Source organism: Sceloporus occidentalis, unplaced genomic scaffold (genome assembly GCF_023333645.1).
Source record: "Sceloporus occidentalis isolate IW3139 unplaced genomic scaffold, rSceOcc1.0.p SCAF_1, whole genome shotgun sequence".
NCBI classification, from domain to species: Eukaryota; Metazoa; Chordata; class Lepidosauria; order Squamata; family Phrynosomatidae; genus Sceloporus; species Sceloporus occidentalis.
Window position 1 is genome coordinate 9,804,404 of NW_028316981.1, and position 57,502 is coordinate 9,861,905.

General features: G+C 43.3%; 3 protein-coding genes across 6 annotated transcripts; 1 reads left to right on the forward strand and 2 right to left on the reverse strand.

Annotated features, from left to right (window-relative positions):
• Positions 1-342: 342 nt before the first annotated feature.
• On the forward strand, positions 343-16,265 carry LOC149320664 (uncharacterized). 4 transcript variants are annotated; one of them, XM_089504108.1, is made up of 6 exons: positions 343-589; positions 1,803-2,795; positions 3,909-4,035; positions 5,935-6,011; positions 10,410-10,536; positions 12,749-16,265. In XM_089504108.1, the coding sequence occupies exons 2-6, from the start codon at positions 2,388-2,390 to the stop codon at positions 14,107-14,109; spliced, it is 2,100 nt and encodes a 699-aa protein (XP_089360234.1). In that variant the 5' UTR covers positions 343-589; positions 1,803-2,387; the 3' UTR covers positions 14,110-16,265. The 4 variants fall into 4 exon arrangements, 3 of the variants coding, with proteins under 3 accessions (XP_089360234.1, XP_089360242.1, XP_089360225.1); XR_016279370.1 differs by lacking the exon at positions 343-589 and adding an exon at positions 12,586-12,663 and having other exon boundaries at positions 900-2,795; positions 12,749-12,816; XM_089504116.1 differs by lacking the exon at positions 1,803-2,795.
• Positions 16,266-17,363: 1,098 nt separating this feature from the next.
• LOC149320665 (uncharacterized) lies at positions 17,364-32,902 on the reverse strand. Its single transcript, XM_089504036.1, has 7 exons — positions 32,747-32,902; positions 32,149-32,288; positions 30,358-30,944; positions 27,331-27,442; positions 25,674-25,750; positions 23,955-24,081; positions 17,364-21,144 (listed from the first exon to the last, which is right to left on the reverse strand). Exons 3-7 carry the CDS (start codon positions 30,772-30,774, stop codon positions 19,772-19,774), a joined length of 2,106 nt encoding a protein of 701 aa, XP_089360162.1. The 5' UTR covers positions 30,775-30,944; positions 32,149-32,288; positions 32,747-32,902; the 3' UTR covers positions 17,364-19,771.
• A 2,051-nt stretch (positions 32,903-34,953) lies between these two features.
• Positions 34,954-48,014, reverse strand: LOC149320666 (uncharacterized). The gene is made up of 6 exons (XM_089503484.1): positions 47,957-48,014; positions 45,376-45,847; positions 43,515-43,635; positions 39,989-40,065; positions 38,957-39,083; positions 34,954-37,660 (listed from the first exon to the last, which is right to left on the reverse strand). Exons 2-6 carry the CDS (start codon positions 45,790-45,792, stop codon positions 36,000-36,002), a joined length of 2,403 nt encoding a protein of 800 aa, XP_089359610.1. The 5' UTR covers positions 45,793-45,847; positions 47,957-48,014; the 3' UTR covers positions 34,954-35,999.
• Between the last annotated feature and the right edge of the window lie 9,488 nt (positions 48,015-57,502).

A 57,502-nucleotide genomic window follows, 5' to 3' on the forward strand; every position in this document is an offset into this window, starting at 1 on the left:
TTGTGACCCCTTCCAACTCTAGGATTCTATGATTCTAAGCACACAGCAAATGTAAAGCATCTGGAGGTGTGTATGATTTTTTAACCTCATTGTCTGCAGTGCCAGAAATTTGAGGACTGGAGGAAAAATTTCATTTACTGTGTGTGCAAAATCCTTACGTTGCAATGCCTTCTTTTCTTTACACCTCTTGGGGTGCAAGGCATTTTGCTTGCCTCCTGCAAAAGGGAGAGGTAGATACCCCTCTCAGGGTTAAAGAAGGGGACTCTCCCTTCCTAGAGTGGCACCAAAGACTATAAAGCCTTGGCAGGCCTACTTCCTGTCCCCCCCTTGCCCTCTCCCCCAATTCATTCCCCCCAAAAGCAGCCTGGCAGTCTCATCCCAGTTGCAGCCACTCCAGTTGCAGTCTCCCCCTTCTCTTTTCCAGGGATCCCTTCTGACGTTTTAGCATTCAGAAGGAGGATTCATCAGGCAGGAGAGGAGGCATTATAGTGGGCTGTGTTTGTCAGCTTGCTGTCCCTGCAATGCCAAGAGCCTGGCATTTGCCCACAGATGTGGAATGAGAGATGATTCCTCCACAACCCAGTGCCAGGTAGGTTCTTGGATTTCCCTCCATTAAGCCAGGAGCTTTCCCCCAAAAAAGGTAGATCCCTGAGATCCCAAACCCAGGACTGTTCCCTCTGAGCTTGAAATAACAGGAGCATAGAATCATAGGGTGCATCTACAGCATAGAAATAATGCAGTTTGACACCACTGGAGCTGCCACAGCTCCATGCTACAGAATCCTTTTTTTGCGGGGAGGCACCGGCATCCTTTGGCAGAGAATGCTAAAGACCTTGTAAAACTACCAATTTTTGGTAGCATGGAATTACAGCACTTAAAGTGGGGTCAAACTACATTACTTCTGCTGTGTAGATCAGTGATTCTCAGTTTCTAGACACTCCTGAAAGAGGACCAATGTTAGTTTGCAGATCAACAGAAGTAAAGAAGAGGGAGGAACAAAGTCTTGTGCACACAGTAAAGTTACGGGTGCAGAACTCTTATTTGGAAAGGTCTTTGGAAGTCTTTAAACAGAGGCTAGATGGCCATCTGTTGGGGGTGCTTTGATTATGGATTCCTGCATGGCAGAATGTGGTTGGATTGGATGGCCCTTGAGGTCTCTTCCAACTCTAGTATTCTATGATGCCAAGGCAATGCCCTCATTTTGCCACCACCCCACCCATAGTTACATCCCTGGAGAACAAAGATCCACACAATAATCCCCCTATACTTGGGCATTTCTTTCTTATGTTCTGGCAAGCTGTGGGTTTGTTGTCCCTGATTTTAAATGCATTGAAAATAATTTTAATGTGGTTTCCATCTGTAAAGTAGGAAAGGTAATTGGGGGTGACAGGCAGAGGTCTGTTATGGGAATGGTGATCGAAGGTACAGATGAGCAAAGCATTTCACAGTGCAGAGCAGGATAGAGTGTCAGCATGGCATAGTGGTTTGGGGGTTGGACTGGGACTCTGGAGACCAGGGTTCAGTTCCTGGCTCTGCCATGAAACTCACTAGTGACATTGGGCAAGTCACTGTCTCTCAGCCTCAGAGGAAAACAATGGCAAACCTCCTCTGAACAAATCTTGCCAAGAAAATCTCAGGATAGGATCACCATTGGGTCGTCATAAGTCATAAGTGGCTTGAATGCATACAACAACAAACCTAATGAGATATCTTTGAGATGGGATCCAATTTCAAACAGATTATATGTTTATAATCTATATAGCATCCATCTGAGTCCTGTTATTTGCCTGTCATTCTTACAGGGAGAAGCCCCAGTCACGAGTGTGGTTCAACCAGTCCCTTTTGTGGAAAAAAAAATCTCCTTGGGGAGCAAAACAGATTGAGAGCTAAGCTACCCATCAAGTGTATGATATGAATTGCTGTGGATTTTCTCACATCCACATAGACACTAAATTAGCTTCACTTTCTTGTGCAAATTTGTATTTATTTGCCTTCCCTCTGATGAAAATGGGCAGCCACCTGAATTCATGCAAAGCAGATGGATGGCCACACGTTCGATAATGCACATCCTTGTGGATACTCTGGTAAAAAACAAGAATCCTTTCCCAGCAGAATTGATTATTTTTTGTGTGTGTGCTCCCCCCCTCCGCAAAATGCTTGAATGCCTTTGAATTGCATGTGATCAGGTCACATTCTATTCAAATTCTTTGAGGAGTATTTTAACCATGTAGACAAAACCTGTGACAGAGGTACTTGTGGCCAATGTTAGATGTGCTTCCTGTCCACAACCACCATTCCTCCTGCCCCTGGCATAAGAACAAAGTTGACAACAGCACAAGGAGTTCCTCTGGTTACTGCTGGAGACTGAGCTCACGCAGCAATCAAAGATGGAAGCCCCAGTTGCTGATACTCCTGGACAAGGAAGGGAAGGCTTCAGAACCACTGAAATGAGGCCTCCTTGGACACTCTGGGTACAGCAACTCTGGGGCAAGGAAACCAGCAGCTCAGAGGTCCAGCGTCAGCACTTCAGGGGGTTCAGCTACCAAGATGGCAACAGGCCCCGGGAGGTTTCCAGTCAACTCCACCACCTTTGCTGTCAGTGGCTGAAGCCAGAGAGACACACCAAGGCTCAGATGCTGGACCTAGTGATCCTGGAGCAGTTCCTGGCCATCCTTCCCCCGGAGATGGAGAGCTGGGTTCGAGAGTGTGGAGCAGAGACCAGTTCCCAGGCAGTGGCTCTGGTGGAGGGTTTCCTTCTGAGCCAGGTGGAGGCTAAGAAGCAGGGAGAGAGGCAGGTAAAAGCATGCCATCTTGGTCATTCTAAGGGTATGGGGATATGTGGAATCATTCCCTAAACAAGGCTAGTTACCAACGTTGCGGAGTTGGTATGCCTAACTTTTGACTGCGATTCCTCTATTTTTCTACTGTTCAGTGACTCAGACACCTTCCTAAATGGGAAATGTATTCAGATTGAGTCTCTCTTATCTGAAATGATTGGGGTTAGAAGTGTTTTGGATTCCAAAAATTGGGATTTTTTTTTTTTGGGGGGGGGGGTTTGGAATACTGGCATATATACATTGAGATACCTTAGAGATGGGACCCAAGTATAAACACGAAATTCATTTATGTTTCATGTACACCTTATACATGTTGCCTGAAGGTAATTTTATGAATAGTTTTATGAATACTTTGAATAGTTTTGTACATTAAACAAAGTGTCTGTACATTGAACCATTAGAAAGCAAAAATGTCACTATCTTAGCCACCCATGTGGACAATTTCGGATTTTGAAATTCGGGATAAGGGAGACTCAACCTGTATTAGTACAGTACTAACAAATTTAATGTTCATACAAATTTAATGTCAGCACCAGGCACTCATTGTAGACTTAGGTTAACACCACAGAAAATTACCTTTCCTTTGTATGTATGAATCACATTGACTTTCATTGACAGTTATCTGAAGAGAGAGTCATCTGATGATTGTAAATCAGGGGTGGATTTGTATGGGAAGGGACTCTCCCACAGGTATTTGGGCCTTATCCTGTTGAAGGCTTGAAAGAACAGTACCAGTATCTTGAGTCCATGTCACAAGAGAATGGGTAGCCAATTTGGCAGTTCTCTGCCACTGTGGCTGTATCTACAATGCAGAATTAATGCAGTTTGCCACTGCTTTAATTGGCATGGCTCAATGCTATGAAATTTTGGAATTTATAATTTTGTGACATAGTTAGCCTTCTCTGTCATAGTGCTCAACAGAGTACAAATCCAAGAATTCCATGGAATGGTGCCTTGATAGTTAAAGTGGTGCCAAACTGCATTAATTCTGCAGTGTGGCAGCAGCCTGTGTCATTCCTTTCTGTTCCTAATTGGGCCTTTCAATATTTCTGATTTTTACTCTTCTTTCAGGTGACTGGAGTTCTACACAAAGAGGCAATTTCATTTCCTGAGGCAAGGAAAGCTTCACCGGACATCAGAGAGAATATACCCTTCAGGTGGATGATGCAAGAGAGCAATGGAGCTGCCACCTCATTTGGTAAGAGATAACACAGTCTTCATTCAGCTAGGCCTCTCTAGCTGTCTGAAATTGTTGGGCTGATTAACATTCCCATTGAGCCTATTTGAAGAAGATGCTTTTCTCCAGTCTTTCCAGCTTGTTAAAATAGTTTCAACCATTTAAAGCAAGAGTGGGCAAATGTGGCCCTCCAGATGTCTCTGGCCTACAACATCTGTCAGTCTTAGCAGTAGTCACAAGAACCAGTGGTGAGGGATTATGAGAGCTATAGGCCTAGGTATCCAGAAAGCACTAGATTCTGTCTAATTTTGGAAGCTGAGCAGGATCAAGCCTGGTTTGATATGCAGTTGGTTGCATCCTACAGTACCACCTTGCACCACCACCTCTGCGACAGCTGTGCATTGCTCACTCTGAGGTTAGAATGAGGTGCCTGCCAGACATGTGGTCAATGTTGGACACCTCATTCAGACTTCACATTAAGCACTGCATGGTTGTGGTGCTGATGCTGGGCAGCATCATGGGACACATGTGCAAACAGCTGCTCAGCATCGCAATGGATGGCCCAGGTAAAGGAGAGACATAGCGCAGTTCTGGGGCCATAATACTCTGGGCTGCCCCTGGGGTATTTTGGCTAGTGCAGACACCACCTTAGTCTAACCACCTGCCAGTACAAGAAACCCTAAGCAGTGGCCATCTGACCTCCTTTGAAAATACTTGAATGAGAATTCATTACTTTCTGGGGTAGTTTATGCCAAAGGTGAACAGCTTTTTCTGTCCAGAAGCTCTTCCCCATATGACTACATCCTGCTCAGAAATGGACACTGTATTCCAGAGGAGTTCTGAATAGCACAGATGAATTATAGCTGGAGACTTTTTCTGTTATCGTAATATAATATGGCATTGTGGGCTTTCTTTAGTAAGCCAAATAACACAAGCCAAATAACTTGGTCTCCCCCCCCCCCCCCCTTTGTGTCTCCCTGTCCAGACATTACAGGACCAAAGGCCCGATTTGACAGTATACTGTCCTCACATGGGAAGGGCAGTCTTACAGTGAATCCAGGGCACCCCTCCCTAAAAAACACATTTTAAAAACTAAATTCCCAGATAATCCAGAGTACTCCAGAGCTACACCAGACAGCTGTTCACACGTGTCCCACTGTACGATCAGGCACTGCTGATGAATCATATGTCATTCCTCTGAGGTCAAAATGTGTCACCTAGCAGTGTGTTTGACACTGGGTGTCTTGTTTTCAACCTCAGAGGGAGTTACTCATGTTGGCAGTTGTGGTGCTGGTTGACACAGCAGGACACATGGGTGAACAGCCACCTGGCATCACTCTGGAGTGTCCAATAATGGAAGGAATATTTATTTATTTTATTTATATATGAAGCAGCATTGGGGTCAGAATACTCTAGGGGCAGCCTGGAGTATTCTGGCCAGTGTGGCCACACCCTACATCATGTATTAGTAACTCTGCATGCCTGCACAATACATATGTATTGAATTGTTGTTGTAGTGTACCTTCAAATAGTTTCTGACTTACAGCAATCCTAAGGCAAACCTATCCTGGGGTTTTCTTGGCAAAATTTGTTCAGAGGTTTGCCATGACCTTCCCCTGAGGCTGAGAGTATGTGACCTGCCCACAGTCAGCCAGTGAGTTTCATGGCTGAGCTGGGAATCAAACTCTGGTCTCCAGAGTCTTAATCCAACACTTACACCACCACATCACGCTGGCTCTTATGTACTGAATGAGTGGACAGAAAAAGAAATAAAACCGAAATGGCAGTCTTCTTCCCATACCAGCATTCTCACAGCATTTTGGGTTGCGGCATGCATTTGTAGTTTGAACCCAGGAACCGAAATGCCAAGTACTTATAATGGAAAAATCCATCAACCAACCTCCTCTTTGTCCCATGTAGGTAATGGAATGACCTTGCAGCTTCATTCAAGGCCTCCTCATGTGGAAAGGAATGCCTTCCAACCAGATTCAGTTAAGGTAAGAATGAAAGAGGACTTATGGTAGGGTACTCCAGATAACCTGGGTGTGAAATAAAAAAGAAACATTGGCCTGTTACAGACAGCCAAAATAAAGCTGCTTCGAGTCACTTTGGAGGTATGGTGTTTCAATGATGCATGCGTCCTAAGAGTCTGGAAGCTGCACCAAAGCTGCACTCCAGTCCTTAGGACTGGAGCGTGGCTTTGGTGCAGCCTTTGGACTCTTAGGACGCATGTATCATTGAAATACCATACCTCTAAAGTGACTCAAAGCAGCTTTATTTTGGCTGTCTGTAACAGGCCATTAGAATCATAGAAAGAGTCCTGGGTGGATCAAACCAATGGTCCTGCTAACCCAGGGTGGGCAATTGTGCAAGGCCAATAGCTTTCCCCCTGACCCCACTGTGGGCACACAAAAAGCCTTGGATTATCTTTAGAGTCCCTCTCAAAATGGCAACCAGAAGTAACACTGCATCCCTTACAGTTGTCATTTAGAGAGGGGCTCTGAGAAAAATAGAGGTTTTGGTGGCTAGGTGGGGAGTGTTTTCATGTGTTTACAGGGCTTTATTTGTGGTTTCTGGCAAAAATTGCCCCCAAATTGCACTTAATCTTATTTTGCAAAATAAATTTTGGTGGGCTTTGGGTAATTAGTGGGGTGGACTTCAGGGTAAGTTGGGGACTTTATATGCAGCCCATAGGCTACACTTTCCCCTACCCAATTTAGCCCTTGTTTTGGGCTCCTACAGGACCAAGCAGATGCCTCTGTAAGCCCAGAAGCAAGATATGATGGCAATTGCTGTTGTTATGTGCCTTCAAGTTATTTCCAACTTGTGCAACAACCCTAAGATGAATCTTTAATGGGGTTTTCTTTTCAAGATTTGTTTTAGCAGGGGGGGTTACCTGTAAGGCTAAGAGCATATGACTTGCAGAAGATCACCCACTGGGTTTCATCACCGAGTGGGGAATCGAAACCTGGTTTCCAGACTCATAGTCCAACTTTCAAACCACTACACCATGCTGGTTCTCATAATGGCAATAGCCACCTTGTTTTGGGAGAAAGGTGGGATATTAACAACAACAACAATTTTTGTTCTGTATGACTTACACATATAACAGGAAAAGTGGAACAGTAGGCAGAGTCACTAAGGTCAGGCTATGGCTTCTTGGTTTTACACAGACCTTATAATGGAACTAGAAACTGAATACAGTACTTAAAGATGCACTTGGAAGACTCCAAAAAAAAAACTGTACTTGCGAGAACAATGCTTATAACAGATAAAAAGAACATCCAGCTCGTAAGGACCTCAGTTTGGCAGTAAAACCAAATAGTCATACCTAAAAAGCTCATTGATTCTCCAGGTAACCCTGGAGCCACCAGCTGGCTTGTGAAACATATACTCACATATTATTGTTAAAGAGAAACACCTCAAGGAGAAGGATGCATAAAGGGTGTCACAACTAAGCAAATGGAGTGGTGTTTCTTCCTGTCACTCCCGCTGTTGCAGGTCAGTGGGATAGCTATTGCTGGAAAGCTGAGGGAGAGGGAATATCTGACAGTCCCCCTATATTCTGCAATAGTCAGGCTTCATTGGGAATACTATGTTCATTTCTGGGCACCTCATACTAAGAAATATGCAAAAGGATCTTGCAACACCTTTGAAATTAACTGAAAGATAGAAGTAGCTTTCGTAGGCTTAAGTCTACTTCCTCAGCTGCATTTGGAAGTAAGTTCAAGTCTATGAAATCCATGCTGCCATCCTCTATCTTTCAGTGAATCTCAAAGGTGCTGCAAGATCCCTTTGCGTATTGATTTTCTAGGCTGACACAGCTATGTCTTCAAATTCATTTTAAGAAGGATATAGACAAGTTGGAGCAGGTCCAAAGAATGGCAAGAAGGATCATGCGGTATGGAGACAAAACATGAAGAAAGATTGAGGGAGTTGGGCACATTCAACCTGGGGAAGAGAAGATGAAGGGGTGACATGTTTGTACTCTTTAAATATCTCAAGGGCTGCCACAGAAAAGAGGAGGAGGCAGGTTTGTTCTCTGTTTCCCCAGAGAGTAGGACCAGATCTAATAGTTTTAAGTTACAGGAAGATAGTTTTTGATTGAACATTAGAAGGAACGTCTTGACAGTAAGAGCTATTTGGCAATGGAAGCAGTGACCCAAAGAGGTGGTGGGGTCTCCTCCTTCTCTGGATGTGTTCAGAAAGAACACAAACACTACTGCTCTAGCTGGAGATACTCAGTTGAGCAGGAGTTTGGACTTGATGCTCTGTGAGGCCCATTCCAACTCAGATGAGTCTTTGATGAAACTGAGAGCCAGTGGGCCATCCCAGGTTTCCTTCCCTTCTTCTGGTCTGCTTTGTCCTATCCTCTATCTTCTGTCATTCCGCTTCAGTGGCCACCTCCAGGTTCTAGTGTTATGGCAAGGGGAGGGTCTTCTTATTTACTTTTTCCACATGGTCCCTTATGTTATATATAGTATCTCTATCATGTATTACTCCCTCCCACTGTTGCTGCTTGGATACTTTTGGCCTAAAGAGAAAAGTCCTAAATATGATGTAGAGCTTCTGGGATACTTCCTGTTGAAACAAAGACTTCTCCAGGGTATAAAGTAGCCCTGGAGGGTTTATTTATTTATTTGGAGTATTTTTACTCTGTGGTGGAAGTGCCCCCTTATGGCCCCTAGGAGTTGTTGGAGCACACCTGAGCGCAAAAAAGTGAGTTTAAAAAAAACCTTTGAGGATGCTAGAAGACACTATGGTCATAAAAATGGCCCTTGTGGGCCATCCTGTTCTAATGTTCCTTTAGCAGATAGGAGCAACCCAAAATCTCACACAGCATTCTGGGTATGGTAATATAGTGGTCCCTTCACATTTGCTGAGGTTAGTGTTGAAGGACCCCAGTGAATGTGGAAAAAACACAAATTAAAAAAATACTCTTCTTTTTACTTAAGAAAACACCATTGGGAATCTCTGTGGTCCACATCTTCCAGAAGATGATCATAAAATCATGCTGGAGACCTACAAATGCCTGGAGAAGTGTTTTCTCTAGGAACTTCTAGGATTGCCAACCCAACCCTATGCTCAGCTTCTGGCAGAGTTGCTCTGGAGGACCTAGAGATTTCTAGTGAGTTTCTAGTTAATTGAAACAACAAATAATAAAATCTGCAGACATGGAGGGCCAACTGTACAGATTAAGTACCCCTTATCTGAAATGTTTGTAACCAGGTGTTTTGGAGATGGATTCCCCCCCCCCCCCCCCCCCATATTTTGGAATACAAGTAGCATAGTATATACCTCTATCTGCAAGGCTGGAAAAATGCATGAGGCTGGAGAGAGGTGTGGATTCATGCCAAGCACTATGCTTGGATGCCCACTAATTCACAAATCCTTGTATTTCTTGTCAGGGATGATGGGAGTTGTAGCTCTTCACCTCTGGCTCGAACTCACCACCTTGTTACGCACCGGCACTGACCAGTTTTGGTCAGTGGTTAAAGCTTTGCTCTAAAGCAGCAGAGTTACAGAGAATAGGCTGAAGACCCTGACAAACTCTCCAAGCCTTCTCACTCTTGCTTCCACAGAAGTCTTCCCACTTCTTCAGGATCCAGCTGGCTCTTGTCTCTTCACCCAAGACACCAGACAACTCAGTAGTCTTATATAAAAGATCTACTTTATTCTACTATATACAGCTCCAAAACTATCCAATACAACTCCTCACTACTACCCACAAAATACATTAGGAATCATAGCCATTATTATAGTCCTTGGATCATACCACCCACTCTTGTCAGTTTCCACCCAGTGGGCGTGTACATCCATTCTCATTGGTTCCCTTGTTTCTACCCAGAATTAATGATTTCATCATCTCAGCCTTGACCACTTAACAATTCTCAGGTGTGTTCAATTATCCACTTTGCATTTCTGTCCTTGGCATTTAGGACTTGTTAATTCCATTACCTTCTACACCTGTGTGGCTCTTAATTGCTTCTGCTGAGTCACCCTGACTCTCACATACAAGTTTTATTTCTTTCACTGTATATCCCATGTTGCTTTTTCCTTAACAATCCTCTCCAGCCATGTCTTTTTCCAACCTTTTGTTTCTCTCCAGACTCGCCAATACAGTAGAGATATGTACTATGCTACTTATATTCCAAAATCAAAATTCAAAATATTTCAAAATCAAAGCCTCAAAGCATCATGTTGGTGCTCAAAAAGTTTAGGTTTTGGGAGGGTTTCAGTTGTCCAGATTAGGGATGCTCAACCTATACTACACAGAGGCACTACTATATTGGCAAGTATAATTTTCAGTCTCTTTCACATTTACTGTTTACCATGTTACCTCTACAGAGTCACTACCTCCTCCTCTTGCTTATATGACTCCTCTTCCTTTTCAGGATTCAGTAACCTTCGAACAGGTGGCAGTGTATTTCACACAGGAGGAGTGGGCTCTGCTGGACCCAGGCCAGAAGGCTTTGCACAGGGAAGTCATGGAGGAGAATTTGGGGAATCTGGCTTTTTTAGGTAAGGTCCTTTTCGTACTTTGGGTGATACATTTTACAACCAGAAAATGATGTTATCCTTAATCTGTTTCAGTGCCATCAAGAAATGCCATTGTTTTTCTATTCGTGTAATTGGAAATGCTATTTGTTGTTGTTGTTGTTCATTAAATGAAATGGAGGAGAAAGGTAATGGTTTAGGTTTGTTACTGTGGCCCATGCTCATCTCCTGAAATTTTAACTCCATCCATCATGCAGAATTCATTTCTCACCATTGTCACTGTAGTTATGGTCTTGGTACCAACTTTAATTGAGCAGTGTTGCATGCAGGAAATCGCACCTTTCTCTTGCTACAGGTTAGTCTTCCTTATTTAAAATGCTTAGGACAAGAAGTATTTTGGATTTTGGAATACCGGTATTTGTGTGTGTGTGTGTGTGTGTGTGTGTATATACATAATGAGATATCTTAGAGGTGGGATCCAAGTCTAACCATAACATTAATATATATGTTGTTGCATACACCTTATATACTGTACATAGCCTGAAGGTAATTTTATACACAATATTTTAAATAATTTTGTGCATGAAACCTGTGGCATTACTGTGTGGTTACATGGCAGACCTTAAACAGAAGATGCTGTCCCAAAGCAACAGCCGCTGCTGGCTGACAGTGCTGAAGCCTCCAGACGGCCTGTTCAAGGTCTTGTGCAGCTGCTAGGTCCCACTGCAGGTACTGTCCCACTGGGTATCCATCCCTCTGGGGTATCACTTCGTGCGGTCTGAACCCACCACACCACCTAGTGACACTCCTGCATGAATCAAAGTTTTATGCCTTTAGAATTTTGCCTTTAGAAAAGTCATTTCTGACTGAATTATCCGAAAGCAAAGGTGTCACTATCTGAGCCACCCATGAAAAAATGTTTTGGATGTTACAGAATTTTGGATTTTGGAATTCTGGATAAGGGAGATTTAAGCTGTACTGCAAAATGCTTTATGAATGTATTAAAACCCCTGTGTCCAGTTCCCTTTTAGAGCGGTCCAAATTAACAGGGGATTAGTCGACATTACTTCTTGTGGAAGCAAATGCCACTATGGAACTATGCGGAGACAATGCCCTCTCCCCACATTGCCTTATTAAAATGGTTTGTAGAAGCAGGAAGGCACTAAGGTCCTTTACAGACCAGCTTGAAAGGCAAGCATGGGGTCAGAGTCAGGGTGTAGTGTCCTCACGACACATGTTTGATTCCAACCCCCAGGGTGCCCTGACACCATGCACCATTCCACACAACATGTGGCGTCATGGTGCGTCTCCATTGCTGCATCCATACGACGCAGCACTGAATGAGCACCATGTAGCTGCACCGCCATGGCTATGAAATCCTTTCGAGGGTGCAAAAAGGAACCACTTTTTGCAGCTCCTTTTTGTGCCCTTGAAAGGCTGGATCAGGTCCGTGGTGTGAGGTTGCCGTGACCCCTTTCCGGCTAGGAAAGGGGTGGTATCCCCCAATCCCTTCGGGGTGGTCTGTAGAGCCCCTAAGTTCAATAGTTTGAGAAACCTCTTCTGATGGCCCTTGGTGGTGGGGCAGAGACCATGCCTGGTATCTCGTTAGTGGTGTCATGTGGTGTATATCATTTTGAGATTGTTGCAAAAGGAAAAAAAAAACATACTGCCTCTCTTGCATATGGACCCCTTGCCCCCTAAAGACTCATATGTATCTTGTGCCCCCTGCCCCCATGGCCATTTTGTTGCTGGAGGAGAGCAGGGGCAGCAGAGGAGATTCTGGCTATGTTTCTGTGACCAGATGCACAACAACAAATGCATCCTCTGGTATCTCCTGATGATCTTTTAGAAGTCCCAGAGGATTCTGTAATTGTGCATCTGACTATAGGGATATATGCTACCCTGCCTGCTTTCTACTGGCTACTAAATGACCATGGTGAGATTTGGGAGTCCAGAAGAGACATATGACTTTACACTACAATTTCCCCATCTAGGATCTTGGACAATGCTAGCACTGGGCTTCTGGTTGACATTATGTGTAGTCATGACTCCATGTCTACACTTGTCTTTCAGCTTATTTGCACTGAGAGGGGCCTATGTGTGTGGAGCTGGATCACAAGAACTACCTGTCATCATACAGAAGGGGATGATGTTAGTTACATTACTGTTTTCTTCTTCTGAACCCTGATTTTGAAGATATCTTTGTCCCTGATCAAATTTCTCTCTTTTCCTGCAGGTGATGGACAGAAGAGTGATAAAGCAGACAAACACCACAAAAGGAAAACAGAAGCAAAACAAAAGTGGAAAAGGAAATATCTGGTACTTGAAGGTGTTGACTTCCATAAAACCACAATGCTAGAAGAGACTTGCACAAGAAATAAAAGGAAAAAATCTTCGCAGGGTGAAAATAGCTTAACAAAGACATCAAAGCTTAGCATACCTAAAATAACGTGCAAAGTAAAGACACCATTTAAATGCTCTGAGTGTGGAAGGAGCTTCAGTTGGAAGATACATCTTACTGTACACCAAAGAGCCCACATAGGAAGGAAACCATTTAAATGTTTGCAGTGTGGGAAATGCTTTGGAAGAAGTGGCAGTCTTGTTGCTCATCAAAGAACCCACACAGGGGAAAAGCCATATAAATGCTCAGAATGTGGAAAGAATTTCAGCAGGAGTAGTAAACTCATGTACCATCAGAGAATCCATACGGGCGAAAAACCATTTAAATGCTCAGAGTGTGGAAAGAGTTTCCGTCAGAGAAGTAGCCTTACTTATCATCAAAGAACCCATGCTGGTGAAAAACCCTTTAAATGTCCAGAGTGTGGAAAGAGCTTCCGTTCTAGTGAATATCTTACTTTACATCAAAGAATCCACACTGGGGAGAAACCATATACATGCTCAGACTGTGGAAAGAGCTTCAGTCATAGGAGCAGCTTTACTTACCATAAAAGGAACCATGCTGGTGAAAAACCATATAAATGCTCCTCATGTGGAAAGAGTTTCAGTCAGAGCAGTGCTCTTAATGATCATCAAAGAACGCACACAGGAGAGAAACCCTACAAATGCTCAGAATGTGGCAAGAGTTTTAGCCAGAGTGGTAGCCTTACTAAACATCAAAGAACTCACACAGGAGAGAAGCCATATAAATGCCAAGAATGCGAAAAGTGCTTCACTGAGAAGAGTAAGCTAACTTCCCATCAAAAAACCCACACAGGTGAAAGACCATTTAACTGTCCAGAATGCGGAAAGAGTTTCAGTCAGAAAAGCAGCCTTACCTATCACCAAAGAACACACGCAGGTGAAAAACCATTTAAGTGTCCAGAGTGTGGGAAAAATTTCCGTTCTAGCAAACATCTTGCTTTGCACCACAGGATCCACACTGGGGAAAAACCATACACATGTTTAGATTGTGGGAAAAGTTTCAGCCACAGGAGTAGCTTTACTTATCACAAAAGAAAACATACCGGTGAAAAACCATATAAATGCTCAGAGTGTGGAAAGAGCTTTATTCAGAGCAGTATACTTACTGATCATCAAAAAACCCACAAAAGAAAGAGATCTTATAAATATTCCCTGTGGAAACCACTTGAATTCTAGGAAATAATTTGCTTTACATCATTGGATTGAGACATAAGAAAAACCATTTAAAATGTTTATGAGACTGAAGTGATCCCTTCAGAAGGCGGGAACATGGAACTAGATTTCTATGTTTAAATGTTCAGAGTATGGAAAATCTTCTGTTTAAAGCAATCACCCTATCATCATGAGAGAAATCTCAAAGGAGAGAGATTATGGCTGGCATTGTATTAATGAGTTGAGCAGCTGTAAGTCCAATTCATGTCTGCATAAGTCACTTTTATATGAGTTAAGGTACAATGTTTAAATTGACCTGTGGATAAGTCAACCCAGGTTTTTGGGGTTGATTGTTTGACTAAACTTTCTAGATTTCTACGTGAATATCTACAGTAGATTCATATCAGTGCAGTCATCAGCCAATGCCCTAGAAGTTTCTCAGTACCTTGGATAGCTATTTAAATGTCTGCTACCTAACTGCTTTGAACACACTGATCTTTGATTTTAGAAGCTAAGCAAGGATGATCTTGATATAGATGAGACACCACTAGGCACTGTCAGGAATTTCCAGATAAGACCAGGAAAGAGTCCCGCTTGAAACGCTGTGCACCTCTGCTATGTTGACAGTATGTTGGCTGCCTCCGCATTGCAGACGTAATGCAGTTTGACATCGCTTTAACTGCCATGGCTCAATTCTATGGAATTCTGAGAACTGTCATTTCGTGAGACGTTTAGCCTTCTCTGTCAGAGAGCTCTGGTGCCTCAACAAACTACACATCCCAGGATTCTATAGCATCGAGCCGTGGCAGTTAAAGTGATGTCAAACTGGATTATTCTGCGGTGTGGATGCAGCCTGATAGATGGAGTAATGATATGAGTAAGCATATAAGGCAGTTTCCTATATTCTCTTGTGTTCCTAAATGTTGGATTAAAACCTAGGGCAGCCCTTACATAGAAGTTACTATCCATTACTACTATTCCCTGGATGTAAGCCTTAACAGGTGTTGGGTAACTAAATTATTTACACAGCTCTCAGTAAGGGACAAAACGGAAGCCTCCATAAGGCTTTCTCCTGTAGCGCATGGGAGAGGAGAGTTTGGGTGGAGTATACATTTAATTCCCAGCATCTAAATACAACTCAGTAAGATTTGTGATCATGCAGAATCTATTTGTGGGGGAAATTGTGTTGCTATGTGCTTTGATGTCATTTCTGACTTATAGTGACCCTAATCTATCATGGCAGTGGTACACAACTTTTTACCTTTGGGACCCCACTTTACATCTACATGCAGACATCATGCCCCCCCTCAATGTAGTATATGAATAAAAATATTTTGTTTATTTAGTGTGTGTATTTTCATTCGCACATTCCTGTATATACATATTTTAAGATTTTATAAGGAAGCAACGTTGTTCAAATTAGAACAGATTTATTTAATATTTAACTCAATGCATGTGTAAATTTTACACATAAAAAAGGTTTGGGAAGAAGCAGTTAAGGGATCAGAGCCTCCACGTCTCAAACCCCCTTGAGCAACTCTCACAATCCCCCTGGCGGATCTCTCCACTGTTTGTGAACCACTGTATCATGAGGTTTTCTGAGGCTGAGAGTATGTGACTTGTCCACGATCATTCAGTGTGCTTTCATGGCCGAGCTGGGATTCGAACCCTGGTCTCTAGAGTCATAGTCCAATGTTGAAAGCACAGTACCACACTGGATCTGTGAGGTGAAAGTGGGTTATTAATAAATATTTAAGGGAATAATAATATTTATACCTCATTTCTCCATTAAGATCCAGGCGGTATGAGGCAATGGAGTTAAGACAAATTATATGGGACCAGTTGACTCTTCCTTAATGTTATAAACTTGTTTGATGATGGAGCTTTTAATATTTTAATTTTGTTTTCTTTCTGAATTTTGTAGCACTCACATGAATGCTGAGCTGTAATTGCTCTCCCCCTATGAACAAAGGGGATGAGGATAATGGGAATTGTTTTTCCTTTTCTAAAAAAAGACATGTATAAATTTTTGGTTTTTCGCTTGTTAAATGTCCGTGTTTAGTAACAAGAAGAAGAAAGGAAAAGGTAGAAAAGAAAAATGACCTGTTATTGAATAACTGATACCAATGTTTGGTGGAATTTCGTAATATATCTCTGCAATTTGTAAGAAAAATAAAATTCAACGTTACAGCTGGAATTCAGCCTGGAGTGTGCATCTTTGCAAGCGGATGTACATATGCGGCAAATAGAATTGAGTAGTTTTTTGTGGGTTTTTTTGGGCTATGTGGCCCCAAAAACCCACAAAAAACTATGGACGCTGGCCATGAAAGCCTTCGACTTCACATTAGAATTGAGTAGTTTGAGTAGTTTCACAACATTGACTATCCCCTAAGTGCTGCTGTGATGTTACAATGTAGAGCATCCATCATGCAATAATAGACAGTGGAATGACTGATGCGCCACATCCCTGATGTGCAGTGGGCACTGATGGCTGTTGGGACACTCAGAGACTGTCTAGCAAGTGCCAGAGTGCAACAGGAGTGCCTGACATGCATTAGAAGTGCCCATCACAAGTGCCCAATGAGCATTGCAAATGTCCAGTGAGCATGTGAAGTGTCTTGCGTATATCCAAAATGCCTACAGACATCACAAATGAGTTGGTGTTTTTCAGGAGCACTCAGTGTGCATTGGTAGTAGCTGGTGTGGATCAGAAAACTCTTGCCAGTGACCAGATGTGCATCTTCTCCATTCACTCATAGAAGTTAGTTGTATTTCTAAAACAATCCTATGGGTTCATAAAATGATTAAATGCAGACTTTGATACAGAATCTTGGCCTATGTTACTAGTTACTTCTCTGTACATGTTTAGCTGTATTTCCTCTATTTATCATGGAAACCTCTGGATTTCCCTCTTCTGGCATTCTCACAAACATAAGAACTTACCATATAGAGAGATCTTATAGCATGGACATTTGTGAACAAAGGCATTGTAAAGTAGCCTTTGTATGTGGAAATGCAGAGGCAAATCCAATTTCTACACTTTATAATGAACACATCAGCATACAGTAAGCCTTTGGTATCCACTGAGGTTTGACTCATGCCATTTTGAATCCATTTAGTTTTACAAGTGTACCATATTTAATGAAGCAGATATGTTTGTTGAGTTACCATACTTCTTTAACATCTTTAATAAAAAGCTTGGCGCTAGGGGCAAAAATGGCATGAAACAGGTTCCCACACTGGAAAAAAGAAGAGCAGCACCATGTGTTTCAGCCAACTTTTTATTCAAACAAAATACACATATGAAATGAAACAACCACATCCAGAAACCCTTGGGTAAGTAAACAGAAAGACCCCAAGCCTCCTAAACATCACTTGAAGGTTCCCCCCTCCCCCAAAGAAGGTAACTAAGGGTAGTTGTTGCCGTGTGCCTTCAATTTGCTACCAATTTATTATTATTATTATTAACCTTTATTTATAAAGCGCTGTAAGTTTATGGGGGGTTTTCTTGGTAAGTTGCTCCAGAGGGGAGTTGCCATTACCATCCTCTGAGGCTGAGAGAGTGTAACTTGCCCAAGGTCACCCAGTGCATCTCCCTGGTCAAACAGGGATTTCAATCTTGCTCTTGAGTCATAGTTCAACGCTCAATCCACTACCCCTTGCAGGGATATCTGACATCTTTTTACAGACACAGCATCTCACTGTAATAATCTAAAGCTCTAAGTAGAGTTTTCCTTACTATACAGTCTGATCAAAATCAAGGTACTTTCTGGACATAATCTCTAAGGCATGAGTTAGATGAGCAATGTGCAACCAGGGCCATTTTGTGGCTCCCATGGCTCTCTAGTTTGTTTTTTAAATCCACATATTTTTCCATTCGAAAATGGCCTCTGGGTCTAGAGGTGGTATTTGTACCTTGCCTCGCCTGGCCAATTTAGACTTAGGAGATAACTTTTTTTTTTAAAACACAAAGTGAACAGAAAGCAATCTGTATTCACATCCTCTTGTTAAAAAAGGCTTCTGGCCCCAAACCATGGTGAATATGCCCCCTAGCCCCTAGAGACCATTTGAGGGCAAGTGTGTGTGTCTACAGTGGGCCTTTTGTATCCCCTGATGTTTGGTTCCAGGACTCCGCCATAATCTCTCTGAGAACCTCTAGGTCTTCTAGTGTGATTTCTACAGATGTTGCCCACACAGTTGAGCTGGAGGACCTTGAGATTCCTAGCTACAAGATATTAATCAAATCCATGAATAATCAAATCTGCAAATGTGGAGGGCTGACTGTATTTTAAATATTTTCAAACCATAAATGGTTGAATCTGTGGATACAGAGGGCCAAATGTATATATATTTGGTGGGAGCAGATATGAAGGGGGGGTGTCCTTGGCGGTTTCCAAGGGGGCTAATGCAGCTCCCTAGCCTTCCACAGTTGGTCACCCATGCTCTAAGGTAAGAGAAATCTAACAAATAATCAGACAATATCTTTGTTGTTAGCACTCTCTCCAGAACATCTTCATTGCTAAACTGCCTTTATTTGCTTGAGTCACTGGTTTCTCCATCAGCTCTCATCGTTCCTTGTTTATCAGAGACTCACCACAGCCATCCGGCAAATCTTGGACATTACCTGGGCCAGCTTTGTCAAAGAGAACTGCTTTTGTCTTTTCTGCAACATCTGTGTTAACTGCAGGAATCTCATGTTCCAATCCAACATGTTCTTTTCCACAACCGCTACCAACTGCCATTAAGGCACAGATATGTCATTTCTTTCTGGCTGTCTCTGATACTACTGATAGCTTTATGTTGTAAGTTTTCCAAAATGTCTTCATGGATTATTGCTCTAATCATCTGCTGGTCTTCTTCTGCCGTGATCAATTGGCTGAAAGAATACTTTGCAAAATAAGCTTGTTATAACACCTTGGGGTCCTCTGGTTGTAGAAGCAATGACATATTTGGTGTGGGGAAAATCAGTTCTACAAATATGCAGGTAAGAAGTGAGCCAAGGTTTGGTGAATTCCCTGGAGCACAGTCTGATACCAGAAGAACCGTGGTTCAAAATTACACTGCCTCCCTACAAATGTACAGTGCGCCCACATCATATGCGGGCATGCCATACACATCTTTCAGCATATGCTGGAAGACGCACCAGAAAGACTTCTCCCGTGCCCCGGAAGAAGCAATGGGGTGCACCCCTTGATGTGCTGGGGGCAAGCCGCGGGAACAAGCCCCATTAATTTTAATGGGGCTTGAGTTTACACATTTTTTCCCTTACACGGCGGGGTCCAGAACAGATCCCACATATAAGGAAGGGCCAACTGTAATATCACATTTAAAAAAGAATAAGTCTAATTTTTGAACCCCATACAATACTGTGAGTGAACAAATTAAACTTTTAAAAAATGAAGCTTTCACTCAATGCATAAAATGCAAATCTGAATTGAGTAATTAGATTCTAATTTATTCAGAAAAAATGATTCATTTATTCATTTTATTCAGATAAAAAACACCTCCTGACTCATCACTCAAGGGAAACAAGCCAATCTTTGTCACATGTCCTGAAATTCTGTCTCGCACTTCCTAGGGATGTGGGCACCCCAGGTTGGGAACCCTTAAGAGGGCAAAGCCTTCCAAAATAGCCCTGTTTCATCTGCACTAAACACCAAATTCAGAGGGTATCACTCTTCCTCCACTATACTTTTGAAGTGGATGCGGATTTCTTAGCTGCCTGGACTGTAGCATTTGTACCTCCACTCAAGAAGCGGACACTATGAATTCTGGCACGTTTCTTGAATTTGTGGAACCACCCACGGGAAGCCACAAATGTTTCTGTAGTGCCTTCTTCTTGTGCCTTTAACTGGTGAAAGAGACTTAAGGCTTTGTGTTGTATTGCCAACTGACTGATTGGCATGTGATGCTGTCTCATATCATCTACCCAAACACTCAGTAGTCTCTCCATTTTCTCAATGATACTGTGTCGTGTGCGTGTTAATATACCAATAGTAACATCACTGCAGTTTTGCACAGAGGACTTGATTTTTTCTGATTGGTTTAAAATAGTCTTTAAAGTGGATTGTGCCAGCCCCAAAGACTGTGCCACTCGACTTTTCCTTTCACCAGCCTCCACCCTTCTTATGATTTCCATTTTGGTTGCTAAACTTATAGATCTACGTTTTTTTGACACGCTGGGAGGAGCTAATGAAGCAGGTTTATTGGCTCTCCCAGTTTCTGTTAATGTGTTACAACACTGTAAACATTTGTACAGTAGCTCTCCTGTATTGCTTTGATGGTTAGGAAGGATATTGTTGTGCCTGAAGCAATTTCTACACTCAGAGCATTTATACAGTCTTTCTCCTGTATGGATTCTTTGATGGGCAGCAAGGCCATCGTTTTGTGTGAAGCTTTGCCCATGGACTGTCCATTCATAGGGTTTCTCTACTGAGTGGTTTCTTTGATCAACAGCAAATTTACAGCTTTCTCTGAATTGCTTTCCACACTCCACATATTTGTATGACTCCTTGCTTGCATGAGTCAGTTGATGCTCAACAAGTGTATCATTCTGTCTAAAGCTTCTTCCACACTCTAAGCATTTATAGGGTTTCTCTCCCGTGTCACCTGTTTGATAGACAGTAAGTCTATTACCCTGTATGAAGCTCTTTCTGCAGTCTGAGTATCTGTAGGGTTTGTCTTCTACATGGATTATTTGGTGCTCAGTAAAGCTGTTGCATTGACAGAAGCTCCTTCCACACACTGAGCATGGGAAATATTTGCCTTCTGTTTGAGTTCGTTGATGAACAACAGCATGTACCCTCCACTTGAAAGTCTTTTCACATTCTGAGTCTTTAAATAGCTCTTTTGGTTCATGTACTCCTGCAGGTACACCAGTTAGGTTTTTTGTCCAACATAGGAATATATTATTTTCTCTTCCTGTACAACATTCTTCTAGTTGTGAGATTTCATGGGAAGGCACACTTTGAGAAAACCCAGATTTCTTCATCCACTTCTGTTCTGCTGTGCTTTTTCTGCTCTGTTGTTCATCCTTTGTATCACTCTTCCTCAGAGCACCTGGAGAAAAAGAGAGAGGAACATGATACAAAAGGAATGAAGTTTCAAATCAGAGAGCAAATTCAATTGCAGTAAGACTAAAAAAGTCAGGTAAGGGAACTGTCATTGGTAACTGCCATGTCAAGGAATCCCTATTCCTGACAGATTTTGTATTTGTGGGGCTTCCAAAGTTGAAGGTCTATCACTTTATTTATTGCATTGCTAGCTTTATGCCTGTTGCAAGGGGCCAACCCCTTTGTGACTTGTAGGATTGCCCTTTTTGCTGTCAAAGCAGCTACCTTAAGAGAAATCAAGAAATAGAACAAGGATTAATATAGTTTCATCTTGCACAGAAGAATTACCTTTTATGATTATTTGTTTTAATTATATATAATTTCTGAGATTTTATTAGTTTAGCTGTTTGCTAGCTTTGGCTACTTTGAAATGGTCTAGAAACTTATTCAATAAAGAATACTTTGACTTTGTTAACTGCAACCCTCCAATGTGGGACAGGACCACTCTTTCCCTCACAGGCCATTCTGATAAACCATCCCATCAGCAGGAGAGGAAATAGAAGAAACTTCCACCATTACCACTGTTATCTTCTGTTTTAGTGGCCCATTCTTGTTCTTATTGACTTTACTAAGCTGCTCTGCAGAAGGGCAGCCAACATAGTGAAGGGTCTACAACTGAAGCACTATGAAGATCAGTTCAGTGAACTGGTTTGGTCTGGATAAGAAAGTACTGAGAAGTCATACGATAGCTGTCTTCAAATGCCTATCATGCAGAAGATTTATTGGGTCCTTGGTATACATTAGGGTTTGGTTCTAGGACCTCCAGGGCATACCAAAATCCACAGATGCTCAAGTATCATTAAGTACAATGGCACAGTAAAATGGTGTTCCTTACATAAAATGACAAAGTCAACATATGCTTTTTGAAATTTATCTATATTTTAAATATTTTTATTTAAATATTTGGATGGCTGAATCCATATGATATGGAGAGCTGACAGTAATTAAACACTGGAACAACATTTATGGTCAGAGCCATTTGATAGTGGAACAGACTACATTCAGCCCTCCATATCCACAGATTCTGCATCCACTAATTCCACCATCCACAGCTTGCAAATATTTTTTTAATTCCCCAAAGCAAACCTTCATCTTGCCATTTTATATAAGGGATACTATTTTACTACTACCCATTACTATATAATGGGACTTGAGTATACATAGATTTTGGTATCCATGGGGGGGGGGGGTTGTTCCTGGAACCAAACCGCAGCAGATACCAAGGGCCCACTCTATGTTGGTGATGAACTCTCTTGTTTGAGGTTTTTTAAGGTTGGATGGCCACCTCTTAGGGATGTTGCAGTTGCAGATTCTGGCACTGGCAGGGGATTGAACTATGTCCCCTAGAGTCCAACTCCACTTTGAATCTGTGAGTCAGTCCCTACATTCCAAAGAAAGAAATTGGAGATGGAGTGGGCAGTTAAGGGAAGGATGAAATTGTTCTAAAGACTGCACAGCCCTCTATTTATCAATAGGTATCAGACAAAAAGGTTTCAACGCAGCCTAAGATGAATAATTCAAAATGGAAGGAGGATTTCAACCTTTAGAATGAACAAATATATATGGTAAGCTCAGAGTTATGAACTAAGGCTGGGAAAATAATAATTACTACTAATAAGATTTATTTATAGCCTGCCCAATCACAAAGAATCTGGGCAGGTTACAACAGTATAAATAAATTTTAAATACAATAAAATACAAAATTAATCCCTACCCAACCCCCCGATCCCTTTTGCCTTCCTTAAGCAAAGGTTGTGTTCTCCTCAAGTTGGCCTATGGCAGTCATGATCCCACACCAGATTCGAAGCAAAGTATTAACGAGAGAACATTTACTGCATTAGTCCTTTGACCCCAGTCCTTTAAAATCAAATTAACAGCTTCTGTATAAAGATAATGATTTTTAATATTACTAAAATTAGTATCATATACAAATATAAACCACAAAATATTGCCATTATGGAAACAGTGTTTATAATACAATGCCAGGGAGAGAAAATAACTGAAATATTCCTCATATGTTCATGTCTCCCTGACAATTTGCCCAAATGCATTCAAAATATTAAACTTTATGGGGCATTATAATTAATAGTAAGCCATAGACAAGAGTTGAACAAAGTTTTTTTTAATAATTCTACTGAGATATATATCCAGAGACATGCAAGGCAGCATGATCAGGCTCTTTTCTTTAAAAACAAAACAAAACTTTGTACTAAAGCAATAATGTATTTCAGCATTGCCCACTCTTAATAAAACTTCTTGATAATGACAATTTAAAATGTATTATTAGAAAAAGACAGATTAAAAACTTGTGTGAATTAAAGATTATTTATGTGGTAAATAAAACTCATAGCAATGGTATATATTAAGAGAACCAGGGATCGAAAATATTTTAAAACAAATAATTCTAAAATTAGACAGTTAAAAGGACTGGGAAAAAACAGTCCTTTTAACACTGCATGTTAAACTAGAGGCACTACTGATAGTAACTGACTGGCAGCCAGTATAGTATTATTATAGTGCAACGATGGAGAACCTTTTAGGGGCTGAGTGCTCAAACTAACAGGTCTTGTGGCACCAGGTGTTATTCGGTGCCGGGGGCGGGACTTTCGGGGCAGGACTTCCTCCCCTGCCCTCCCAGGCCTTCAGCTGCCTCTAGCATGTCCAACATGGTATAATTCCCCAAAACTGATACAATCCAACAATACCAGCAATTCCTGGTTCTAGGATCTTTCAGCCAAAGCACAGAGCGAACCTTACCCAGAGAGGCCACTATCCCACAAGTCTCCTCCATGATCTCCCTGTGTAGAGCCCTCTGGCATGGGTCCAGCAGAGCCCACTCCTCCTCTGTGAAACGCACAGCAACCTCTTCAAAGGCCATCAAATCCTGAAACAAGAACAAATAATTATCACACTATTGTGTGATTGTGAGTTCTCTTCCAGAGTCCAAGGTTTCCTGGGTGACTGTCAAAGCAAAATCAATGTGAAAGATAATGACAAAAGGAATTGCTAACAAAACTCCCAATATTATATCCAGGTCACAATCCACCTCTGTAATAATATGTCCCGTTTTGGTCATCCCAATCACAACTAGCAACTTAGAGAGCAGGAAAAGATGAAGAAGGCAAACAAAAGCCTCAGGAGGCTTGACAGCTTTCTCTACATCAAGGGGGAGAACTGTGAGGGCTACCACATGTTACTGGACTGCAACATCCATCAACCCTACTCAACACAGGCAGTGCTGAAGAATGTGGATATTCATTGAATCATAGAGCTGGAATAGACCCCTCCAATCCAACCCGCTGCCCTGAAAGAATACACCATTAAAGTAGTCCCGACAGATGGCCACCCAGCTTCTATTTAAAAATCTCCACAAACAGCTTCTACTGTTAGAACGTTTCTCCTAATGTTTAGGTAGAATCTCTTTTCCTGCAGCTTGAATCCACTGATCCAGGTCCGATTCTCTGGAGCAGCAGAAAATAAGCACATTGAAATAGAACTCTGGGAGACCACAATCAGAATCCCCACTTAGCCACAGAAACCACTGGGTGAGCCACATTCCTTCAGCCTCAGAGGAAGGCAAAGACAACCTTCCTCTGAACAAATCTTGCTGAGAAAACCCTGTGATAGGGTCACCTTAGGGTCACCATAAGTCAGAAACTACTTGAAGGCACACAACAACAACAACCTAAAGAGAGCTGTATGTAATCTATCCTATATCAACAGTTTTGATTCAGTACAACTATTAGAGTGTTTTTTTCCACTAAAGGATATAGGTGAGTCTCTGGACACAGGTAAAAGGTAAAGATAGTCCCTTGACATGAATGTCTAGTCGTTACCGACTATAGGGGGCGGTGCTCATCTCTGTTTCTAAGCTGAAGAGCCAGCATTGACCGAGGACTGCTCTGGTGGTCATGTGGCCAGCATGACTACATCAAATACCTTCCCACTGAGAATTATGCCTATCTATCTACTTGCCTTTGCATGCTTTCAAACTGCTAGGTTGGCAGAAGCTGAGATTAGTGACAAACGCTCACCCCATCAGGCAATACCCAGGTCTTGAACTGCCAACCTTCTGATCTTCCAATAATCACAACTGGCATTTTAACCAGTAAGCCACTGCACCCCAGTACAGGTAACTTGCCACAATTTGTCTTGATTACTTGTACTTGTGACTGACAGAGTAGCAAGTGATTTTGCATAACAGAAACAAGTTTAGCAGTGCATTCATTTGTCAGTCTGTTCCTCTGAGCATGAAGCTTGTCTCCTTAGAAGAATAATTAGATCATCATATCCTATATTTAGCCCATCAAACATGATTCATTACAGTTGAAAAGCCCAGACAGCTATGGATAAACATACAGAGAAAAAAATATAGGTAAATTTTTCATTTCACATCTCTGTTCATAACCAAGATATCTAGAGTTCCCTCCTCTACCCAGCTCTAATAGAACTCTGCTCCCATTGATCTATTCCTACCTGATCTGGTTGGGCTGCAACCATGTCCATTGCAACAGGAGAAGTCCTTGGACAAGGCCAGAGGTTTAGTCTCTCGCCTGTGAGGGAGAAAGAGATAATTGGATACTGTACACTGCAGTACCACTGCAAAAACATTTTTATTCAAGCAAGCTTTTAATGTATAATTATGTCAGGGAGGTTTTTACACAGGGAGTGTCTTTTCATAATGTTTTTAATTTTTGTATGTTGATGTAATTTTAAACTGTTTTTAATTAGTTGATTTTAATTAGTTGATTTTAATTGTCTTTTAATTTTTTATTGTAAAGATGCTTTTATGTTTTTATTTATGAGCTGCCTTGGGTCCCTTTCTGGGCAGCACAGAAATGAAATGCAAGGCCATGAAAGAAAGAAATAAAATTCCTGGACTAGATTCCATTTGCTACCAGAGGCACTTCGTCCAAAAATTTAAATCTTAAGAGGAGAGAGATCATACAAACAAAATTAAGAAACACTTGCATCCTATTGGGGTAATACATTTATTCTTCAAGTGGTCTGGCCCTCTGATATCTTGCACAAGGATACCTCACTGTGCTGGCTTCAATGTGCTCAGGCCCCAATCTTCCCACAGCTGATGCCTCTGCCACCCATGTGCTCAACCCAGTCAACTACCCATGTGCTCAACCCAGTCAACCACCCATGTGCTCAAACCAGCCACAACAATAGCAAGAGAAGGAGGAGGAGAAGCCTGACAGCTGATGGCCAACATGTTATTGGGGGAAAGAAGGTTTGCAAGGTAGGAGAAGGAGGGCCTATTCTGCCACAGTTGTTGTTTCTGCTCCCTCTGCTCTTCTGGGATCCCATAAAGATTTATACAGTGAGTCCTTGGTATCCGCTGGGGTTTCGTTCCAGGACCCACCATGGATACCAAGATCTATAGATGCTCAAATCCCATTATATACAAAGACATAGTAAAATGGTGTCCCTTATATAAAATAACAAAGATCAGGGTTTGCTTTTTAAAAATAACACACACACACACTGTATATAAGCAGCCCTTCTTCACACTTGGAGGTCTTCTAAAGTAACAACCTGAAGGGGAGTCTCTGCTTCTGAATTTCTTCTAATAGATGAGTGAGACTACCTGGACTAAAAGGTCCCCTTCCAACTCCTATGATTCTGTGGTCCCAGTGTCAAGAAACAAACAAGAAGTGAACAGTAAGGTGTGTAAGGCGGAAATAGCTTCATGAAGCCTTTCTATACATTTCTCAGTTCTCAGCTTGGACTTCTGTAATGTCTTTAAGAGTTGGAAACAAATGCTGATTTCATGTGTTCAAAAGCCCAAGAGAAGCATCTTTTCCCCAAATGTTGATGTGTTTTCAAGTTGTTGTTGACTTACAGCAATCCTAATCAAAAGGTGTTCTAGACAAAATTTCTTCAGAGGAGTTTTGCCCTTGTCATCCTCTGAGGGTAAGAAAGTGAGACTTGCCCAAGGTCCCCCAGCAGGTTTACACGGCTGAGTGGAAATTCAAACCCTCCTCAAAACCTTAGTACAACACTCAAACCACTAACCCCCGCTGGCTCTTTTCCTTAAGTCAATGTGAATATGAGAGCACCACAAAAATTCCAGAAATATTCTCAAGAGAGCAAGGCCAGCGGAGGAGAATCCATAATTCCATACCAAGAGAGGTAGCACCTTTGTCATCTTCCTCCATGAGCCATCTCTTTGTCTGCTGCTGGGTCTCCTCTGCCTTAAGCAATACAGTGGCTGCTTTGCCTAACTCCATCTTCATCTGAAATGAAGCAGAAGGGCAAGGAAAAGAGCAGTGAGGAAAGGAAACGAACAGTCTTGGAACAGTCCTGGCCAATGGCAGTAATTTGCTGAAAACATTACACTATTTGTGCTGAGCCTAATTCAAGGTACTGAATTATCTGAAGTATCTTTTTGTATTGCTAATAGCATTTATATTTTACTTCCTGGACTTTAAGATGCTTAAAGTCTGTACCTACATGGCCAGAGGGAGGAGTGGCCTGTCTGCATGGATATCCCTCCATATCATATTAAGTGAGAGCAACAACAACTTCACAAAATGTAGGACTGTGACTAACGTCATCATATATTTTTTTCTCTTATATTATTTTTAACTTCTTTGCCTGATGAAGCTGCCAGTGGAGCTTCAAAAGCTTGTGACATGTATTTTGTGCATTTTGGTTGGCCCAAAAAAGGTATCACTGGTTTGTGGATTATGGACATTATTGTATTGTGCTATATGACGAACACGGCTACTCCTGGATAACCTTTTAAGGTACTGATGTCTACCATTTAAGGTCTCATTGAATGGAACCCAAACACCTGCAGATCCTCCTCTGCCACAAGAATCTACTGCATGCATTAAGATGATTAAGCCTTTCACTGAGCATCATCAGTGGGAGAAGTGTATTTTGTACATACAAAAGAGAGGGTCCCTTCTGTTGTGGCAGACTGACTCTGGAATCCTTTTATGCAAAAGGATCTTGTAGCACCTTTGAGACTAACTGTGTGAAAGATGCTGTAGCCTAAGCTTTTGTAGACTTGGTCTATTCCTCTGATGGATGGAATACAATTGGTGCCCAGGAAAGATCTTTATAATCAGATTGTGTGAACAACCCTACAAATGAAAAACATGTGGGTATGGTGATGAGGTGACAAGTTCAGTTTTAAGGATAGGAGGGACAAAGGTAGGAGGAAAGATGTTGCCTAGGGCGAGGCTGAGTGGATGATCATATGAATGGTGGAGGGAGTTTTGAAATATGGTGCGTGAAGGGTTCCAAGCAGAAAAGAGATATATTAAACTGGCCACCTCTTTCACACAGTTAGTGGTGCAAAACACACCGCAGAAATAATCCAATCTGTCTGAGACCACTTTAACTGCCCTGGTTCAGTGCTAGGGAATTCTGAGAACTATAGTTTGTTGTGGCACCAGAGCTCTCTGACAGAGAAGGCTAAATGTCTCAGAAAATAGTTTCCAAAATTCCCTAGCATTGAGTTAGTGTTAAAATATATTTCTAAATTGTATTGAAAATGTTCAGATGTGTCAATGGTTAACTAAGGTTTAAAATGGTTCCTGTTGCAGGCCAGAAAGCCTAGGCCTGGAAGAACAAGTCTTCAAGGACATTGCCTGAGACATAATATAAACAAAATGTATTATTGTTATGGTTTTGTGTAGTGTGGTGACTTCATGGGAAAGAGGTGTGTCCACTTGGTGGAAAGATGATCTTGTGAGAGAACAAAGACTGATGTCACATTCGAGCTTCTAGCATGGACTCTGAAAGAGAATAGATGTATAGTAGCTTGCTGTGCATTGTGTAAATAGCAACAAAGTTAATAAACCCTCATTTGAGTGAAAATCTGTGTGGAAGTTACTTTGATATTGAGTAGCTGAGAAGACTGCATCTGTTCCAGTTGGTACCAGTCCAGAACCACCAGTAACAAGAGACATCAACCATCCCAAAGATCTTTTTCTCTAACAGTTAGGGCAGTTAAAGCAGTCGCCAACTGAATTATTTCTGCAGTGTGTTTTGGAATAGTCTCAAAGGTGCTACAAGATTCCCTTGAATAAAAGTATTCAGACTAACACATCTGTGTCTATGAATTCTGGAATACCTTTCTTATAGATGCCTGCATAGTACTGATACTACTGTCTTTTCAACAGAAGGTTTGTATTTGTTCAAGCATTTTAACTAGTTATAAACAAAGGTTCTTTTTTTTAAAGGACAGTTAAGGATATTTAAAAGAACATAAAAATACCAGTGGAATCTTACCTTAGCAATGCACTGGCTCTCGGGGATTAAGACAATGCAGAAACCTCTCATGCCAGCTGAACTGCTCTTATGTGGCATAACTCTATCATGCCAGCTGAACTCAAGAGATCAAACAGAGGAATTTGCCAACATAACTGCTCTGCCTGCTGAACCCCTCTCCCCTCTTCACAAAAGTGAAAGGACACTTTCTGCCCTTCTTGGACATCCATTAATTAACCAAGTGATTTGTGTGGCTAGAAATGGTCTCTTTCTGCTTCTGTGAGGAGAGAGGAGTGCCTCTGTTTCTACAAGAAACTTGGAAATATAGAGTTGAAAGAGGCCCCAAGGAGCTGAAGGAAATCCCAAGGGCCATCGAGTCCAACCTCCACCTGCCATGCAGGAATATACAGTCAAAATATCCCCAACAGATGGCCATCCAGTCTTTGTTTAAAAACCTCAAAAGAAGGAGATTCCACCAATCTCTGAGGCAGCCTATTCCACTATTGAACAGCTCTTACTGTCAGGTCTTCCTATTGTTGAGGTGGCATCTCTTTTGCTGTAGCTTCTATCCATTGTTCGGTGTCCTGTTCTCTGGAGCAGCAGAAAAAAAGCTTGCTCCATCCTCAATATGATATCCCTTCAAATATTTAAAGAAGGCTATCATATCACCTCTTAACTGTCTCTTATCCAGGCTAAACATACCCATCTCCCTAAACTGTTCCTCATAGGGCATGGTTTCCAGACCCTTCACCCTCCTCTGGATACACTTCAGCTTGTCAACCTCACATAGTGCCTTACACAAAATTCACCAGAACATCACCTGTTTTGAGTGATTTCTAGAAAACAGTCCAACAACCAGCTGCAAAATTTAAGGCATATTTCACCACATTTGCTGCTCCTTGGAATGATCACAACCAAATGCTCTCACCTCTTCCTCCATCTGCTTCTCCTCCTCTGCCTGGCTCAGGAGGAAACCCTCTGCCAGGGCCACAGCCTGGGAACTGGTCTCTGCCCCACACTCTCGAACCCAGCTCTCCATCTCCGGGGGAAGGACAGCCAGGAACTGCTCCAAGATCACCAGGTCCAGCATCTGAGTCTTTGTGTGCTTCTCTGGCTTGAGCCATTGCTGGCAAAGGTTGTGAATTTGCCTACAAACCTCCCGGGGTCCTTTGGCATCCTGGTAGCAGAAATCCCTGAAGCGCTGGCGCTGGACCTCAGAGCTGCCAATGTCCTTGGTCAGGTCCTTCTGGCCTGTTCTTTCCCAGAAGGCTCCATTGTTCCCAGGGCCAATGGCATCATGGCCTCCCCTTTGGGCTTTAGGACCAGCTGGCTCTGGCTCTTTCATCTCCACTCAGCCTCTAAAGGGGTTCAAAGAATCTCTTTGCAGGCCTGCCAATTTCTTTCTTAAGGCAAAGGGAGTTGTTGCCTTAGGATCATATATTGCAGAGAACACAAGCACTTCCGTCTCCAATTGTTTTATCTCCAAAAGGAAAGATGCCTTAAGAAAGCTTCTTCCTGTAAGAAAATCAGATGAATATCAAAATCAAAAGACAATATTGCTGAGGTGAAGGCCTAGAGCACTGCCACTAACAGTTCCCATACCTCAAACCAGAGCTCTTCTAGATCCAGGTATGGGAAGATGAGGTAGGAGCTAGACCCTTGGGCCCCAAACATTTGTGCGGCTGGATTCTGGACCCTGAGATAGTGTGTGTGTGTGGGGAGAAACTAACACATTACAAAATAAATGTGGGCATTTTGACAGACCAGAGAGTGGCTCTTGCTTGTTGTTAAATCTCACCATATTCGAGGTCTAATTTGCACTGCAGAAATAATGCAGATTGACCCTGCTGTAACTGTCATGCCTCAGGGGTTTGTAGTTTGTTGTGGGACCAGAGTTCTCCAACAGAGGAGGCTAAAATATCTCACAAAACTACAAAACCCAGCATTCTATAGCACTGAGCCACGGCAGTTAAAGCAGTGTCAAACTGCATTATTTCTGCAGTGCAAATCAGACCACAGTCTTAGCCTCAGAAAACCTTGTGGTAGGTTCACCTTGTTGTTCTTGTTGTTAACTCTAGGCCCTGACTCATGGTGACCCTGTGAATGAGACCCCCTATTCTCTGCTCAGGACCTGCAGATTCATCTGGTGTGTGGTCTTCCTCTCTTCCTACTTCCCTCCACCTTCCCCAGCATCATTGTCTTTTGCAGTGAGTCCTGCCTTCTCATGATGTGCTCCATATACCACCATATAGTCATCTTGGCTTCCAGGGAGATTTCTTTCTTGATCTGCTCTAGGACCCATTTGTTTGTCCTTTTGGCCATCCATGGGATCTCAGCACTCTTCTCTAGACCACAGCTCAAATGAACTGTTTTCCCCCCTATCTACTTTCTTCACTGTCCAGCTCTTGCATCTGTACATGGTGATGGGGAAATACAGCGGCTTGGAGGATCCTCACGTTCATGTTCATTTGTATATTTACACTCTTTAGGATCTTTTCCTGTTCTTTCATAGCTGCCCTTCCCATTCCTAGTCTTCTTATTTCTTGACTGCAGTTTCCATTCTGATCAGTGTTTGAGCCAAGGTACAGGAAATGGTTTGATTACTTCAATGCCTTAGTCAGAAACAACTAAGGTACACAACTATCTCTCTATATATAGATATAGATATATAGATATAGATATACACTCACACACAATCGCTCTTTCTTTGTATACATACATGAAAGCCAGTTTGGTGCAGTGGTTTGAGTGTTGGACTATGACTCTGGAGACCAGGGTTAGATTTCCAGCTCATCCATGGAAACTCACTGGGTGACACTCTCTCAGCCTCAGGGAAAGGCAATGGCCAACTGGACAAATCTGGACAAGGGGAAAAAAACATTATAGGGTAGCCTTGGGGTCAACATAAGTTGAAAACGATGTGAAGGCACACAATAACATACTGTATATATAAACACACACACACACACACACACACACACATATATATATATACATACATTGGGCAAGTCACATATTCTCATTCCCCCAAACACCTGTGACAGTTTTACCTTAGGGTTACCATAAGTGGGAAATGACTTGAAGCCACACAACAACATATACACATATAAGTATATAAATATGCATGCACACACACTGAGAAAGTCACACACTCTCAGCCCCCCCAAAACTTAGGGTTACTATTAAGTGGGAAACGACCTGAAGGTTCAGAACAACAACAACAACACACATAGATATCACACACACACAGACATATATATACATACATTGAACAAGTCACACGCTCTTAAGCCCCCCAAAAACTGTGATAGTTTTACCTTAGGCTCACCATAAGTGGGAAACGACTTGAAGGCACACAACAACACACACGCGTGCAATGAGTAAGTCACACACTCTCAGCCCCCTAAACACCTGTGATAGTTTTGCCTAAGGGTTGCCGTAAGTGGGAAATGGCTTGCTTGCTTTGCTTTGCCTTGCCTTGCCTCGCCTTTCCTAGCTCTGGAGCCCAGCCGCTGCTAGTCCTCAAACTCCTTGGAAGCAGGAGGCGGTGGGCCAGGAGGCGTGGCTTCCAGGACTTCCGGTGAGGGAAAGAGGCCGGAAGTGGGGGAAATCGGAGACAACACTGCCACTCTAGGAACTGAGACTCGCTGACTTTAACCCTGAGGTGGCTTTTTACTGTTCCATGTTTTGGACTTCAATTCCCAGAAGCCTCAGCCAGTTTGGCCCAACAGCCAGGCATTCTGGGAGCTGAAGTCCAAAACATCTGGTAGTTCCCAAACTCTGGCCTTCTAGTAGTTTTGGACTTCATAGAATCATAGAGTTAAAAGAATCCCTGAGGGCCATCCAATGCAACCCCATTCTGCCATGCAGGAACTGACAGTCAAAACACCCCTCTGACAGATGGGCACCCAGCCTCTGCTTCAAGGCCTCCAAGGAGGGAGACTCCACCGCTCTCTGAGGAAGGAGTTTGTTCCACTGTCCAACAGCCCTTTCTGTCAGGAGGTTCCTCCTAATGTTGAGGTGGAATCTCTCTTTCTGGAGCTTGCATCCATTGTTTTGGGGCCTAGTCTCTGGAGCAGCAGAAAACAAGCTTGCTCCCTCCTCAATATGACACCCCTTCAAATACTTAAACAGGGCTATCATATCACCTCTTAACAGTGCATTTTATCAAAGGTATTCCCAGAATCTAAATAAATCATAGCTACCTGATCAGTACTATCAGAATTTAAAGCAACTAAGGTCCAAAACAAACTTCAGAAACAATCCAGTTTGAGACCACTTTAACTGCCCTGGCTCAGTGCTAGGGAATCTTGGAAACTGTAGTTTATTGTGGCACCAGAGCTCTCTGACAGAGAAGGCTAAACGTCTCACAAAACTAGGGTTCCCAGAATTCGCTAGCATTAAGCCAGCACAGTTAAAGCCGTCTCAAACTGACTGAAGACTTGTGTGATGTCCAAGCATCATTGTAAACTTCACTTATCTCGATATATCTTGGGAGTCAAAACTCCGACAAACTCTGAAAGTCCTGACAAATTCCTCACTTGCCTTGCTGATAAATGTCTTTTTCCAAACAATGAAAGCGATCACAAGGGGATCAACTGTCCGAACCCTTACCAACGGGGAGGAATTGGTAAATATGATTAAAGTAGTAGGAACTTTAGGCAAAAGTGACCACAACCTCTTGGGATTTTGTTATACAAAAGAAAGAGAAAGGAGAGGTAGTCAAGATCCCACACTGGACTTCAATACATTTGCTGTAAATAAGTGTAAGAAAATACTGGGTGAATTCCCAGAGTTAGAAATCTAACAGATTTATCTAACAGAAATCTAACAAGAATTATTATTATTATTATTATTATTATTATCTTCAGAGAATGCTGGCACGCAAGAGAGTTGGGTGTATATGTGTGTGTGTGTTCTATACATACATACATACTGTATGTATGTACATACATATACATATATGTATACATACATATACATATACATATACATACATACCTTGGGTTAAGAGGAGTTATTTCCATGTTAATCTGTGTATTGTTATGTTGAATGGCAAGGCCTCAGGGTGGGAGGATATACAAAGAGGATTTTAGAGATCACACCTGGACAGCTTCAACAGGAAAGAAGAAACCGTTCTATGCCACCTTTCTCCCAAAAGGGACCCAAGATGGCTCACAATATAAAAAAAACCCATCAAATCATCAGGTAATCCATCAAACCAATAGATTCCAATGATAAGAAAGGAGACTATGTGTTAAGTATTAAAAACACTAACTTCCCAGCTGTACGGGCTGTCTGCTAATAGGATGAACTACCTTGAAAAGTGGTAGGTTTCAAATAGAGGTTGGATAAAGGATGCTGTGAATGTCCCGCATTGGCATGGCTGGATTAAATGACTCTTGGGATTTTTTCAACTCTACTGTTCTAAGATACTAAGTTCTTATTGAGGTATCGGCATATGTGTAGCACCATAAAGATCACCCAAAGCGAATGGACATAACAGAATAATACACTACATACATTCTTTCATGCTAGTTTATTTTTAAAACATCTTACAAGATTGTTAGCCTATATAATTTGTTCCTCTCCTACATTCTGATATCCAGGCAGATGCCCATCCTATATTTGTAATTTGTATATTAAACTATGTTTAAAACATGGTTATGACTAGTACAAAATTTATTTCCATGCTCATAACAAGTATATGGTTTGTGTGTTTAGTGGTGTGATGTTAGGCTTTGGCTGGAAATGAAGCTCTTTCCACACTCCAAGAATTTATTTATGGTTTCTTTCTAGATAATTTGATGGTTATCAAAGCCATTGCTATGCTGAAGTGTCTTCTGAAACTTTTCTCTTTACAATGTTTCTCCTGTGAGTATTCGTTGATGTGTAGTAAGGTCACTCCTCGGAAATAATTTTCACACTCTGAATATGTATTTGGCTGTCTTTCTTTGTACGTTTTAGAGATTGCTCTATCCTGCCAGCAGTACACCAGTTTTGCACATATAAAGAGAAAATAATCACACCAATCTAACCAAAACTGAAGACCTACACTTCAGAAGAAAGGTACAGGCTGTTTTGAACTCCAGTGATGCCCAGGTTTACCTTTTTACTCATCTATTCTTCTCCCTCTGCCACTTATCGCACTAAACATTCAGTTCTAGACTGGCAACTGACATGTCACGGCATACAGAATACACAGCATACAGCAAAGATATTAATTTCATTGTAATTCAATATTTTCAAGTCTTTCCAAGGTATACATGGGGGCCCATGAACATCATCCTTATTGGAAGGCTATAAGGAATAAGAACAGTTTGTATCTGTTTTTGTGGAAATTTACTTCTAACACATCCTTTCTACATTTTCTTTCTTTCCTCCATGCCAGAGTATAGGGAGAATCTACAAGAAAGTGTAGATTCTGTGGTACACAGAAAGACTGCACCTAAGACTTAAGTTTTGACTCAACTTAGGAGTATTTAAAGTTGTTTTCAACTGAGTTATCTTTTTAAAGTGAGAATGAAGTCTTCAGTTCTGTGTGGTCCTCCTATACTCTGAGTAATCATACTATTTCTCTCCTATGTGGACTTTTTGATGTTTGTGAAGGCCACTTCTTTCTGTAAATGTCTTTTCACATCCTGAGCATTTATAAGGTCTCTCTCCTGTGTGGGTTCTTTGATGGCTAGCAAGAACATTGCTGTACATGAAACACTTTCCACACTCTGAACATTTATAAGGTCTCTCTCCTGTGTGGATTCTTTGATGGCTAGTAAGACCACCTTTCTGTGTAAAGTTTTTCCCACACTCTGAACATTTATATGGTTTCTCCCCTGTGTGGGTTCTTTGATGTTTAGTAAGTCCACTCCAGTTTCTCAAGCTCTTTCCACACTCTGAACATTTGTAGGGTCGTTCACCTGTGTGGGTCTTTCTATGCTCAAAAAGATTACTGTTGCGTCTGAAGCTCTTTCCACACTCTAAGCATTTGTATGGTCTCTCTCCTGTATGGGTGTTTTGATGGCAGACAAGTCCTGCTTTCTCTGTGAAGCTTTTGCCACATTCTGAGCATTTGTATGGTCTCTCTCCTGTGTGAATTTTTTGATGTTTAGTAAGGGCCCGGTTCTCTTTGAAGCTCTTTCCACACTCTGTACATTTGTATGGTCTCTTTCCTGTATGGTTATTTTGATGGTATAGCAGACTAGCTTTTTGTCTGAAGCTTTTCCCACATTCTGAACATTTATATGGTTTCTCTCCTGTGTGAATTCTCTGATGTTTAGCAAGAATACCACTGTCGCCAAAGCTCTTTCCACATTCTGAACATTTATATGGTTTCTCTCCTGTATGGATTCTTTGATGTTTAGCAAGAACACCTCTCTGTCGGAAATTCTTTCCACACTCTGAACATTTATATGGTTTTTCTCCTGTATGGATTCTTTGATGGTTAACAAGAACGTTGCTGTGCCCGAAACTCATTCCACATATTGAACATTTATAAGGTCGCTCTCCAGTGTGGATTCTTTGGTGGTGAATAAGGCTACTTTTTTCTGTGAAGTCTTTCCCACATTCCAAGCATTTAAATGGTTTCTCTCCTCTGTGGATTCTTTGATGTTTACTAAGTCCATTAGCATATTTGTAGCTGTTTCCACACACTGAGCAATTGTATGGTCTCTCTCCTGTGTGTGTTCTTACATGCTCAATAAGGGTACTGCTGTGTCTGAAGGTCTTTCCACACTCCGAGCATCTGTATGGTTTCTCTTCTCTGTGAAGTCTTTTATGGACAAGAAGGTTAAAACTCCATTTGAAACTCTTTCCACAATCTGAGCATTTGTAAACTCTGTTTGCTACATGGACTATTTGATTTTTAGTCAGACTTTTGCACCCACTGAAGTTCTTTTTACACACTGAATGTGCAACATATTTTTCTCCTCTATGGGCTCTTTGATGCACAATAGCATGTACCTTCCACTTGAATGGCTTTCCATACTCTGAGTGTTTAACTGATTCCTTTACTCCATACACCCCTGTTGGTACTCCAGCACTTGAAACCCTAGTTAAGGTTTTTGCCCAGGGAAAGAATATTTCATTTTCCTTTCCTGTGAAACACTCTTCAAGCAGTGGGAGTTTAAGGGAGTCTCCATCTTGAGAAAAACCCAATTTCTTCCTCCACTTTTCTTTTGCTTTGGTTCTTCTTTTCTGAAGCTCTTCCTTTGTCATACTTGTTTTCACAGTTCCTGCAGGAAGAAAGACATAAATATGAGGGAAGAATTATATTACAGAACTCATTTAGAATGAAAACAAAGAAAGGAGGGTGGTGAACTGCCACTGTCAGCTCTGCTATCTGGACATCCTCCTCCAAGGTGGGACAGGGCCCTCTTCCCCTTTACAGACATTCCAACCAACTATCCCACAAGGAGGTAAGGAGATGTTTTCTTGCTAAATTTCTTCAGAGGGATTTTTCTATTGACACCCTCTGAGGCTGAGAGTGTGTGACTTGCTCAAGGTCACCCAATGGGTTCACATGGCAGAGCCAGGATTCAAACCCTGGACTCCAGAGTCACAGTTCAATACTCAAACCACTACACCATGCTGGCTCTCATGTATGGTATTATCACCTTAATAACAAGTCACGGACAAGTTGAGCAAAATTATTTAAGAATTCCACTAAGATATGAACTTGGGTACATGCAGAAGAAAAAACCTTTCTAGCATAACAGTATGGGATACATGGGATACACTGCTGATATACTTGCATTATAATGATAACTAACATTGGAAAATGTAATAGTAATTTATTAAGGACTGATGTGATTTAAAGATTAGTTACATGATAAAAATAGCTTTGAATTTGTATATTGACAGAATTTGATTTTGTTGAAGTTGTAGTTTCAGGAAAAAGGCTGGAAGGGACTACAGATCATAGAATCATAGAATTGGAAGGGATCCCATGCGCCATCACATCCAATCCCTTGCTCATTGCAGGGTCTCCACATAAACATACTGAATGATAAGAGAGAAGAAGTAGCTAAGTGACAGTTTGCATACATACGAATATTTTACGATTTGAAACATAAATAGGATTAAAAAGGTAGTGTGGAGGTGGATGCTATTATGTATTAAAATAGTTACTATTAACTGGCAGCCAGTACTCCCAGCTTTTGATGATCTGCTTGCATTTCCAAATTAAAATTTGAAATGAAGACCTCCAACTGTAACTTTTTTAAGGATCAGAGTACATAATGCAAGCACAATAAATCAATGGCAGGTTCATATTTTGGTATGTTTAATAAAGCCTGTTCATCCAGAGACACACCACCACCACCACCACAGGTGTTCAGGGCATTTCAGCACTTTTCCCTGTATTTCCAAAATGATGGAAATGTTCCATCTTTTGGATTACAACCCCTAAAACCCTCCATCCAGGATGTTTTGTATGCCCAACATGGAAATCTCTCAAACTGATACAGACCTACAGCATGAACAATTCCTGGTTCCAGGATTACTCAGACAAGGTGCTAAGGGAGCCTTACCGAGAGAGGCCACAATCTCACAAGTTTCTGCCATGATTTCTCTGTGCAGATCTTTCTGGCCAGGATCCAGAAGAGCCCACTCCTCCTTTGTGAAATACACAGCAACTTCCTGAAAGGTCACCAGATCCTGAAATAATAATAAGACGACGAGGAGGAGGGGGGGGGAGGGGGGGGAGGAGGAGGAGGAGATAATCAGCTTCTGCATGTGGCTGTGAATTTTGTTGCAAAACTTCCTTGATAGTTATGACCCCCAAATCCACAGGTTTTGTAAACCTCAGTCTCACTTAACTGAGCCCAAAAAAGAGGTTTCTCTAGGCACATGCAGGTTCTCCAGCATAACTTCATGACCAACTTCTGCTGGAAATACAGTTGGCCCTCCACATTTGCAGCTTTGACTTTTCCAGATTTGCTTAGGAATCTCTAGGTCCTCTAGGTTTATGGTCAACATCTGGCAGGATTTGACCTTAGAACTGTGCTGGAGAACCTAGAGATTCCTAGAACTAACATTTCTCAAGGGTACTTATAGGTTTCCCAGTGCAATTCTATGGTCAACCTCTGCCAGAGGTTGACCACAGAGTTCTGCTAGAGGACCTACCAACTCCTAGAGAGGTGTTCTCTCAGGTTAAAAAAAAAGTGCTTTTTTATTTGCAGTTTTTCCACTTTCATGGGGGTCCTGTGCCCCTAACCCCAGCAAATGTAGAGTGCCCACTATATAGCATTCATCCATATCCGCAATCTTCACTAAGTGTGAATAGAGTGTGACGTGCCCAAGGTAAGCCAGTGGGTTTCCATGGCTGAGTGGGGATTCAAACCCTGGTCTGTAGTCATAGTCCAATGTTCAAACACTACACTATGCTGGCTCTCATGGATTTGAATCCCAACATGCAAAAGTCTCTGTTTAGCCACCAGACTGCTAGACACAATAGGTTTTGGATCCAGCAGGGTCTTCTCAATTATTTGAGAACCTAGCCATTCAGAGTGTGTCCCCCTACTAGTTCTCCTGGAGCTTGCCTCCTAGTCTTCTTCCCCTACCTGATCTGGCAGGACTGCATCCATATCCAGTGCTGCAGGAAAAATCCTTGAACAAGGCCAGATGTTCGTCACACCACCTGTGAGGGAGACACAGTAAGTCGTGCTTGAGAAGGACTTGGCAAGTATATCACTATCAGTCACAAGAACTGCTTTTATTAATCATTTTTTATTACAGTCAGTCCTCTGTATCCACAGCTTCTGCATCCACAGTTTTCACCATCGACACTTGAAAATATATATATTTAAAAATAAATCTAAAAAGCAAATCTTGATTTTGCCATTTTATATAAAAGACACAAATTTACTACGGCGTCATACATAATGGGACTAGAGTATCCATAAATTTTGGTATCCATGGGGGGGGGGGGGGGTCCTGGAACCAGCAGATACCCAAAGCTTACTGTATATAGGGCAGAAATTATATCAACTAAGTTAAGGTCAAAATACTGATGCAATAATGTCTTCACAAAAACCCTGTTCCACAAGTAGTTGAGCTTCTTGAATTCTCACAAAAGGAGGCATCCTTGTGCTTCGGTACATTTTTCAAGCATTTTTATTCAACAACAACAACAACAACAACAACAACAAATATTATTATGTAATTGTTTGTTTTAGATCTCACCTTTCTCCAAGCACAGGATTGATGATGGTGTACAACATTTTAAAAATGCAATGCAACTTTTAAAAAACCTTCTTAGTACAAAAGTTAAATGACAATTGAACTAAATTTGAATTTAAAAACAAGTTAAAAACAGCATTGAAAACACAGTAAAAGGAAACACTACACGCAACCCCCCCCCCACTTAAGAGATCTGTATGCCACAACATAATAAAAATCAATCAATAAAAAGGTCTTTGCCAGTGGAAAGACAACAGGGATGGGGACAAACAGACTTCTTGGGAAGGTAATGCCACAACTTAGGAGCTGCTACCAAGAAAGCTTTCTTTAATGCCCTCAGCAAATACACCTGTGATGGTGTTAGGACTGAAAGAAAGCCTTCCATCGCAGACCTTAGAGCAGTATTTCCCAAATGGGACTTCAATGCCCAGAGGTCCTGGCTAACCTTGCCAACAGTAAGGAATTCTGGGAGCTGAAGGCTAAACTGGAAGACCAAAGTTTGGGAAACACTGTCTTAGAGCATGGGCAGGCTCATATAAGGAAATACCATTTTTCAAATAATTAGGATCAAAGCTGTGTAAGGCTTTAAAAGTCACAGCCAGCACTCTGAATTATGTTTGGAAATGGATCAGCAGCCAGTGGAGTTGTTTCATCAATAGGGCTATATGCTTCCTCTTATTTGTTCTGATCAGCAACCTGGCTGCAGCATTCTGGACTTGCTAAAGTTTGCGAACAGTTGACAAAGGCAGACCCCACAGAGAGTGTGTTACAGTAATCCAAATGAGTTATAAACAAGGCGTGCGTCATTGTAGCCAGATCTGATGTCTCAAGGAACAGACACAACTGGCACATCAGTTTTAACTGTGCAAACACACTCCGGGCCACCACTGAAACCTGGACATCCAGGCTCAGAATTGAATTCAGGAGAACACCTCAGCTGCGATCCTGAGATTTCAATGGTAGCATAAACCCATCCAACCTAGGCTGAATCCCTGTTCCCTGATCTGCCTTACAACTGACCAGGAGCACCTCTGTCTTGTCTGGATATAATCTTCAATTTTATTGCCTTCATTCAGTCCATTACTGACAGCAGACATTGACTTAGCACAGAGGCAGCTTCCTTGGAAATGGATGTAAAGGAAAGACAGAATTGGGTATCCAACATATGGGTGACATCCAACTCCAAAACTACAGATAATTATGCCAGTGGTTTCATATAGATGTTAAACAGCACGAGAGACAAAACTGAGCCCTGAAGGATTCCATAAGCCAATGGCCATGGGATCAAGTAGGAATCCTCCAGCACCACTATCTGAATTTGTCCCTCAAAGGAGGACTGGAACTACCAGAGAACAAGGTCCTCAAGTCTCATTCTAGAGATGTGGCTTAGAAAGATACCACAGCTGATGATATCAAAAGCCACAGAAAGGCCCAGCAGAATGAATAACGTTTTTTGTTTCAAGAAGATCTCTGGCCTCAGTGAATTCATAACAATGAAAACACAGAAAACATACTACAGCATGCCCGCATCAACTGCGTGCTTGCCATCTGCAGTTTGAACTTCTGCAGACAGCAAGCCCCAGCTTTTTCAATGGGCATGTGTACATGTGGTGACACGAGTGAGAGCATGTGCCCATTGAAAAGAACAGGACTTAAGGTCCTGTGTTTTGTGCTATCTGCTGGGGTGGGGGGGGGGGGGGGGAGAACGGATCTCCTGCAGATAGAAAGAAACTTGTAAGAGGAGGATACTGGGACCCTAGCCCTTATTCATTTAAGGAAAGCGTATTAAGGGTGGATGTAGGGCAAGTCTCATTCATAAGTAATCTTTGAATGTTCCTAAGGTAAAAAGTGGCTTCAAGGTATTGAGAAGAAGATGCATCGTGACAGGTGTGGTGAGGAAAGAATAGAATCATAAAGTTGGAAGAACCCCAAGAGCCACCGAGTCCAATCCCCTTTTGTCACACTGGACCTCACAATCAAAGCACTCCTTACAGATGGCCAACCAGCCTCTGTTTGAAAACCTCCAAAGAAGGAGGCTCCGCTACCCTCCAAGTGAGTGTCTTCCCCTGTGAAACAGCTCTTACTTTGAAGAACCTCTTCCTGACGTTTAGGTAGAGTCTCTTTTCCTGTAGCTTGCATCCATTGTTCTGGGTCCTATTCTGTGAAGCAGCAGAAAACAAGCTTGCTCCATCAATATGACACCTTTTTAAATGCTTAAACAGGGCTATCATATCAGAGCTTGGAGCCATGGGGCAGCCCTCCTCAAGGCAGGATGTACTGGGCAAAGGAAGATGTGAGATAGATGAGGGGGACGGGAGGAGCACCGATGGAAATGATGTGAGATAGGCATGAGATACGAGAAGAGGCATGACAGAAAGCGGACACTGCAGGCTTCACAGGCAGCCAGGTTGCAGATTGTGGGGAGGAGGGGCTGACAGCCACTCCTCAAGCATTATTATTACAGCCCTTGCCTTAGCAAGACTCAACATTTGCAGCACCAAGTCAGAGCCAAGGCAGAGTTGAGTAAAAACAGCTGCCTTTCCAGGGAAAAAAAGACTATAAAAAGCAGTGGAATTGCTTAGAGTGACATTTGCACCATCTAGTGATCTCTTGCTGCTGCAGCAGCTCACTCAGAACCCTACAACACATAGATGCCATATACCATAGTCCCCTCCTGATCCATTTAGGTTGACCACAAACAGCTATGCCTGCCAGAATTTTCTTCATTCCTTGGCATCATTTTCCTTTGCTTTGTCCTTTCCATGCTTTCTTACGTACCCCGAAGGTTTACCCTCGACTTATCCGCAGGTCATATTAAAATCCATAATTTTGGCCCACAAACCTGCCCTCGACTTAAACGTGAAATTGACTTATAGTCAACCATATACGGTAATCAGCTATTCCTACCAAGAGATGGAGCACCTTTGCCATTTTCTTGCTTGATCTGCCTTATCTCTGTCCTCTGATGGGTGTCCAATGGTGCATGATCAGTGAACGCAATGTCTGCATTGCCTAATTCCACCTTCATCTGAAAGAAGAGGAAAAGGATCAATGACAGGAAAAGGAACAATAAGAAAAAGAAATAAATAGCATGGGTCAAGGGCAGTAATTTGCTGAAAGACCCTATTTGCCTCTGAGCTTCACTTAAGGTACTGATTGGCCCCATACAGACAGGCCAAAATAAAGCTGCTTCTGGTCACTTTGGAGGTATGCTGTTTAAATAATGCATGCGTACTAAGAGCCTGGAAGCTGCACCAAAGCCACGATCCAGTCCTAAGGACTGGTGCACAGCTTTGGTGCAGCTTATGGACTCTTAAACAGCATACCTCTACAGTGACCCAAAGCAGCTTTATTTTGCCTTTCTGTATAGGGCCATTCTTACCTTTCAAGGCATCAATAGGCTCAGACCCAAATACCAGCAGGTCCACCTCTTACCCCACCAGTCTGACCCTGAATGATTATGATTAAGGTGAGACCCTCTTCAGAGTACTGTTGTTCTTTTTGTCTGGAACTGGGTGTAGTACCAGGCCTTTTCAATGCTTCTTTTGGTGCCGGACACCGACACACATGACTGCTGCAGCATAAGGATATGTAGCATAAGGAGCACAAGGGTATTGACAAGCTGGAATGTATTCAGAGGAGGGTGATCAAAATGACAAAATAATTAGAAACCATGACCTATGATGGGTAGCTTAGGAAACTGAGTATGTTTAGCCTGGGGAAGAGAAGGTTAAAAAGGGACAAGACAGCCATGTTTCAATATTTGAAGGAATTTCACATTGAGAATAGAGCAAGTATCCTCCTCCCTCCCCAACTGTCATCTTTTGGCCTCTGAGGGAGAGAGAAGGCTGGCCCAGTTCCATCAGGGGCTAGCCTAAAGAAGAAGAGCCCTCCCTCCGGTCCATCTGCCTTGGTCCAGGCCTCAGAGGGAGAGAAGAATGCTGGACCTGATTCCCTCCCTCCCTCACCATTCCCTTCTCCTTTTGTGTCGTGTCTTTTAGATTGTAAGCCTGTGGGCAGGGAACTATCTGTTATCCCCTCTATTGTAAACCGCTCGGATTCCCAGTGATTGGGCGGTATATAAATAAAACCTATTATTATTATTATTATTATTATTATTATTATTATTATTAAGTTTGTTTTCTGCTGCTCCAGAGACCAAGACATAGAACAGTGCATTCAAACTACAGGAAAAGAGGTTCCACCTAAATGTTAGGAACAACTTCTTGACAGTAAGAGCTGTTTGACAGAAGAATACACTTCCTCAGAATATGGTGAAGCCTCCTTCTTTGGAGGTCTTTAAACAGAGAGGGTGGATGGCTATCTGACAGGGGTGCTTTGATGTGTGTGGTTCTGCATGGCAGGACTGTACTGGATAGCCCTTAGGGTCTCTTCCAACTCTATGATTCTATAAACTTTATTAGTGGTAAATGATATATTATATGGTATGATCACAGCTCAAAATACCCTACATCTGGTGACTCCATGAATTTCATGAGTTTTCTTAGGCATGGAATATTCAGCAGTGGTTTTGCCAGTTCCTTCCTCTGAAATGTAGCATACAGCACCTGATATTTGTTGGGGATCACCCATACAAGTACTATCTGGTGCCTTTATGGTATCTAGGCAGGTTTGGGATACTTAAAATAATACAATAAATAAATAAATTATTAATTAACAATGGGATCCTAACTCAGGTATAGGCTATTTGGCAGACCCCATATGAGCAGATCTGGGATATGAGATCATCAAAACCAAATGTTCTCACCTCTTCCTCCATCTGCTTCTCCTCCTCTGCCTGACTCAGGAGGAAACCCTCTGCCAGGGCCACAGCCTGGGAACTGGTCTCTGCCCCACACTCTCGAACCCAGCTCTCCATCTCCGGGGGAAGGACAGCCAGGAACTGCTCCAGGATCACCAGGTCCAGCATCTGAGTCTTTGTGTGCTTCTCTGGCTTGAGCCATTGCTGGCAAAGGTTGTGAATTTGCCTACAAACCTCCCGGGGTCCTTTGGCATCCTGGTAGCAGAAATCCCTGAAGTGCTGGCGCTGGACTTCAGAGCTGGCAGTGTCCTTGGTCAGGTCCTTCTGGCCTGTTCTTTCCCAGAATGCTCCACTGCTTCCAGGGCCAATGGCATCGTGGCCTCTTCTTTGGGCCTCAGGGCCAGCTGGCTCTGGCTCTTCCATCACTCAGCCTCTAAAGGGGTTCAAAGGATCTCCTTGCAGGCCTGTCAATTTCTTTCTTAAGGCAAAGGAAGGGAAATGGGGTGTTAGCTTGGAACCACATGTAGCAGAAATTGTGTGTGCTTCTGTATGCACCTAAAAAAAGGAAGTGCCTTTTTTAAACTTGAAAAACCCTTTTATTGTGCTTTATTTAAACAATCAATACAATAAAACAATAAAATAAAACAATAAAATACCAAATACCAAATACCAGTGTTTCAAATTTCAGTTTTCAAGATACAGGAAGCACAACTCAATCTTGAAATCCTCACCATACAGTCAGCTCTCCATATCCATGGGTTTTTTTCTCCATAGATTCAACTGCCCATGGCTTGGAAATATTTAATATACACATTTCAAAAAGAAATCCTTGATTTTGTTATTTTATATAAGGGACATCATTTTACAATGCATCCACAGATTTTGGTATCCACGGAGGGCCCTGGAACCAAACCCCAAGGGCCATGAATCTTTCCTAGTAATAATGCGATTTAGGAGTGAGGAGCAACAAAATCAGTAGAATGATAAATACAGTCAATAAAAGTAAACCAAACTGCCAACCCCCTCCCTCAAACAAATAGGGTCTGTCTGACCTCATTTGTATCTCGAAAACAGGAAGATAATATTTTTCCACTTAAGCAATATCCCAAAGATGTTTCATCCAAGACTCTACTGATAGAGTCAGAGTCAGCTCAGAGTTTTCCACTTCGAAGCAATTTCAAGCCTTGTGATAGAGCACAAATCCCTAATTAGTTCTTTGTGTAATAACACCTCAAACCCACCAAACAGTGATACCTTTATGGGACCTACCAAAATGAACAAAAACACATGGTTGCAAGTTTTCAAAGCTCCACACTGGTTTCTTCATCAGGCAAGGTGTTGAAAACCATGCTGGAGAAAAAGAATTGAAGATATCAATCCTAGGCCTGCATTTTGGTGTTTTTGTTACCAGTTCAGATGGTATGGAGGGGTATCTCTTGTAGGCTGGCACATCTGCCTTTGGCCAACTAGGAAAGTCTGAAAGTCCAGGGAATTTAACATCCAAACTGGATTAATTCTCCAGTGTGGATGCATCCCATGTGTCTGCAACCCCTAGCATTGAGCTAAGGCAGTTAAAGCGGTCTCAAACTGGATTAATTCTGCAGTGCAGCCTCAGTGAAGAAAGTGTCACTGTTTTGAGGATTTGGGGTGTGACTGTACTTTGCTGTATGGCCAAAACAGCTACCCCTGGGTATAATCTCTGTCAGAGAATCAGAGAATCATAGAGATGGAAGAGACCGCAAGGGCCATCCAGTCCAACCCCCTGCCATGCAGGAAATCCAAATCAAATCATCCCCAACAGATGGCCATCCAGCCTCTGTTTAAAGACGTCCAAGGAAGGAGACTCTATCACCCTCCGAGGGAGTGCATTCCACTGTCGAACAGCCCTTACTGTCAGGAAGTTCCTCCTAATGTTGAGGTGGAATCTCTTTTCCTGGAGCTTGCATCCATTGTTCTGGGTTCTGTTCTCTGGAGCAGCAGAAACCAATCTTGCTCCCTCCTCAATGTGACATCCCTTCAAGTATTTAAACAGGTTTATCATATCACCTCTTAACTTTCTCTTCTCCAGGCTAAACATCCCCAGCTCCCTCAGTTGTTCCTCATAGGACATGGTTTCCAGACCCTTCACCATTTTAGTCGCCCTCCTTTGGACACACTCCAGTTTCTCAATGTCCTTTTTTAATTGTGGTGCCCAGAACTGGACACAATATTCCAGGTGGGGCTTGACCAAAGCAGAATAGAGTGGCACTATTACTTCCCTTGATCCAGACACTATACTTCTATTGATGCAACCTAGAATCGCATTGGCCTTGTTAGATGCCGCATCGCACTGCTGACTTATGTTCAACTTGTGTCCTACTAGGACTCCTAGATCCCTTCCACATGTAGTCTCGTTCATCCATGTGTAAAAAACTAGAAATCCCAGGGTTTCAAGGAGAGCAGAGAGATGCACAGTTCAGCAGAAAGCAGCTGCTGCAGAGGGATGGATGGCATGCACCACTTGACTGCGGGGGGAGCACTGGCTCAGAAAGGCGGAGAGCCCCCCCTTCTCTTCTGCGTGGTTTCTCCCGCCTCCTTCAGGACTCACCTTTGCCTGACGCCGAGGGCGCATCAGGGATTCTCCTCAAACCCCTTGGGAGGAGAAGGGGGCGGGGCATAGAGACTTCCGGGAGAGGGCTAGAGGGGATACCGGAAGTGGCTGTTGCCAGGCAACCTCTTTGGCCTAAATTTTATTTGCTTATTTAAAATAAATAAAAAGGAAAAGGTGTGTTTGGGGGGGAAAGGAAAGGAGACCAGTAGCCTCTTTAATGGCACAGGGCTGCATTCACACTGCAGATTTTACACTACTTTAATTGCCATGGCTGAATGCTATGGGATTCTGGGAATTGTAGTTTTTGCTGGCCCCAGAGAGCTCTCTGACAGAGAAGGCTAAATGTCTCACAAAGCAAGGGCTCCCTGAATTCCATAGTACTTGAGCCAGGGCAGTTGAAGCCATTCTGGGAATTGTAGTTTGTGGTGGCCCCAGAGCTCCATCTGGCCCTTCTTTTGAAAAATCTGGCACACGGGGAGCACACACCTGGCTTTAAAACAACCGCTCTTGTGAGATGCTTCAGGGACTCAGGTTCTACTTCATCAGAAGGCGAGTCCTCCCCACACTTTTCCCTATCAAAGCCAAACCTGGTAAGACTGCATTTCAGCCTTTGCCCCCCTGATGTCATCAGAGACTCCAAAAAGACAGCCCAGAGCCAGATCCAGCCCACCTTGGCTCCAAGAAGAAATGCCCTCACTTGCTGTTGCCCGACTCAGGGAGAAACCCTCTGCAAGGGCCGCCGCCTGGGAACAGGTCTCTGCCCCATATTCCGTGACCCAGTTCTGAGTCTCTGGGGGTAAGATGGTCAGGAACTGCTCCAAGATGGCCAGGTCCAGGATTTCGTTTTTTGTGTCTTGTTCTGGCTTCAGCCACTGACAGCAGAGTCGGTGGAGCTCCTCCTCATAGTAGAACTGCCTGAAACACTGGCACTCTGTCCTCCATACAAGGTCCTCTCCCAGGAACCTCCAGACTGTCCTCTCCCAGAATACCCCACTCTTCTCAGCACTGAGGCCATCGTGGCCTTTTCCTCCTTCAGGACCAGCTCAGTCTAGTTCATCCGTCTATCTTTTTTTACACCAACAAAGCCACAGACAGAATCAAAGCCACGCGGGATCGCCGCTAGCCAGCCTTCTCCTGCCCTCCTTCTCCTCTCCACCGTCTCTGACGTCACTGGCCAAAGGCGCTTCAGTTCTTGCTCTTGCCCGCCCTCCAGTGGCCACTTTGCAGTTCTACAGCCTCAACGACAAAGAAAAGAAATATTTCCCACACTGCTGGCCTTTGTATGGTTTCTCTCCTATGTGGTTTTTCTGATGATTCATAAGCAAGCAAAACACTGTGGGAAATGTTTTACTGACAAGTCTACTCATGTGAGGCATCAGAGTGTCCACACTGAAGAAACACCATACAAAGGCCACCATTTGGGAAAAGTTTTGCTAGGAAGTCTTCCCTTGTGAGGCATGAGAGTTTCCACACAGGAGAGAAACCATACAAATGCCAAGAGTGTGAGAAATGTTTTGCTGACAAGTCATACTTTTCAAAGCATCAGAGAATCCACACAGGAGAAAAGTCATACAAATGCCAGCACTGTGGGAAATGTTTTACTAAGAAGTCTTCCCTTGTACATCATCAGAAAGTCCACACAGGACAGGGATAGGGTTGCCATAACCCGGCGGCCCCCGTGACAATCACGGTTTCGGGGGGCCCCTCCCGGTCACGGTCCGGTTTGGGCCCCCACCCGTGCCTTGCTTCCGGTTTGGGGGTCCGCTGCGGCCATTGCCGCTGCCGCTAATGCGGCTGCTGCGGCGCCGACCCACCTCCTCCTCCTCCTCCGGCTCCGCCTTCCTCCTCTTCCTCGGCGGGCGGCAGAAGCGCCGCCGCCACCACGCCCCCACTGGGAGGGCTTGCGCGCCGCCCAGGCCTTAGCAGGGGCAGGGGCAGTGCGCGCGCCTTCCCCACTTCCCTCCCCGTGCGCGCGCGCCTGCCTCACTTCCCTCCCCCCCGCGCGTGCCTGCCCTGTTTCCCCCTCTTCCTAGACGGGCCGGCGGCAGAAGCGCTGCTGCTACTGTGCCCCCACTGGGAGGGCTTGCGCGCTGCCCAGGCCTCAGTAGGGGCCAGTGGCAGCGCGCGCGCCTTCCCCATTCCCTCCGCCCCCCCCCCGCGTGCGCGCGCGTGCGTGCCTGCCCCACTTCTCTTCCTCCCGCGCCAGCCATCCTAAGGAGGAGGAGGGGGAGAGGAGGAAGTGGAGGAGGAGGAGGAGGAAGGAGCCGGAGGAAGGGTGCCTGAAGGCCAGGGCAGAATTGGGCCACAGAAGGAGGAGGAGGAGGAGGAGGAGGAAGAGGAAAGCTGAGTCAGTGGCCATTAGGTCTGCCTTGGTATTTTGGGGTTTTTAAAATTATTTTTTAAAATATAAAATACTTATTTAATTTTATTTCATTAATTTTTATTATTGCTTGTTTTATTTTATTTCATTAACTTTATTATTGCTTGTTTTTGCTTTATTTTATTAATTTTTATTATTGCTTGTTTTTGTTTTATTTCATAAATTTTTATTATTGCTTGTTTTTATTTTATTACATTAATTTTTATTATCAAATATATACACCCCTGCCTTGTTTTTTTTTAATTATTTTTTATTATTAAATATATGCAAGTGCATTTTCTGTGTATTTATGGCGCTTTGAATGCTAACAAGTCTGCCTTTCTTGGACAATTATAGTGATGATGATGATGATGGTGGTGATATTGATATCAACAAGCCTCTGAGGCACGGCCAATGTAACTTGCTGTGATTTTTACAAACTTATGCGCAGTGAAGAAAAACCACAGTCCCTTGCCCAAGTACACACTTCTGAGAAGTAAAGTTGAACCCGAGGGCAAGTACATTTCTGCCATCTGTCTAAGAATAATGCCAAAATGTCCTCCATTTTGATCATGCCTAAAAACATGCATTTATATTAACATTTTTTTTAAAAAAAACCTCAATTTTTTGCGCGTCCTCCATTTTTATAAAAATGTGTCCTACATTTGAAAATGTTGCCCTACATTTGTCCTACATTTGTCCCGGTTTAGAGGTCCTCACTTATGGCAACCCTAGACAGGGACCATAAAAATGCAAGCCGTATGGAAAATGTTTTGCTCAGAAGTCACAACCTGAAAGTCATCTAAGAGTCCCCACAGGATAATAGAATCATAGAGTTGGAAGAGACCTCAAGGGCCATCAAACCCAACCTCCTGCCATGCAGGAACACACAAGCAAAGCACCCCTGACAGATAGCTATTCAGCTTGCGTTTAAAACCTGTGGGAGGGTGTTCCACTGTGAAACAGCTCTTACCATCAGGAAGTTCTTAAGTTCTAGGACATGGCCAATAGCCCACAAAAACCTATAGTTCTTCCTAATAGTGATGAGGTGGAATCTCTTTTCGTGTAGTTTGTATCCATTGCTATGTTTCTGGAGCAGCAGAGGACAAGCTTGCTCCATCCTCAATGTACCATCCCTTCATATATTTTAACAGGGCTATCAAATCACCTTTTAACCTTCTCTTCTCTAGGCTAAACATCCCCAGCTCCCTAAGTCACTCTTCATAGTGCATGGTCTCAAGACCTTTCACCATTTTGGCCACTCTCCTCGGGAAACACTCCGAAAAATTTCAGACCAGCTTCATGCATGCATCCTAAGAGGCCAGAAGCCATGCCAAAGCCACGCTCCAGTCCTAAGGATTGGAGCGCAGCATTAGTGCAACCTCTGGCCTCTTAGGACGCAGGCATCATTTAAATAGCATACTTCCAAAGTGACCCAAAGCAGCTTTATTTTGGCCTGCCTGTTCAGGCCCTGTGACTCAGAGGAAGCTGATGAAACTTCAGCATGTACTTGTATCATCATACAGTTCAAAACTGCACAGTCACTTTAGACACAAGACAGGAAGATGATGGAGCACTAGTAGGGAATTGAATCAGAATCCTAGCCTGTGTTTATGTATATAACAAAGAATGCTCCAGTGCACTATGAGTGGAATGGATGTCGGTTGGTGGCGGAGCATTATGTCAGATGGTGTAAATATTGGTATATCATGCTTGCAAATATTTTGCTGCAACTAAGATTAAATGCCTGTTTGGAAGAATCTCAGCAGTCATGAGTGAAACTCTGTTCGGAAGCAGGAGTTTTTGTCTCATGCTACTTCCAGACTCGGCAGTGGCATTTGTTTCGTGGCTGGCTGACTTCTGCGCATGGACTCAGTTCATTCCCTGTGCTAACAGGTTGCCCATTATCTCTACCGCTTTTCCTTTATACATTGTAGCAAATATTTCAATAAAATAATGTCCACATAAAGCATTGCTTGTTTGAGTGGAATTTTTGGGGGGAAATGTTCCAGTTCTGCTTTTTCTGGAAAATTTGTATCGCTGGTAATGAAGGATTAATCTGGTTAATTAAAACGCTTCACCATGTCTGCCAGGTCAGACTTGGACTAAATGGACATCTCACCGACGGAGCCAGAGTCCCTCAAGGTGTATGTTGACCTCATCCTTACTCGTCCTCTTTGTTAGCATTACGGTACAAGAGAGGAATTAGCCTACCTTTTCTGCCACCCTCCCTTAAATTGAAAAGGTAATACTGCTGCTCAGGAATTACTCCAGAACTGGGTCCACAAGGAAAGGACCAGCTCTCCCCACAGGCGGACCAGTCACCTTGTGTAGAGTAATAGGGGTAATCTTTCCCACAGGCTTAAAGAGGCCTTGTGCCCCATTGGGAACAAGCCAGGAGGCCAAGTGACTTCTCTCCTCTGGGTCTCTGGGGGACAGAGAAACTCCTTTTCAACACATTTCTGCTCCGATCCATTCAGCACTTTCTACCTTCAAACTGCATCTCAATTCCTTTTTGGGTGACTGAGGGCTAAAGCAGTGCAGAAATAATCCAGTTTTGGGCTGCATCAATAGAAACTGTTTTAGGCGTCATCAATAAAAGCATAGTGTCTATCTAGATTAAGGGAAGTAATAGTGCCACTCTATTCTGCCTTGGTCAGGCCTCACCTAGAATACTGTGTCCAGTTCTGGGCCCCATTATTCAAAAAGGGTGTTGACAAATTGGAGCGCGACCAAAATGATGAAGGGCCTGGAAACCATGTCTTATGAGAAAAGACTTAGAGAGCTAGGTATGTTTAGCTTCGAGAAGAGAAGGTTAAGAGGTGATATGATAGCCCTGTTGAAGTAGATCTAGCATTGGCTCAAATAGAGGCTGGATGGCCATCTGTCGGGGATACTTTGATTGAGGGTTGCAGGGGGTTGGACTGGATGGCCCTTGTGGTCTCTTCCAACTCTATGATTCTATGATTCCCTCTCAATTTCAAGGGGTGTCATATTGAGGATGGAGCAAGCTTGTTTTCTGCTGCTCCAGAGAATAGGACCCAGAACAATGGATGTGAGCTACAGGAAAATTCCACCTTAACATTAGGAGGAACATCCTGACTATTCAACAGTGGAAGACATTCCCTTGGAGAGTGGTAGAGTCTCCTTCTTTGGAGGTCTTTAAACAGAGGCTGGATGGCCATCTGTCAGGGATGCTTTGATTGGGAGTACCTGCGTGGCAGAAGGAGGTTGGACTGGGTGGCCCTGGTGGTTTCTTCCAACTCTGTGATTCTATGATTCAGTCCAGGGGTGCCCAACTTAAAAGGAGGTAGGGGCCAAAATTAAGGTCTGCTAGGTTGTTCGGGCCGCCAATAGGTTTAGGACGGGGAAATCTAGGACATTTAGGTGACATGTAGGACATTCAAGAAAAATGGAGGACATGACCAATTAAAAGCTGGAAGCATATAAATATAAATCCATACTTCTTAGTCATGCTCAAAATGGAGGACATTTTGGAATCCCTCCTCCTGGACAGGAAGGCTGAGATGGGAGACATGTCCCTCCCTCCCTCCTTTCTTTCCTTTCTTCCTTCCTTAATCCCTCCCTCCCTCCTTTCTTTCCTCCCTTCTTTATTTTTTTTCTTTCTTCCCTTCATCCTTTCTTCCTTTCCCTGCTTCCTCCCTCTCTTCTTTCTTTCTTTCTTTCTTTCTTTCTTTCTTTCTTTCTTTCTTTTCCTCCTCTTACCCTCCCCCTTCTTTCTTCTTCACTTCCTTGATTCTTTCTTTCTTTCCTCCCTTCTTTCCTCCCTTCTTTCTTTCTTTCTAGAGGAGGAGGAGAAGGAGGAGGGGGATGGGGAAAGAGATAAGGATGCCCACGCACCACATTGTCCTCCTCCTGCTCCTCTGCCAAGTCATTTGCCTTTGAGCAGCCTGGGGGTTTTGCCAGGTGGGCAGCCTTGCTGACTCGGCAGAAGAGGAGGAGAACAACCCTCTGGGCAAGGGTCCTTGTCTCTTTCCCCCATTGCTGGGCGGGCAGCCTTGTGAGGAGGAGGAGGGGGCAGGATCGGGGTAAGAGACAAGACAACCCGCCCACCGCATTGTCCTCTTCTGCCAAGCCGTTCATCTTTAAGTGGCAAGGCTGCCTGCCCAGTAAAAAACCCAGGCCACTCGAATGACACGGCAGAGGACAACCCGGTGGCTGGGCTGCCTTGTCTCTTTCCCCCTCCTCCTCCTCCTCTGCCGAGTCGCTCACCTTTGAGCATCCTGGGGGCTTTGCCAGGGAGGCAGCCTTGCAAGGACGAGGATCCCAAATCCCAGGCTACTCGCCAAAAGAGCGTTGGCCTCCTCCTGCTCCTGCTCCTGCTCCTCCTGCTCCTGCTCCACTCCCATCCACAGCCCAGAGAAGACCCTGGGCCCTTGCCCTCTCTTGCTCTTTTGCCCTCTCACTCCCTGCTCTCTCTCTGCCCTCAGACCCGGCTCTACTCTGCCGCTTGCCCTACAAAAAGCTGCTCCCTCTGGGCTTTACTCCTTCTGGGGTGAGAGGAGCTGTAAGCCTGCCCCCAGCAAAAGCTCTCCTGGGAGGTCTGGGAGAAGAGGCCATTGCTCCCATCCTCCAAAGCCCTGGGCGACCAGCGAGGACTCTGGGGGCCGGGACATCCTCCTCCTCCTGATTATTTGACCCGGGCCTCCAGAAATCCTTTGGCGGGCCGCAAGTTGGGCACCCCTGATTCAGTCTGACAGCTCTTTAACTGCCCTGGCTCAGTGGTAGGAATTCTGGGAATGGTAGTTAGTTTTGGCACCAGAACTCTGGCTCACAAAGCTACCGTTCCCAGAATTCCCTTGTATTGAGCCAGGGCGATTAAAGCAATCTGAAACTGGATTATTTCTGCAGTGTGTTTTGTACCTGAGAGAGCAGAAAGGGTTTGTATGGCAAGAGAAGACCCAGTCCTGTCTCCGGTTTGTCTCTGGGTCAGGAGGGGCTCTCCAATGTGTTGCAGTGCCCCCTCCAAGGTGAAGAAGAGGGGGCACCTCCATGGAGAATTCTTGCAGAGTCTTCTGGATATTAGACATCAGAGTGGATTCACTGCCCTACCCAGAGGTTATGAGGACTTCATCTTTAGGGAGAGAGGGCCGGCCACCTTGACCCTATGCTTCACTCCCTCCTCTTCAAGCTCTGGAAACCACAAAGCCCTATGGAGAGAGGCTTAGGAAGCTGGGTATGTCTAGTCTCAGAAAGAAAAGGCAAAGAGATGACATGATACAGATTTTTAAATATTTGAAGGGATATCATATTGAGGACAGAGCAAGCTTGTTTTCTGCTGCTCCAGAGGCAAAGGGGCTATACAGATGGGCATCAAAGGCCGGCATGGAAGCGGAGTGGGGGGAGTGGCGTACACATGATGCACACCCCGACTCCTTCCCCATGCCGGCATGACACCGCATGCATCATCACACGGCGGGCAGCGTCACTGCACTCCTCTGGTGCTGCGTCCAGATGACGCAGCGCCAAGGAGGCACTGGAAAGCTGCAGCACCAGTGGCTATGACGCCCTTTCCACGGCGCAAAAAGGAAAGGCCAGATCAGAAGATCCCAGACCAAAGCTGCATCTACACTGAAGAATTAGTGCATTTTGACAGGCATTTTAACTGCCATGTCTCAGTGCCATGGGATTCTGGAATCTGAAGTTCTGTGAGATATTTAGCCTTCTCTGTTAGAGCGCTCTGGTGCCACAGCAAACGACAGAATCTAGGTTTGCATAAAAGGGAGCCATGACAGATAAAACGGTGACAAACCACTGTTAATTCTGCAGTGTGGCAGCAGCCTAAGGGGGAAAATAAAGGAAGACATCCCCTCTGAAATAAACAGATAACCAAGTCAAAAGTCCCTTTGCCTGGGGCATCATGCTTCAGGGCCCTGCCAGGGATTCTATGTGTATGGCCAGCAGGCAGAGAGAGACCAATACCTTAACTTCTTCTTTGTTCTCCAAGGCATAAAAAGAGCTCTTGGGGCCAGAAATGTCAGTATCATGGGCGTCATTTCCAGAAGGAGAATGGGGTGTCTGTGGGGAATCCTTTGGAATTTCTTGGTGCGGAAGGAAAAGCAGAGGCCGGAGAAAGATGGTGATGGCAGAAGGGGAGAGAGAGAGACCCCAAATGTTTTTGTTTAGGGGGAAAGGCTCCCCACTGGGCTGTTCGTGGCTTTTGTTGAGGTGTAGTGATGCAGGGAGGGAGACGTCGTCTTAAAATAAATCTCCTTTTGTAGGGTTTTTCCCCCCACTTTAAATCCCGTGTTTGTACGGGATCTCTGCTGTGTGATAAACTCTCTCTCTCTCTCTCTCTCTCTCTCTGTGTGTGTGTGTGTGTATAGTATCTCTGTTGTCCAGCTTTCTCAATAAAACACTCCTCCCCCAAAAACCTGCATAGGAAACCAGTCACTCTCTTTAGAGCATGGTGTGTTCTGAAGAATGGGTGCAAGTGCCTCTTTGGTAAACAGACTGTCCTTCTTCCTCCAGCTTCAATACTGAGAAAGAAGCAGCTGGTGGGACAGGTTAAAGAGTTGGGATACTTTGGGCTTGCCCTCCCAGCATGGGCTCAAAGGTCCTAGTGTGGCCAAGTCCAAGTCCATGTGCTCAGAGGCCTAGTCCCAGTGGGTGCTCAGAGGTGCTCATGCAATGCCTTGATCATTCTGGGACCTTTTCTATTTATTTATTTTTATATGTTTTGTATTTTAACATGCTGTACCCTGCATTGGTACAGCCTTGAGGAGAGGCAGGGGAAATAATAATAATAATAATAATTGTTGCTTGGAGGCATAGAGTCAACCCTAGAGTCTTGAGAAGGCTGAGGTCCGAACACACTGCAGAAATAATCCAGTTTGACACTGCTTTAACAGCCCTGCCTCAGTGCTAGGGAATCCTGGGATTTGTAGTTCATTGTGACAATGGAGCTCTCTGACCGAGAAGCAGAAATGCCTCACAAAACTACAGTTCCCAGAATTCCCCAGTACTGGGCCAGGGCAGTTAAAGTGGTTGCAAACTGGATTATTTCTGCAGTGTGTTCTGGACCTGAAAAGTCTTCTTGGGAAGATAAAGCACATTCTCTCCTGCTGACATTGGCTAGCTAGATTGTTGCCAATCTGGTGACTTTCACACCAAAATGGGTACTTTTTCAGAGCCTTTGGTGTGATTTTGGTGATTGGTTTTAA

Coding starts and splice junctions, on each gene's coding strand:
- LOC149320664 (XM_089504108.1), top strand. CDS start 2,388: ATGGAAGCCCCAGTTGCTGATACTCCTGGACAAGGAAGGGAAGGCTTC. Junction 2,796..3,908: donor AGAAGCAGGGAGAGAGGCAG/GTAAAAGCATGC, acceptor CTCTTCTTTCAG/GTGACTGGAGTTCTACACAA. Junction 6,012..10,409: donor TCCAACCAGATTCAGTTAAG/GTAAGAATGAAA, acceptor CTTCCTTTTCAG/GATTCAGTAACCTTCGAACA.
- LOC149320665 (XM_089504036.1), bottom strand. CDS start 30,774: ATGAAAGAGCCAGAGCCAGCTGGTCCTAAAGCCCAAAGGGGAGGCCAT. Junction 25,751..27,330: donor CAAAGGTGCTACCTCTCTTG/GTATGGAATTAT, acceptor TCTCCCTCACAG/GCGAGAGACTAAACCTCTGG. Junction 21,145..23,954: donor TGGGATAGTGGCCTCTCTGG/GTAAGGTTCGCT, acceptor CTTTTTCTCCAG/GTGCTCTGAGGAAGAGTGAT.
- LOC149320666 (XM_089503484.1), bottom strand. CDS start 45,792: ATGGAAGAGCCAGAGCCAGCTGGCCCTGAGGCCCAAAGAAGAGGCCAC. Junction 43,636..45,375: donor AGAAGCAGATGGAGGAAGAG/GTGAGAACATTT, acceptor CTCTTCTTTCAG/ATGAAGGTGGAATTAGGCAA. Junction 39,084..39,988: donor ATGCAGTCCTGCCAGATCAG/GTAGGGGAAGAA, acceptor TTATTATTTCAG/GATCTGGTGACCTTTCAGGA.